Genomic DNA, 72,089 nt, shown 5'->3' with positions numbered 1-72,089 from the left:
CACCTTGCCAAAAGAACAATATCGTCAGCATAGAGAAGAAGGATAACGACTATCCCAGCTAAGATCGTGCCATCACATCCTGCTTCTTCTAAATAACCTTCGAGCTTATCAATGTAAATGCCAAATAGAGTAGGGGAGAGGGGGCAACCTTGTTTAACTCCGATGTTACACTTAATATCTTTCGACCACCCCTCATTGTTCTTTAGCTTGGCAATTACATTCTCGTATAGCCTTATAGCAGCAGCTCTCAACTCAAGAGGAACCTTTAGCTCTTCTAACCTATTCCAAAGGTTGTATCTAGGGACCGTATCGAAAGCCTTTCTAAAGTCTACAAAGCAACAAAATAAATTGGATTTATCATTACGACATTCCTCCGCAATGATCCTAAGCGTAACAAGGTGGTCTGTTGTTGAGTGATGCCTTCTGAAACCTGCTTGGCCTTTAGCCCGCTTACCTTCACTTTCAAGCCATATGCTTAACTTTTTTTCCAGAATACTACCATACAACTTGGCTAAGAGAGGGCTGATCATAATTGTCCGATAATTAGAGGGGTTATTTGTATCCCCACTTTTAAAAATAGGGATAATGAGGCTCTCAGTCCAAGGTTTAGGGAACCCTTGCTTAACAGCTTGATTGAAAAGCTTGTGGATGTGGGGGATGAGGACAGGACCTCCAATTTTTAAGATTTCCGCCTGGTAACCTTCAATGTCCTTAACAACCAGATTATTTCTATATATTATTATATAAATATTATATAGTATTATAATAATATTATAATAATATTGATTATATTATTATAATAATAATAATTATATTTTTATATTAGTATAATAATATCATATTATAATCTTCTATTATTATTATTATTATTACTTTTTTATAATTTTATATTATTAGATTATTTAAATAATATAATGATAATCTAATATTATTGTGAGCTATTCTTATTATCAATTAATATATATTTGTTAATATTTATATACTTATTAATAATCCTAAATAGTGATAATAATTAACCCTATTTATACAAACCCTAAGATAAATATTAAAAATACTAAAGCCTAGGAATAATAATAATAATAATAGAAATAATTAATAATACTAATATTATTACGAGTTTATGTGATTATGATAATATTAATATAATAATCATCAATATATAAGCATAGAAGAATATAGTTGCTATTATTTGTATAGTTATTAATTATCATAAATAATAAATAATTGGTCTTTATTGTTCTTATTATAATAATATTGTTTATATTATTATTATAATAATAATTCCATTTGTATATTATTATAATATTATAATAAAATATTATTAATAACTATATAGATATTAACGAGATTATTTCTATATATTATTATATAAATATTATATAGTATTATAATAATAATATTATAATAATATTGATTATATTATTATAATATAATAATAATTATTTATTATTATTATTATTATTATTTTGTAATTTTATATTATTAGACTAAACAAATAATATAATGATAATCTAATATTATTATGAGTTTATATTAATATAATAATATTAATATAATAATCATAAATATATAAGAATATAGTTGCTATTATTTGTATAATTATTAATTATCATAAATGATAAATAATTGGTCTTTATTGTTCTTATTATAATAATATTGTTTATATTATTATTATTATTATAATTATTGTAATATCCCTAACGTAATAACTCGATGTAAAATCAAAGTTACCAAATTAGTTAGTAAACCAATTCTTGGTTTTCATAAAACAGAATGACGTTAGAGGATCCACGGTGGAAATTTATGGATTGTGTACTAAGTCATGGAGGGCGAGGAGTTGGGGAAGGCAGTTGGTTATAAATCATGGTTTGGTTTTCTTGAGGGGATTTTCTGTTATTTTTGGACGTGGCAACCATGGAGCGGACCATCGCCATTTTTGGGGTTTCGCTTTGACACGACTTCGGGTGGAGTTTCACTGAATTCCTTCGACCGATTGTAAACCCTCCATGCCATGTCGGTGTGTTGTTTATAATATCGATCAAGACGGAAATGGCACGGGGGGTGCTGGATATCAATAGTAGCAATGTTGTTGTTAACTTTGACGATTCTGGTGACACACGCTGGAGCTGAAGGTGCAGCTGCGGCCGCTATCATGAGCGCATCCATTGTGCTGTCTTTATTTTCTTGGTACCATTTCTTAAACTACGGAATGCTTCACCGATGAGTTGTCTAATCATCTGTGGAAAGCGAGTTCTGGTGGCGGGGTGCATAGCCGTCCAAGATGTGGTAAAGGGCAGGATTCGTGGAGGCTATCTCTGCTACTTGTCAGAATGGGGTGCTGACTGTTACGGTTCCCCAAGCTTCCTCGGCTCGAGCCGAAGAAAACCTAAGACTATTGAACGGCGCGATGCTTTCTCTGGTTTTCAAGGGATTATTCAAATATATTACCATCAGATAAGTAATTACACTCTTTATAGAGAATAATAAGCTGCGTTTATTAATCGGTTGGAAAAATATCATGTGATTGCCTTCTGCAGTAAAAGATTGATTGTTTTATTTGTTTTCTGAGTAGAGAAAATATGATAATGCATGCAATAAAGATGGATTGTTTATGTGTTTTCTGGGTAGAGAAAATATGATAATGCATGCAATAAAGATTGATTGTTTTATATGTGGTTCTTGGCTAAGAAAACATGTTAATGGGTGAAGTTAAAAACTGTATTATTTTATGTGTTTTTGGTAAAGAAAGCATGTTAATTTATGCAGTTAAAGACTGATTATTTTTATATGTTTTCTTTGTAAAGAGAATAGGTCAATGCATGTGGTAAAAGATTGAATAATTTATATGTTTTCTTGGTTAAGGAAGTATTTAATGAGTCCATACTTGTATCATTAAAGGATTATGTGCATTGCATATACTAAAGAAGGGATATTAGGATAAGCTAATGGATGCTCAAAGAACAGTCATCGTGTTATGGAGATGTGTTCTTTGTATGTGAGCAAAACTATGTTAATTTCTTGAAATAACTATGTGAAAGGAACGCATGTGCAAGGGCGCAGAACAATAGTTATTACCTGGTATGTAAACATAAGCAATGTGTTATATGTTTTTAGAGAAAGATATGTACCAGTGTGAATAAGCATTGTGAAAAGTAGAACAAGAATTTACTTGAATAGATGTACTAGTTAGCTAGTATGTTATGCTTGCTCATGCAGATGAGTAGATGTTAAAAGATCACTTTTAGAGGTTGCTTAATGAATGATTAATACTGTATCTAATGTTGTTGCCAAAGCTTGTTGACAACTACATTGACAGGAAACGATGGCGGTTGGTGCCTAAGGAAAGTGATGCCCAACATTATGACAGGAAAAGGATTATTGGTCCATGCAGATGAGTTCAAGTTGTAGGATCGTACATTGCTAGAACAATCATGCCACAAGGGATGTTGTATGTGGCGGTATGTAAATAAAAGATTACATGAAAACTGTATTAGCTTTTAGCTAGTTATGTGATAGCTTAATGATAATTCATTGTAATGATTTTACAACAGTGGTTAAGGGATGGAATCCCTTATAAGCCATTGAGTGAGGGGTGAAATCCCTCACGAGCGTTTAATAATAAGATTAAACGTTTCCTGGTTTTTACCCTACGGGTTTCCAGGGTAAATTGGTGTTCAAATGGTGTGATTGCCTTTTGTGTTGGTTTGATAATAATGAGTCCTTGATGTTGATGGTTCTTTATTTGACGTGACAACCATAATTTCCTAGTACATGATTATTTAATATGGTTAAGGGTATCAAAAAATGGATGCAAGGATTCATGAGACAGTTTATGTCATTACACTACCACAGTAGGGGTTAAAGGTTATGCAATGGTTATGCAACTTACTGTCTTGATTGCAATTTACTTGATTTATTTATGAACACTATGTCTAATGGTTAATGATGAATTGTAGAGTTATGAATTTGATAAATTACTAGTGGGTAATTTGTATAAAAAAATTCTAACTCCCTACTTTTACATGCGAGGTTACCGGGGTATGTGACAAGTGGTATCAGAGCCAGGTTGCAGTACTGGTGCCTTTGGGAATTGGTAAGTGGAAAATAAATTGAGGTATGCCACCCGTGAGCATTAACTCAGGTATGAGTTTAATCATTCACATATTGATTTACATAGTACACTATTTTTGGCATGATAAGTGTGATTCGTGTTTAAACTGCTTCGAGTAGTAAGTAATAAATTTATTGCATAACTACGTTCATAACATTAGATTCCTGATGAGGATAAAAGACAATGAAACTTTTGTCACACTTAAGAACAATATTGAGTACTCATTACACTCATGAACAATATTGAACACTCATTGAGGGAAGTGACAATCAACTACCAAGTTTTGAATTGCAAATATGGCAATAACAATGATGCATTTAATGAACATGATTGAAGTTACAATGAACTAATTTTAATGAGTCCATGCATGAATGTAGAATGTGGGGAATGTCCTTGGATATGATGATATAGTGTTAAAAAAAAGACATTTTATGAACCTCTTTAGACTTGGAAATAAACAATGAGTCAAGTAGTGAGACTTGATTAACTAACTTTTGATTAAGTCTTGTCATGGATGCATGAAGACGATTGGTAGTTGAGATTTGGTTAGTGTTGTATGACTAACCCATAGAACTCATATGCATTAATTGAATTGGACTTAAGATTATTACAATTTGTAAACAAGTGAAGGTTGATTGATGTTACATGCATGGAATGTGTGTATGAAGATTCTTACTTTCCTTGTGCTATAGTTCCGGTCGTTTATGAGAAGAGTTCTTAATTTTATTCACCATGAGAATGCATGATGAATGATATATTCTTATGTCTTAATAGATTTAATGATGTTACCCTCTAATTAATTGAAATCCATTAGCATGGTATGTGTTTATGTTAATCATTATTTGTTGGGAGATAAAAACCATTGGAGCCTCGATTTAATGATGGTTGAATTTATCTCTACTATGGGAATGATGGATTTCTTATGCATGTTGCATTCCAGTGTGAAGTTAATTGTAGAGGCATGTTCAGTGGGTAACATTTCTAGGACCCATTCATGGTATAATTACATGTGATAATTATTCATAAATAGACTACCTGTGTTAATACAGTTGTCAGTAAACTCTAACTACCTTCCCCAACTATAGATGCTTCCAAAGGAAAAGGAAGCAAGGAGAAGGAAGAAGACCATGCTGTAGGGACAGACGGAGATGGGAAAAGAAATCGCTAAGTCTGGTAATGACCAGATAGCGCAAGCTTTGAGTGTCAGAATCTTGCAGAAGACGCTAAGTCTGGGGATGACTAGATAGCGCTCGATGTGCATGTGAGTATTCCCTTGACCATGCTTAAGGAGTTGGAAAATGATAACTATAGTGTGTTGATGTTAATGATTTTCGTAATGTCTCCTTGAAGTCATTATTCTGAAATGGACACACAGTAGTGTTATGATAGTTGTTGCATCTAGCATCAAGTGGTAACTCGGGTGCATGTGTGACACTTAGGAAATCATGCTTCTAATTGCATAAGTAGAGCAATTGCTTCCGGTAAGGGTGGTTTAATTTGTTAGTTATGCATGTTGAACCAAGGAAAAGATAAGTAACTCTATTCTTTATATCATAGGTTTGATTTCTACAGTAAAGATTGATTATTTTATATACTTTCTTAATAAAGAAAATAGGTGGTTCCTCCTAGAAAGACTACATGTGAGTCTTGTGTGAGAAATGTTTGTCTCTTGTCATTTTTCTTAGAATAAAATTCTTGCTAAATATAGCCAAAGTATCTTCTTGAGGAAAGAAGATGAGGCATATAAACGTCCTGAGGACATAGCATGAAAGGTGGCCAAGTTTTCTTGAATTAAAATATGTATTTTTATTTGATAAAAGTTTCTTGGAAAATATATATATATGCTAATTGCATTATGTTTCTAGTTAGTTTCTAAGTTCTAGTGAAATGATTATGCATTACATGCATGATAAAGATAGCTAAAGATGTGCTTCTAGGCACATAGATATTCATTTCTAACTTTTTTGAAGAAAGAGTATATTACATATATACATAAATATAGTTTCATTCTAAGAGTGTGCATACTTCATGTATGAAGATGAAGGATTTTATGAGAGTTTTCTTGAAAATAAAAATAGAGGTTCTTTCCTTTAAAGACACATTAGAATAGTGTTCATACAAGAAACAAAATCCTTACTTGTTTCATGAAAAGAACTATGTGCATTGAAGTAAAGTAATTATGTTAGGAAAAGACATGTTGCATAATGGTAGCTATTGTGACTTTGGAATTATGACTCTGTGTGTACATAGAGAAAGTGATCATGTTAACTTTCTTGAAGACAATAATCTTTTGAAGAGATTGTCTTGCTAGGTGAGTTGTGTTGATTTCTTGATTTTGGATGGATAAGTAAATCTTGTTCTGTATCTTGATTTTTATGCATAAAGATGGATATCTTTAATAATTCCCTGAAAGGGAAGATAGAAGAATGAGGTTAAAATGACTTCCTTTAGGAAAGAGGTATGTAGTTTGTTGTATGAAATAATGGTAGTATTCTAGTGAAGGGAATATGTGTTGCATACATTAAAGAAGGGCTTATATGATAAGCAATGGTATGCACAAAGATTAGTCATTGTGATATAGAGTTATGTTCTTTGTATGTTAGAGAGATTATGTTTAATTATATTAACGATGCATGACCAAAGCTAGCCATAGTAAACATAAGATAATACTCCATTAATGACGATTTGGATTAAGGCAACTGACGATTTGGATTAAGACAGCAGACTATGGCAAAATTGGAAATGTTTAGATTATTAACTCAACTGTTGTTGACATTTATACATTGATGAATATTTGCATATGCTTTTATACATGACAATATTGTATGCATGAAAGTTCTTGGAAATTGAATACGTGTTAACTGATGCATATTTATAACTAAAGTTGCTGATGGGATTAAGTAGTGGTAGCTTAATGGCAACAAGGAAACTCATCACGTAAATTGCTGCAATGTGAATTGCAATTATAAATGAGAAATTATGATGTTATATGATATGCATGAATTATGTCATTTGGGAAATTTGCATGCATACAACATGTATGATAGATATGTTTCCGATCAATCTAGATGTTGTGGACCCATGATGAGGGATAAGTGTAAATGCATGGTGTACATGCATGTTTATTTTGTTAATGATAATATGGTTCATTGCATAAATTACTTTGAGAAACAGTAATAAAAGAGAAATTTAACATACCAGACAGTTGCAGATAGTTGGGTTGAAGGCAATTACCTGCCCGGAGGGGTTGATGGTACTTGTCTGCCCGGATATGGCTTGGGTTGATGACAGTTACCTGCCCCGAAGGGGTTGATGGTACTTGTCTGCCCGGATTGTGAAAGGCTGGAATACCTTGGGTTGATGACAGTTACTTGCCCAGAGGGGTTGATGGTACTTGTCTGCCCGGATTTGGGTTGATGGCAGTTACCTGCCCGGAGGAGTTGATGGTACTTGTCTGCCCAGATTTCCTCTCCCTAGAATTCTTGAGCTGGTTGGCCAGTGGAATTCTATGTTAGACCTGGTAAGGTCTCTATCAAAGAAATTGTTTGGATGTGAAAATGACTCGATCTGGTTGTGGAAACCAGTTCCCATGGGTTGGGAATTCTTAGCCTGTTATGGTTCTCATAGCTAAAGGAATTAACTAATCAGCTATATGATATGTTAAAGATGAATTTTATATATAGTTGTGTAAAGTATGTTATGCACATTTAACAGGAAATGAGTTTAGTACTCAATAAGGAGTTATTGGAAATTTTAATTACTTTATTGTATAACTAATCCTATGAACGTCTTAGTAGGGGCTAAGACCATTTTCAAATGATGCAGTGATTGACTGTTTTGATGATTAGAGAGCTAGGTGCTCTTTTGGTACTTCTAGAAGTACTTTGTGGATGTCTTTAGTGAGAATTCGTTCAGTGTGCACGTGGAGCAGTGATTTATCATTTGATGATTAGTGTTAGCGCTCTTTAAGTACTTGTAAAAGTACTATGATTTAGAAATCATCTAGCATTGCACAATTGAATTGATAGTCAAAAGTATTTCATTTGACTCAAAACATAGTGACTAATGCAATTGAATTTGTTAGTCATATATTTCAGGAATTACTTACCATGGAGGGTTGAGGAATTGTCCAACCACTATTAAAAGGCTTACATGAAAGTATTCATGATTTTCAAGAGTAATTGGTAAGTAATGGTAAGTTCATATAGAGATTTGTCTTTATATATTGTGACATTGAATACGAGTCAAGTAAAGGAAAATTAGAACTTGCATAACTTTGCAGTTATGGATGCTTGTGACTATTGATCTTTCCTATGATTATATCATTACTATTTCGGTTATTGTCATTTATTGGAATGAAATCTTGGATTTTAAAGAGGAAGGATCATCTTTTTGTGTGGTTTAGATGGTTATACCATGAGTAAAATCTCAAGTTCCCAACGAGAGATGAACACCGAGGACGGTGTTCCTGTTAAGGGGGGGAGTATGTAATATCCCTAACGTAATAACTCGATGTAAAATCAAAGTTACCAAATTAGTTAGTAAACCAATTCTTGGTTTTCATAAAACAGAATGACGTTAGAGGATCCGCGGTGGAAATTTATGGATCGTGTACTAAGTCATGGAGGGCGAGGAGTCGGGGAAGGCAGTTGGTTATAAATCATGGTTTGGTTTTCTTGAGGGGATTTTCTGTTATTTTTGGACGTGGCAACCATGGAGCGGACCATCGCCATTTTTGGGGTTTCGCTTTGACACGACTTCGGGTGGAGTTTCACTGAATTCCTTCGACCGATTGTAAACCCTCCATGCCATGCTGGTGTGTTGTTTATAAGATCGATCAAGACGGAAATGACACGAGGGGTGCTGGATATCAATAGTAGCAATGTTGTTGTTAACTTCGACGATTCTGGTGACACACGCTAGAGCTGAAGGTGCAGCTGCGGCCGCTATCATGAGCGCATCCATTGTGCTGTCTTTATTTTCTTGGTACCATTTCTTAAACTATGGAATGCTTCACCGATGGGTTGTCTAATCATCTGCGGAAAGCGAGTTCTGGTGGCGGGGTGCATAGCCGTCCAAGATGTGGTAAAGGGCAGGATTCGTGGAGGCTATCTCAGCTACTTGTCAGAATGGGGTGCTGACTGTTATGGTTCCCCAAGCTTCCTCGGCTAGAGCCGAAGAAAACCTAAGACTATTGAATGGCGCGGTGCTTTCTCTGGTTTTCAAGGGATTATTCAAATATATTACCATCAGATAAGTAATTACACTCTTTATAGAGAATAATAAGCTGCGTTTATTAATCGGTTGGAAAAATATCATGTGATTGCCTTCTGCAGTAAAAGATTGATTGTTTTATTTGTTTTCTGAGTAGAGAAAATATGATAATCCATGCAATAAAGATGGATTGTTTATGTGTTTTCTGGGTAGAGAAAAAATGATAATGCATGCAATAAAGATTGATTGTTTTATATGTGGTTCTTGGCTAAGAAAACATGTTAATGGGTGAAGTTAAAAACTGTATTATTTTATGTGTTTTTGGTAAAGAAAGCATGTTAATTTATGCAGTTAAAGACCGATTATTTTTATATGTTTTCTTTGTAAAGAGAATAGGTTAATGCATGTGGTAATGCATGTGGTGAAAGATTGAATAATTTATATGTTTTCTTGGTTAATGAAGTATTTAATGAGTCCATACTTGTATCATAAAAGGATTATGTGCATTGCATATACTAAAGAAGGGATATTAGGATAAGCTAATGGATGCTCAAAGAACAGTCATCGTGTTATGGAGATGTGTTCTTTGTATGTGAGCAAAACTATGTTAATTTCTTGAAATAACTATGTGAAAGGAACGCATGTGCAAGGGCGTAGAACAATAGTTATTACCTGGTATGTAAACATAAGCAATGTGTTATATGTTTTTAGAGAAAGATATGTACCAGTGTGAATAAGCATTGTGAAAAGTAGAACAAGAATTTACTTGAATAGATGTACTAGTTAGCTAGTATGTTATGCTTGCTCATGCAGATGAGTAGATGTTAAAAGATCACTTTTAGAGGTTGCTTAATGAATGATTAATACTGTATCTAATGTTGTTTCCAAAGCTTGTTGACAACTACATTGACAGGAAACGATGGCGGTTGGTGCCTAAGGAAAGTGATGCCCAACATTATGATAGGAAAAGGATTATTGGTCCATGCAGATGAGTTCAAGTTGTAGGATTGTACATTGCTAGAACAATCATGCCACAAGGGATGTTGTATGTGGCGGTATGTAAATAAAAGATTACATGAAAACTGTATTAGCTTTTAGCTAGTTATGTGATAGCTTAATGATAATTCATTGTAATGATTTTACAACAATGGTTAAGGGATGGAATCCCTTATAAGCCATTGAGTGAGGGGTGAAATCCCTCATGAGCGTTTAATAATAAGATTAAACGTTTGTTGGTTTTCACCCTACGGGTTTCCAGGGTAAATTGGTGTTCAAATGGTGTGATTGCCTTTTGTGTTGGTTTGATAATAATGAGTCCTTGATGTTGATGGTTCTTTATTTGACGTGACAACCATAATGTCCTAGTACATGATTATTTAATATGGTTAAGGGTATCAAAAAATGGATGCAAGGATTCATGAGACAGTTTATGTCATTACACTACCACAGTAGGGTTTAAAGGTTATGCAATGGTTATGAACTTACTGTCTTGATTGCAATTTACTTGATGTATTTATGAACACTATGTCTAATGGTTAATGATGAATTGTAGAGTTATGAATTTGATAAATTACTAGTGGGTAATTTGTATAAAAAAATTCTAACTCCCTACTTTTACATGCGAGGTTACCGGGGTATGTGACAATTATATTTATATATTATTATAATAATATAATATTATTATAATATTATAATCAAATATTATTAATAACTATATAGATATTAACAACTAGATTATTTCTATATATTATTATATAAATATTATATAGTATTATAATAATAATATAAACTCCTAATAATAATATTGATTATATTATTATTATAATAATAATTATATTTGTATATTATTATAATAATATAATATAATATTATTATAATATTATAATCAAATATTATTATTATTATTATTATTATTATTATTTTTGTAATTTTATATTATTAGATTATTTAAATAATATAATGATAATCTAATATTATTATGAGCTATTCTTATTATTAATTAATGTATATGAGGAATTTATATACTTATTATAATATTAATATAATATTTATACATTAATATATATAAATGATTAAGGAATTTAGACTTCTGTGATCCATAACAATGTCTAGATAATCTTCGGCAAAATCACATAATCAATCTTTTGTCGACGCGTTTCGAACCAACCAGTGTGGTTCATCGTCCTGACGATGAACCACACTGGTTGGTTCGAAACGCGTCGACAAAAGATTGATTATGTGATTTTGCCGAAGATTATCTAGACATATATAAATGATCTCGTTGTTAATATTTATATACTTATTAATATTATAATAATACTTGTTGATATTATAATAATATAATATTATAATAAAATATTATTATTATTATTATTATTTATTTTATAATTTTATATTATTAGGTTATTTAAATAATATAAAATAATCTAATATTATTACAAGCTATTCTTATTATTAATTAATATATATTTGTTAATATTTATATACTTATTAATAATCCTATATAGTTATTTATATAGTTATTAATAATCCTAAATGTGTTTGATAATATTTATATAGTTATTAATAATACTAAATACTCATAATAATTAACCCCATGTATACAAACCCTAAGATAAATATTAAAAATATTAGAGCCTAAGAATAATAATAATAACAATAACTGCCCGCATGGGTTTAGTCTTGTAGTCAGCGAACGGTCTCCTAAGTCATTCGTGCCGCTGTGCAGGTCACAGGTTCAAGTCTCATCTTACCCTGAGGGGCCATTCCTTGCGGGCTGGGTGGTTCCTCCTAGCTATTATAGTGGCAGCCGGTGGGATTCGACCCCATGTGTAAGGACCTGCGGTCCGCGTCACCTTCACCGTGCGAAGTGCGTGCAAGGAGCATGAGAAAAATGCGAAGTAAATGAACCTTGGATGAGTTTATACGATGTTGGGTGAGTTGAGAGGGTGGTCCCACGAGTTGGGCAGGCCAACCCTCCACTCGGGCGAAGACAACATGTTGAACAAGTCAGATTGGGCGTTCGGCGTGGGTCGGCCAGGTGACATAACCCACCACCCACCGATATATATTGGTGGAGCGTTGGAGGAGACGAGGCATCATTCATTTGATCAACATGAGTTTGGTGAAGGAGTTTTGTGGTTGCAGATGAACCCGCACGACGGGTAGAACTCAGGTGAGAAATTTGTGCACGAAAGTTGGGTGAGAAACTCGGGCGAGAAAACTCGTGCAGAAAACTCAGGCGAGGTCGTCGGGCAGAAAACTCGGGTGAGGTCGTCGGGCAGAAAAGTTGGGTGAGGTTGTTCGGGCGAGATCGTCGGGCGACCCGGGTGAAGTCGTTCAGGCGAGCTGGGTGAAGTCGTTGGGCGACCCAGGCGAAGTCATTCGGGCGAGCCAGGTGAGGTCATTGGGCGGCCCAGGTGAAGTCGTTCGAGTGAGCCAGGTGAGGTCATCAGGCGACCTGGGTGAAGTCGTGTGGCTACTCAGGTGAAGTTGTTCGAGTGAACGAGTTTGAGTGAACAGGTGGACATGTGGACAAGCGGTCAGGTGAGGGTGCGTCGTGCATGCCGAAACGAAGAATCGTGTGAATGGGTGACTTGTGTAGGGCGCGTCGTGCACGACGAAATGGTGGAAACGGTGAAGTGTTGGAGTTGTGAACGAAGGTGTGACTCGTGCGAAGGTGCCCATGTGTGGCGACTTGGTTATGACGAGGCGCGCCCAAGTTGGGCAAAAAACACGATCGTGCGACGAGGTGAATGAAGGGTTGGTGAGTCATGCGACAATCGTGTGGAGGCGCCAACGAGCTGGGCAACCGAGTTTGCCGAAGTTGGGAATTTGGCTAAGTGTAAATTTGGGGTTTCCCAAGATTTAACTTGTACTTATAAAAGAAGATTATATATATTGATTCACGCAGACTCATATTGCAGGGAGTTGCCCCTGCCTTTATATTGTTGTGCAATTGTATATGTGTTAATTGTTGTTGATGATGAATATGTATGGGTTTTCATATAAAGGATAAAGATAATACTTGGTAACAAAAAAATAAACTAAGTATGAATGTTAGGTGTAGACTACAATCATAAGTATTGGTGAAAAGAAGACAGTTGGTAGTGCTGCACCTCGCTATAGTGCAGTTGGAAGAGTAGCGCCAGTGTAGGGGCGTGACAGTTGGTATCAGAGCTGGTGAACTGAATCAGGGAGTTGATTCTACGAAGACCGAAGACTTGAAAGGAAGTTCAAGCTTTGTAGGTAACTGGTGGAATATCAGGGTGATTCAGGTGAATGGTAAAACGGGTTTAGCAGAGGTGAAGCTTTGTGCTTAGGCCAAGCTGAACGACAAGGCATGGCAGGTTTGGAAGAATGCGAAGGGAAGCTCTTGCTTACCTTATACAGGTTGAAGAGGATGAAAGAAGAGAACCCCCGGATTCGAGAGAAACTTGAAGTCTTGGAAAAGAATGTTGAAGACAAACTTCTTCAACTTGGTTGGACAATGGAGTAGGATGAAGTTGAAGATTGTGCTGACGAGGAAGAGGAAGCTGTGATGATTGAAGATGTTGCAGATATGACAACGGTGGAGGATGAACTTGAGATTGATCAAGTTGGACCAGGATCATGTAGTTTTCAGACATGGATAGACGAGGATACTCACATGGAGGAGCCTCATGATGATGATGTAAGTACTATTGATACTTGTGTTTCACTTGAGCATTTGGTAGATGAACCATATGTAGGGAAGGGCAAAATCAATTTGCCGATACTAGGGAGGATCTTAACATGGATGTCTATGATGAGACCTTGTATGGAGAAGCAAGGAATGTTGACTATTGTAGGACTTGTTGGAGTTCTTTTTGACCTTATGATAGAAGGTACAAAGGCCCGTGACAAGTGAGGAACAGGATGATCATTGTGGAGGATTAGGTCATGCTTTAGCCACGTGGAGAATTGGCTAAGTTCCCAGCATGACTCATGGAAGGATTGAGGAAGGCACACACCTGGGTATGATGATACTTGAGTGGACTTCTCATGGACGAGACCAAGAGAAAGTCTTGGTGGAACCTTTAGTGGGGGAGCTATGATGGAGAGACTCATGATGATATGGTTGGGTGACCGAGTTCACTAGACCGAAGATTACAGACTTGGATGAGGATGACCGATTGTTGTCTTGGGTCTACTTGGTTGGATTACATGGGCAACTTAGTCATGGACATCAAGTTGGAAACATGGAGCATGGCAGTCTTATGCATGGACATTATGCAGGAGCACTTCTAGAGGTGTCACTTATGGGCATCCAATGAGGAGTGCCAAGGCAGGGATGTTGTGCAGGTATATTTGCTGGTGTGACATGGAGATGTTTTATTTATGAGCCAATGGAGAGGTTGTACACTCTTGTAAAACAAGGCCGTGGACTTGAATGGAGTTGTGAGCAGACAATGGAGTATTCCTACTACATGGAGAGCTGAGGCATCTTTCCAAGACCTTTGGGCCGAGACTTGTATGCTTGCTGAGATGTTGATGATTCATGGAGCTCATGATGAAATGAGATTGTTGTGACTTTTGGGGACTTCATATATGGTGGACTTGGAGGATCTGATGCATTGAGGAGCTGAGGTGAGAGACTTTGATGCAGGATGGGGTGCATACTTCCGAGTACATGTATGGGTGTGGCTTGGAAGAGTAACTTGATGTGGAGGATCGATATGAGACACTTTGGAGTGATGGAGTTACAACAATGATGATGCCTTGGTGGCAACACTTGGGCATGGGTTGAGCCGAGACTCAACCACTTTTGACACATGGGAGCTAATTGATCTATGATCATGGGCAGCACAGGGATAGATGAGATAGGTGTATACTTGTTTCTATGGCAGACTTGAGGGATGGCACATTACAGATATGATGGAGGTTACTTCATGGACCTGGATGTGGCACATCAAGTTTAACGACCTATAGTTCTGGGCACGCAGGAGGAATGCGTGCACGCGGGGAGCTGCGATTGTGTTGAAGAGTGAGCTCACGACTTGAGGTGCGATGACATTATGTGCATAAGTGAGAAGGGGGTGAGTTGTATATACACATAGGAGCATGCATCAACACATATGGATGCTGACTTATATTGATGAGGGAGCCGACATGATATTTTGATGGCATTGTGATGGCGTGTGGAGCGTTGGGCGAGTCAGTTGGGCAGCCAGACTTTGCCCCACGTTTGGTATATATTGGTTGAGCATGGAGCTCATTCGAACAATCATCCATCACTCAAGGAGTTAAGGCACAGGTTTTAGTGCGCAAGGCTAAGGGGAAGAGGCGCAGGTTGGGATGTGCCCATTCTTGGGCTAAGCCGCACGAAGGAGGACGCATTTGACTCGGTTGTGGGTGAAGGGTGTGGGCAGGAGTGCCCGGTGGTTGGGTGAGGGTGTGCACGGGTGTGTGGTGCCTGATGGATGGTTAAGGCATGCACAGGTGTGTGGCGCCCAGTTTTTGCGACGACTTAGCGCGACTATCTTGGCGACTCGGGTGAGCGCCCGCCCGATGTGCAAGTGTGCACAGTGACTTGGGGAAGTGTTGAGATTGTGAATAGAGGTGTGTCTCGGTAGAGGCGCTCGTGTGTGGTGACTTGGAGGTGCGCCCGAGTTGGGCAAACAACACGATCCTGCGACAAGGTGAACGAAGCGTTGGTGAGTCATGCGGCTACTGTGCAAAGGTGTCGACGAGCTAGGAAACCGAGTTTTGCCTTGGATTGTAAATTTGGCTAAGTATGAAACTTGGTGTTTTCCAAGTATACTTGTAAAGCTTGTAACATTGAAGATTGTATAATATATTATCGGGCAGACTCATTGTTCAGGGAGTTGCCCCTCCCTTTATACTGTGCCATTGTGTTCTCGTTTATAATTGCTGATGTTAATGAATGTGTATGGGTGTTCATTGGTATAAAGGATAACATAATAATACTTGGTTGCGAAACACAAACTAAGTAGGAGTAAGTGGTTAGGCGTAGTCCACGAACATAAGTATTGGTGAAAAGAAAATTTTTGGTGGTGCCACACCTCACTAAGAGTGGTTGAAAGACTACTGCCCGCTTGGGGGCGTGACAGGTGGTATCAGAGCAGTGTTGCTCATGACAAAGTGCAGATATTGAAGCTAATTCAGGGTTGAAGAAGCTTGACAGTTGAAGACAGTGAAGCAGGTACTTGCAGGTGAAGGAAGTTGTTTCACATAAGTGGAATAAGAGTTGGTTCAGGGTGCAGGCATCTTGGTGAAGCTATTGGATGGTCGAAACTAGATTGCAAAGAAGAAGGAAGTTGTTAGTAATGACAGCTGAATCTCAGGTTGGGTCTAGTCATGGTGTGAAGGATGCTACTATGGCACTTATGGAAAAGGTGTTGGAAAGGATGGAGGGTTTGGAATCTTTCTGGAATAAGAAGATGGACTTGTTCGATAAGGAGCAAGAAGCCAATTCGAAGATGAGGGAAGATCTCGAGGAACTCTGGACTCAACACGAGTACACTGATCTTATGTGTACACAACTTGAAGTAAGGGTCAAGGAGGTTGAAGAGGCAAGGGACCAAGGTCTTGCAGAGATCGTGAACTTGTGAAAATCTCTTGACGAACCCAGAGATGAGATCACGGTGTTGAATAAGGCCGTGAGGCATAACTCAGGTGGAGGAGTGGCTCATGTGAAAGTTAAGGAACCGGAATCTTATGATGGTACAAGGAGTGCGAAGACTCTTTGCAACTTTCTATGGGACATGGAGTAGTACTTGGAACGCTTGGGTCTATCCAACGATGAGACGAAGGTCAAGGTAGCTACTCAGTTCTTGACAAAGGATGCTAAGATGTGGTGGCGAAGACGGATGGATCAGATTGCCAATGGCAGTGTTGGTAACATTACTTCGTGGGATGAGATGAAGAAAGCTTTGCAGACCCATTTCAGTCCTCAATATGAAACATGGGAAGCAAGGATGAAAATTAAGTTCATAAAGCAAGCTGGGAACCTTCAGGCATATCAGTGGGAGTTTGCAAGTGCGGTTCTGGAACTTCCTGACATGGCAGAGAGGGACAAGGTGTTCAACTTCATTATTGGGTTGAAGCCTTGGGCACGCAATGAAGTGAAGAGGCAGAGGATTAGAACACTTGAAGAAGCTTTTGCTGCTGTGGACAGGTTGGTGGAGCATTATGATGAGACTTCTGATGATAGGAAGAAGAAGTCTGACAAGCCGAAAGAGAAGAAGAAGGATGATGCTTCGAAATCAGATGATAATTCAAAGATGAAGAAAGCCTTGAAGTGTTGGATATGTGCTGGACCACATACGGTGAAGAATTGTCCTTCTAGACTGAAAGTGGCTGTGATTGCATAGTCTAATACGAAGAATGAAGAAGCTTCTGTGGGGATGATGCAGATACTTGGTGGTGCTGCTGCTACAGAGGTGGTCTCTCGGAGGGATCCTGAGAGGAACAGTTTGGAGTATGTTCGGATGAAGGTTGGAGGTGCTGATATACTCACTATGGTGGATAGTGGGGCCTCTCACAACTTCATGGGAGAAGATACTGCGAGGAGAATTGGGCTGAAATTTGTACTAGTGAAGGCATAGATGAAGACAGTCAATTCTCCTCCTGATAATGTTCTTGGTGTAGCTGAAAAGGTGGACACGACACTTGGTGAGTGGACAGGGAAGGTCGACTTCACTATAGTGCGGATAGATGACTATGAGGCTGTGCTGGGAATGGAATTCATGAAACAGTTTGATGCTATGATTGTTCCACATTTGAGGAAGTTGTACATTTACAATGGAAGGGAAGATGTACCCATTGGTGTACCAACCATTGAGTCACAAGGCCTAATTGTAAGTTGGCAGTGATGCAAATGGAAGACATGAGTAAGCGGTTGTCTACAGTTGAGACAAAGCTTACCCAGCAGTCATTGGTCATCAGGAAACTTTCAGATAGTATCTTGGATTTGTCAAGAAGGCTAGAAGTGGTCGAGGATGATGATGATGATGATGATGCATATGTGAGGCCAAATGTCCGGGAGGAGGATCGGGTCACTTATCTACAGAGGATGGAGATAGAAGATCCTGACAGATGGATTGAGATGATTAGTGAGGGTGAGCCTTCAGGCTCTACTCCCTCCACATCTTCTTAGATGACAAGAAGATGGGGCTCATTGTTAGCTGCTCATGGCAGTGAGTCCTTAAAACAGGTTGAGCAGGTATGGCAGATGGTGCAGGGATGGCTTGGCATCAAGCATCATGACATGTTGTAGATGGGATGGAGTTTCCATGGACCTGAGCATGGGTGAGATTCTTGGTGAGTCTGGGATGTGGCAGAATCCGAGATAGACTGGTGAAGGCATAAGGATGTTCACTCTCATGGCTTGAGCGTGACAGTTGGATTAGCTACCCAACTAGTTCAGACATGGGGTCCGGAAGTGCACAGAGAGATGTTGGCATCAGGCAGACGAGGAGGACAGTTCACAGGATGAGGACGACACATGGTGGAGATGAAGTTCTACATATGTTGCAGGGATGTTTGTAGTATGTGGGAGGAGTTGACATCATGGACTGAGGATGAGACAGATATCGATGTTGATCTTGGTGGATGGCTACCACGATGGTATGTTGTTGAGGACGATAGCGATTTCAGGTAGAGGAGGATGTAATGACCTGCAGTTCTGGGCGCGCGGGAGGAACATGCGTGCACACGGGGAGCTGTGGTTGTGTTGAAGAGCGAGCTCACGACTTGAGGTGCAATGACATTATGTGCATAAGTGAGAAGGGGGCGAGCTGTATATACGCATAGGAGCATGCGTTAACACATATGGAGGCCGACCTATATTGATGAGGGAGCCGACATGATATTTGATGGCGTTGTGATGGCGTGTGGAGCATTGGGCGAGTCAGCTGGGCAGCCAGACTTCGCCCCACGTTTGGTATATATTGGTTGAGCATGGAGCTCATTCGAACAATCATCCATCGCTCAAAGAACTTCGCTCAAGGAGTTAAGGCACAGGATTTAGTGCACAAGGCTAAGGGGAAGAGGCGTAGGTTGGGATGCGCCCATTCTTGGCTAAGCTGCATGAAGGAGGATGCATTTTACTCGGTTGTGGGTGAAGGGTGCGGGTAGGAGTGCCCGGTGGTTGGGTGAGGGCATGCATGGGTGTGTGGTGCCTGATGGACAGTTAAGGCATGCAAGGGTGTGTGGCGCCTGGTTTGTGGGGCGACCTGGCGCGGGTGTCCTGGCGACTCGAGTGAGCACCCGCCCGGCGTGCAAGTGTGCACGGTGACTTGGGGAAGTGTTGAGATTGTGAACGGAGGTGTGCCTTAGGTAGAGGCGCTCGTGTGTGGTGACTTCAAGGCGTGCCCGAGTTGGGAAAACAACACGATCGTGCAACAAGGTGAACGAAGCATTAGTGAGTCGTGTGGCGACCGTGCAGAGGTGCCGACGAGGTAGGCAACCGAGTTTTGCCTTGGATTGTAAATTTGGCTAAGTATGAAACTTGGTGTTTTCCAAGTATACTTGTAAAGCTTGTAACATTGAAGACTGTATAATATATTATCGAGTAGACTCATTGTTCAGGGAGTTGCCCCTCCCTTTATACTGTGCAATTGTGTTCTCATTTATAATTGCTGATGTTAATGAATGTGTATGGGTGTTCATTGGTATAAAGGATAACATAATAATAGTTGGTTACGAAACACAAACTAAGTAGGTGTAAGTGGTTAGGCGTAGTCCACAAACATAAGTATTGGTGAAAAGAAAGTGTTCAGTGGTGCCGCACCTCGCTAAGAGCGGTTGAAAGACTACTGCCAGTTTGGGGGCGTGACATCAAGAGTCGGGTTGATGAGATGATCTCTTCACTTTGAGGAGATGGATGTTTTGCAAATGGATGTTGATGTTGGGATAGATGTGGTTGATTTTATGTAGCACATTGACACCAAACATCATGGACAGCATGTTGCAGATGAGATGGAGACTACTTCATGGACCTGAGCATGGCTTACACTTATATGGAGATGGATTCTTGATCGAGTTGATGATGTGACGGGATATTTAGAGAAATGATTGATGGTGGCATGAGGATGTGCATTCTCATGATTTGAGCGTGATAGTTGGATTGATCACCCGACTAGTTCAAACATGAGGGAGCTTAGTGTGCAGAGATGAGTTAGCATTTGTTCGAGTATCATGGCAGTAGTTCACATAATGACAACACATGATGAGGTCAACACGATATGTTGTAGGAAGCATGTAGCTTGAGATGGAGGGACCAACCTTCCACGATGTGGAGAAGCATGTGGAGATTGTGACGGGGTGGTTGATGGTAATGGATTGAGATGATTTCCGATATATGACATACCGATGGGGAGTATGCCTTGGTATGGTGATCTTAGTGACAGGTGGTTGCCGAGATGAGATATTGTCGAGGATGACAATGACTTCAAGTGGGGGAGGATGTCAGGACCTATGGTCCGAGTCACCTTTACTGTGCGAAGTGCGTGCGAGGAGCATGGGAAAAATGCGAAGTAAATGAACCTTGGACGAGCTTATATGATGTTGGGTGAGTTGAGGGGGCGATCCCATGAGTTGGGCGAGCCGACCCTCTACTCTGGCGAAGGCAACATGTTGAACGACTCGGCTTGGGCGTTGGGCGTGGGTTGGCCGGGTGACATAACCCACCACCCGCCCATATATATTGGTGGAGTGTTTGAGGAGACGAGCCATCATTCATTCGATCAATACGAGTTTGATCAAGGAGTTATGTGGTTGTGGATGAACCCGCATGACGGGTAGAACTCGGGTGAGAAATTCGTGCAGGAAAGTCGGGTGACAAAACTCGTGCAAAAAACTTGGGTGAGGTCGTCAGGCAGAAAATTCGGGCGAGGTCGTCCAACAGAAAACTTGGGTGAGGTCGTTCGGGCGAACCGGGTGAGGTCGTTGCGCGACCCAGGTGAAGTCGTTCGGGCGAGCTGGGTGAAGTCGTTCGGGCGAGCTGGGTGAAGTCGTTGGGCAACCCAGGCGAAGTCATTTGGGCGAGCTGGGTGAGGTCGTTGGGCGACCTAGGTGAAGTCGTTCGGGCGAGCCGGGTGAGATCGTTGGGTGACCCTGGTGAAGTCGTGTGGCGACTCGGGTGAAGTTGTTCGGGTGAACGAGTTTGGGTGAAAAGGTGAACGGGTGGACGTTCGGATGGGCGGCCGTGTGAGGGTGCTTCGTGCATGCCGAAACGAAGAATCGTGCGGATGGGCAACTTGGGTAGGGTGCGCCATGCACGACGAAATGGTGGAAATGGTGAAGTGTTGGAGTTGTGAACGGAGGTGTGACTTGTACGAAGGCACCCGTGTGTGGCAACTTGGTTACGACGAGGCACGCCCAAGTTGGGCAAACAACATGATCATGTGATAAGGTGAACAAAGGGTTGGTGAGTCATGCGGCGACTGTGTGGAGGTGCCAACGAGCTGGGCAACCGAGTTTGCCAAAGTTGGGAATTTGGCTAAGTGTAAATTTGGGGTTTCCTAAGATTTAAATTGTACTTATAAAAGAAGATTATATATATTGATTCGGGCAAACTCATATTGTAGGGAGTTGCCCCTCCCTTTATACTATTGTGCAATTGTATATGTGTTAATTGCTGTTGATGATGAATATGTATGGGTTTTCATCTGTATAAAGGATAAAGATAATACTTGGTAACAAAAAAATAAACTAAGCATGAATGTTAGGCGTAGTCCACAATCATAAGTATTGGTGAAAAGAAAACGGTTGGTAGTACCGCACCTCACTATAGTGCGGTTGGAAGAGTACCACCAGCGTAGGGGCGTGACACCATGTAACGCGAGTACGATACCATTGCCATTGCCGATTTAGCTAGATATCAAATAATAATAATAATAATAATAATTAATAATATGATATTATTATGAGTTTATTTTATTATAATAATATTAATATAATAATCATAAATATATAAGAATATAGTTGCTATTATTTGTATAATTATTAATTATCATAAATAATAAATAATTGGTCTTTATTGTTCTTATTATAATAATATCGATTATATTATTATTATAATAATAATTATATTTGTACATTATTATAATAATAATAATAATATAATATTATTATAATATTATAATCAGATATTATTAATAACTATATAGATATTAACAACGAGATTATTTCTATATATTATTATATAAATATTATATAGTATTATAATAATAATATAAATTACTGTAAATATTATAATAATATTGATATATTATCATTATAATAATAATTATATTGGTATATTATTATAATAATATAATAATATAATATTATTATAATATTATAATCTTCTTTTATTATTATTATTATTTATAATTTTATATTATTAGATTATTTAAATAATATAGTGATAATCTAATATTATTATGAGCTATTCTTATTATTAATTAATATATATGAGGAGTTTATAAACTTATTATAATATTAATATAATATCTATACTTTAATATATATATATATATATATATATATATATATATATATATACTTATTAATATTATAATAATATTTGTTAATATTATAATAATATTAATATTGTAATAATATTGGTTAATAATATAATAATAATTATATTTGTATATTATTATAATAATATAATAATAACATAATATTATAATCAAATATTATTATGAGTTATTCTTATTATTAATTAATATATATTTGTTAATATTTATATATTTATTAATAATCTTATATAGTTATTTATATAGTTATTAATAATCCTAAATGTTGAATTGAGGCTTCTGTGATCCATATTAAGTTTATGAGAGATTTTTTGGTGTAAATCACATGATATTTCATTTTTCGATGCATTTCGAACCAACCAGTGTGGTTCATCGTCAGGACAAGTTGAATGAACAGATCTCACTTTGCATGTTAAATAGATAGAGCAGAACCTCCAACGGCTATATTTCTTGACCAGGTAACGGCTATATTGACAACGGCTAGATTTGACCAGGAAACGGTTAGTTAGGACTGGATTAGGGGTATAACCATTATTTAATTAAATAAGTTACTTTGGTTAGTTATATTCTTATTAAAATAAAAGTAAATGGACCATTTTATACACTTACAATTATAAATATATATTAAAAATAAATTATAACATAAATTAATTTAAATTAATATTTAGTTTTCAAAGTTATTATATCTAGACATTAGAGTAATTAATAGTTAGTTATAAAAGTTAGTAAATATATAAATATTAGAATAATATATAAATAGCTATAAGTCAAAGGCACTGTTTCATACACTTATTTATAAATAAATATTAAAATAAATTAAGTTTAAACTAAATTAATTTTAAATTAATAGTTATTTATAAAAGTTAAATAAATATATAAATATTAGAGTAATGTCAGGGTATGATATTACTCTGAAATTACTCTAATATTTATATATTTATTTAACTTTTATAAATAACTATTAATTTAAAATTAATTTAGTTTATAATTAATTTATTTTAATATTTATTTATAAATAAGTGTATGAAACAGTCCCTTTGACTTATAGCTATTTATATATTACTCTAATATTTATATATTTAATAACTTTTATAACTAACTATTAATTACTCTAATATCTAGATATAATAACTTTGATAACTAACTATTAATTATAATTAATTTATGTTATAATTTATTTTTAATATATATTTTTAATTGTAATTGTATAAAATGTTCCATTTAATTTTATTCTAATAAGAATATAACTAACCGAAGTAATTTATTTAATTAAATAATGGTTATACCCCTAATCCAGTCCTAACTAACCATTTCCCGGTCAAATGTAGCCATTGTTAATATAGCCATTACCTGGTCAAGAAAAATAGCTGTTGGAGGTTCTGCTCTATCTATTTAACACGCAAAACGAGATTTTTTCATTCAACTTGTCCTGATGATGAACCACACTAGTTGGTTCGAAACGCGTCGACAAATGAAATATCATGTGATTTACGCCGAAAAATCTCCCAATCCTAAATGTGTTTGATAATATTTATACAGTTATTAATAATACTAAATATTGATAATAATTAACCCTGTGTATACAAACCTTAAGATAAATATTAACAATACTAAAGCCTACGAATAATAATAATAACAATAACTGCCCGCAGGGGTTTGGTTTCCTGCTCAGAGAACAGTCTGCTAAGTCATTTGTGCTGCTGTGCACGTCAGGGCTCAAGTCTCGTCTTACCTTGAGGGGTCATTCCTTGCGGGCTAGGTAGTTCCTCCTAGCTATTATAGTGGCAGTCGATGGGATTCGACCCCGTGTAACGTGAGTACGATATCATCGTTGTTGCCAATTCAACTAGATATCAAATAATAATAATAATAATAATAATAATAATAATAAGGGAGAGAGCACGTCCTCATGAAAACAGGGGTTTACAGTTCACGGACTCTTGAGATCTAGGGTTCGAAACTCGAAAGGAACAGGGTCAGAGTGGCAGAGCTATACAGAAGAGGACAGATCCTGACCCGACAGATGGTAAATGAGGGGTCCATAGGGACCCCTTCTTACAAACATATAATGATGCACAAACAGACAGCACAGGAAAGTGTGCAAATAGCTGGGTATGAAAGGTCACAGAAAGAGGACGGGACCAGCAAGGGAAGAAAAAAAAACGAGAGCAAGGAGGAACACAATACTCAAAAGCTGAAAGGAAAGGAGGGAGGCGGCCTACCAGAAAACAGAGGCAGGGAGAAGGCTACACAAGCATATCCCACCCATGAAAACAAACGAGAGAAGAAGCAAACAGACGGGGAAGACGGGGTTTTGAATAAAGAGAACAAGGAACAAGGAGACAAACCAGAAACACCCAATGGCAAAATGACTCAAGGCCCATGCAAACCTAAGGTGGCAGAAACCCTAAGGGTGGTGATAACAGACCCGAAAATTCAAGCCTACCGGGATCACATGACCGAACACGCAGTGATCTGCAAGTTCATGGGACTCTCGCCAACAGAAAGGGCACTGTGCGAATGGATAAAGCAGCAATGGAAACCCAAAGGTGATGTTAGATTGCACTTAGGAGCCAATGGTTTCTTCACTGTTGTTTTTCAAATCTAGAGGATAAGGATAGAATATTTGATGGCGAACCTTACTTCTTCGCTTCGGTGGGCCTATACATTAGGCCTTGGAAGGCTAATTTCGTGCCAGAAAAAGAAACCTTCAAGCAGGTGCCAGTCTAGATACGCCTCTTCTCCTTACCAATAGACTATTAGGGATATGCAGCTCTAAAACAGATAGGTGACAAATTAGGAACCTTCATCAAAGCTTCAGAAGCTACTCTGCAAAGAAGATACACCTCCTGTGCCTGAATCTGTGTGGAAATGGATATGTCGGGGGTATTACATGAGGGGTTCTGGCTGGAATATAGGGATGAAGACTATTTCCAGGCCATTGATTATGAGCAAATCTCATTTTGATGTAGAAAGTGTCATGAGCATGGACATTTAGTCAGAGAATGTCCATTAAATAAAACAACGGAAGACCTTAAGGTAGATAAAGCAGGAAAGAATAGGGAAACCTTCATTCGGCCAAAAGCGAGACAAAGAGCAAATAGGAAACGCCAAACAAAGGCAACCACATTTCAAGGTAACACAAGTAATGCTTTTGAAGCTCTGGAAACTAAGACCGAATCAGAGGACAATAATAAGGAACAAAACACATCTGAAGTAGACCGAACTACAACAAAACCTAGAACTAAAACTATGGAGAAAACTCCACAAAGCATTATGCTACATAATCAAGAGGTAACAAAAGGGGTAGATGAAGACTCAGAAATGCTCATAAGTGACATCGGAAGTGATGAGATGGAGCTTAATGACATACTGGAGCAGGAAGGAGTTAACCTAACAGACATGGTGGAAAACTGGAAAAGGAAGGGGATGGAACACATATCAGAAGAGGAAGTTAGAAGAATAAATGATATATTAATCACACGACAGAAAGCAGAAATCGACATGCAAAGCAAGAACCTGGGCATAGCCAAAGGAATGGGACTCCAAACAAAAGGTCTACTTCAAACCTCTACCAGCTCCAAATAAAGGAAAAAGAGAGGGCGCAGATCCAATAATGAGGCACTACAGGAGCTGGGACAAATGCTCTTAAACTCGGGTAAGATGAAAGCTCTAGAAGCTTTTTCTCTAAACTACTAATTTTTGTTTTTAAATGAAAGTCATCTCTTGGAATGCTAGAGGGCTTAATAGCCAAATAAAACAGCGACTTTTAAAGAAGAAGGTCCAAAAGGAAAAACCAGACATTATATTTGTACAAGAAACCAAATGTGCAAGTAGTACTATTCATAATGTTAGCAAGAAATTAGGAAAACATATGGAATACATGGAAACCACCAGCCATGGATGGGAGGGAGGCTTAATTACTCTGTGGGATCCACAAGTAATCATAATCCTCTCCTCTGAAGCAACAAGATCTTTCATGGTTGTAGAAGCTCAGGTGGTAGGAAACTCGGAAACCTATTTGTGTACCAATGTCTACGGGCCTCAGAAGTTAGAAGAGAAATTTATATTTCTAAGAACTCTGCTGAATCTGAAGCTAAGATATCCCAGAGCGAAGGCAGTCATAGGAGGGGATTTCAATATGATAACTACCCTAATGGAAAAGAAAGGAGGAACAAGGAAACTTAATAAAGATTCTGAAGCCTTCTTAGATTTCATAAACATAGCTAAACTAGTGGATGTCCACCCCAAGAGTGGGGCTTTCACTTGGAACAACAAAAGCGGAGGGGAAAGACAAATTGCTTCTCGTCTTGATAGATTTCTATTCTCCGAAAGTATTTTGATGGAGTTATAGTTGAATCAGATTACTACCTAGTGGGGGGTGAGACCATTGGCCCATTTCTCTGATTGCTACTATCCAGGGCACTCCTAGAAACAAGTCGTTCAAATTTGAGAAATTTTGGCTCACCCATCCAGAATTCCTTCAACTTATTGAAAAATGGTGGCATGATCCGGTGGACATTAGAGGTACCAAAATGTACAGGTTACAAGGCAAACTGAGACACATCAAAAGCAAGATCAAAATATGGAACAAAACAGTCTTTGGGAACATATTCAAAGAAAAAGTCAAATTAGAGGAGAAATTAGAGCAGATACACAAAGATTGGATCACTGGAGATATTAACCCAGAAATTGTAAACAAAGAAAAAATACTGATGCAGCAATGGCAGCTTCATTGCCAACAAGAGGAGACCCTTTGGAAACAAAATTCCTGGATTCATTGGCTCAAGGAAGGGGAACATAATACAAGATTCTTCCACAGGTCAGCAATGGACCACAGGGGAGCCAATAAAATCCTCAGTCTCAAAAATGAACAGGGAGCCATTCTTCAGACACATCAAGAAGTTTCAACCCTGCTTACCACACATTTCAGCAGCATTGCTCAGGAGCCAGAGGTTGATAGGACAGAAGCAATTGCTGAACTCATAAAATCCATTCCCAAAATGATCACTGATGAGCAAAACCTAGCACTAACTCGAGAAATTTCTTTGGAAGAGGTGGAAGAAGCAGTGAAGGATATGCCAAATGATAAAGCACCTGGGCCTGATGGTTTTACCATCAACTTCTACAAGGCTTGTTGTGACATTGTTAAAACAGAGGTTTGGGAAGTGGTGGAAGACTCTCGGTGTTTTGCCTCAACACTCAAATCCCTAAATTCTACTTTCCTTGCCCTGATACCAAAAGAAGAGGAGGCTAACACCCCAGCTAAGTTTCGGCCTATCACTTTGTGCAATGTTATATATAAAATTATCTCTAAAGTCATTGCTAATAGACTGAAACCCATTCTTCTGGGCCTCATCTCTTAAGATAAATCGGGATATGTTGAGGGGAGGCAAATTCTGGACAATATATTACTAGCTCAAGAAATGATTCATACGCTTCACTCCAGGAAAATTGCAGGTATGATGATGCAACTTGACTTATCAAAGGCTTATGACAAAGTCAACTGGAATTACCTGGAAGCAATTCTAAGAGCTTTCGGTTTTGCCAATCAATAGATAGTGTGGATTTTAGCTCTTATCAAATTTGCTAAATTTTCTATTCTGGTAAACGGTGCCCCTACCGATCAATTCCCCCCCTCACGAGGGCTCAGGCAAGGAGACCCATTATCACCTTTCCTTTTTGTTATCCTGATGGAAGGATTAAGCAAACTCATATGCAGCGCTAAAGAGGAAGGAAGTATCAAAGGCTTGCAGCCCCTGCCTTCCATTCCAGCGACTACTCACCAGCAATTTGTTGATGATACAATGTTACATGGCACTCCCACAGTCAAAGAAACCTTGGGCTATAAGAGGATCCTCAATATTTTCAGCAAAGCCTCAGGTATGGAAATTAATCTATCTAAATCCACTATCTTTTTTTTCAATACGCATTTAGCAGTGCAAAAGAATCTCTCTACCATTCTAGGCTTCTGGAGAAGCAGCCTGCCCTCTAGGTACCTAGGAGCGCCTCTAACGGATAAACCCTGGCAAAAAACTCATTGGGAGAAGATCCTAGCTAGCCTAGAGAAGAGATGCCATCATTGGACCCACAGGGCCCTCAATTTTGCCGATAGGCTAGTCCTAACCAAAGTAGTCCTGCAAGCTATACCTCAATATATGCTCTCCATAATTCCTGTTCCCAAATGAGTCCTTCAGCAAATGAGGGTGATCCAGAGAACTTTCTTATGGTCAGGGAATGAAGAGAAGAAAAAGTGGGCATTAGTGGCATGGAATATAATGTGTAAACCCAAACAACTAGGAGAGTTAAACCTGCTAGACCCCTCCACCATCAATAGGACCTGTGTGGCTAAGCTGTGGTGGAAGTGGCTGAAGGAACCCAATCTTCCTTAGGCTAGACACTGGAAGGAAAAATACATTCCAATGCATAGCATTCAGAACCTGATCAGAATGCAAGAAAATCTAGAGGGCTCACCGATCTGGAACCTAGCAAGGAAAAATCGAGACATTATACAGGAGAATAGCTTTTGGGAAATTCACAATGGAAAAACGACCTTTTTTTGGGAGGATGCCTGGCAACAACTCCCCAAGTTAGAAAGGCCTGAGTTTGCAGGTCTTCAAAGAAATTACCAGGAGCTTGGGAGAACAACGGTGAATCACTATTGGACTCCTAATAATAGGGACCCGGAGTGGAGAACTTGGGCAGTCAATGAAACAGAGAACATGACCGAAGCAAACAATGACATTAGGGACTTGCAAACACTGTTAAACAAAAGAAGAATTAGAATGGCGGAAGACAACGACCAACTAAGATGGGGAAAGCAAGGAGGGGGCAATTTCACGCTTAAAGAAGCCAAAAACTGTATCGAAGATTCGGAGCAAGAAGAAAAGGTGAAATGGAGCAACAAGGTCTGGGATTCTCTATTATGGCCGAAAATTAAAACCTTCCTCTGGCTCCTAATGCATAGGAATACTCTCACCTGGGAGAATCTCCGAAAGAAAGGGTTCTATGGCCCATCTAGATGCCCCATGTGTGAAAAGGAAGAAGAAACAATGAATCATCTATTCAACACATGTGAAACAGCAAACCTCCTGTGGAATTGGGCGGAAAAAACCTTGTAGCAAATGGACAGAACAAGAGATTCCATTCAAGAGACCATCGAAAATTGGCGGGGCAATTTCTCCAGTAATCAAATGGTAAACATCATTTGGAAAACCATGCCAGGGTTTATTACTTTCTCAATCTGGAAAGAAAGGAATAGGAGAGTATTCTTGAACAAAACCAGAAACATAAATCACTCTATAGAAATTATCACTCAAAATATCAGGAAATTGGTTCTTGTCAAAGGCAAACCAGAGAAAGATAATAAAGCATCAAATGGGGACTTACAAATCTTGAAAGCTTTCAACTTGGATAAAGGAACCTTCGCAGCCACCGTGAATTGCCAACAGGAGATAAACACCACTTTAAGCATCTCGAAACGACCACCTTTAGGCTTCCTCAAGCTAAATTTCGACGGTGCGTCGCGGGGAAATCCAGGTCTGGCTGGCATTCTCAGGAACAGCGAAGGAGAAATTTAGTACATCTATTGTAGAGCCTTAGGGGAAGGAACCAATAATGAGATGGAGTTCGCAGCGATGGAATAGGGTCTTAGAATTCTTACAAAATTACAGGCGGGCGCGGTAGTGGTAGAAGGGGACTCCTAGCTCGCAATTACAACAGCCAGAAGGATATATGTGGGAGCTAAAGCAAGCAAAGTGACACAGCATTGGCCTCTGGCCAAAGTAACAGAAAGTATAGCCGAACATCTTGGGCATTTGAAAGGTTTAATCTTTCAGGCTGTTCGCCGCAAAGCCAATACTGTTGCGGACCATCTGGCAAATTATGGTATAGATAACCCCACCAGCATCATGGACAACTGTTGGCATGACGTCACCTGCCCGGAGGTTAGAAACAAGTGTACCCTGCTCTCGAGGCAGGATATGGTGAATGAAAGATAAGGACAGAGGGATGGTGCTCCATACAGGTATTGAGATATGATGACGATCAATCGTATTGTGGGGAGAATTAAGGGGCGGCAGAAGAATGAAGGATAGGCAGGAAATGGGCATTCAATGTACAAGCAAGCGGGAGTCACTCCCATCAGCTCCACAATTGAAAAGTATGAGGGCCGCCGACACCCTTATAGATGCAGGGACACTTGGCACGCTTCGGAGAAGTTTAAGAGAGGCAAACGTAAGAGCAGAAATCTGAGCCATCATTAAAAATATGAACCACGAAGTAGGAATAATTATGACGGAATTAGCGAGCAGCAGGTGATAAGATGGAATGCAGCAAGTGAATCACCTACTCTCCCCTATATATCTTCGGTCCCCAGCAACTGTAGCAACTCTGTGTATTCGGTTAGTTGGCTGAATTTCATTTTCTCGGTCCTTAGAACACGGTGTTGTTTGAAGCTTGAGTGTGAAACAATGGCAGGTGAGGGAAGCAGAAACGCGTCGGCCAACCGAGATCTTAGACAAGCTCGGGAAGCCTATGAAACTAGGATCTCTCAAAAGGAAAAATGCAAGATCGAAGAGCTGGAGGCCATCGTAACTGAGGAAGAGGAGAACCTAGAAGCGCATGATTTGGAGAAGGATATGTAATGGGTACAGGACCCGGGCACATCCACAACGTGAGCCACCCAATATGTCCACACACAAGCAGAAATGTGGAAAATGAAAACGATGTTGGCTAAGGCCATAAGCATGAAGGGGGACTACATCAGCCAGGCTCGATAGGCACAACAAGCTATTGTTGTAACTTCGGCGGAGTATGCGGCGATCCTGGAAGGCCTGGACTTTAAAATTAGCGGCCTGGAGCAGCAATTCGATAGCATTTCAAAGAAGCTCACGGTCCTGATCAGTCTGTTGCATCATTCCATATGTCAAGAAACCAGAAGTGTTGGGGAAAGGGTGGAGGGGAACACGGGCAACAGTGAGAGCACATTTCCAGCGCCATTTCAGGCGGGCAGAGCTAAGGCTCCGACTCGTCAGGAACCCTCCAAGAATTATGTGGTTCTCGAGATGTAATGGCTCTTTGCTGCAAGCTCTGTATGAGTTCCTGAGGCATAGGTCTGCATGGGTGATCGTTGACCTTGGAATTAATATGTTTTGTCAGTTTTTTTTCTGTTTTCTTCTCTTGCTGCCCATGGCTGTATGTGGGTCTCACTTTAGTCACTGTTGGTTTTTGTCAACCCCTGAATATCCCTGCCGCCTTGCGTGGTGTGCCTTGGGGTTAGGTTGAAGTTAATTTTGGTCATGACGAGTTCTATGCGGTTTAGGAAAGTAGTCCTTTGTCTCCACAAGACCATTTTGTATATATGTATCATTGTTTTAATATAAAATGTTGATTTACACAAATAATAATAATAATAATAATAATAATATGAGTTTATATTATTATAATAATATTAATATAATAATCATAAATATATAAGAATATAATTGCTATTATTATTTGTATAGTTATTAATTATCCTAAATAATAAATAATTGGTCTTTATTGTTCTTATTATAATAATATTGATTATAATATTATTATAATAATAATTATATTTGTACATTATTATAATAATATAATATTATTATAATATTATAATCAACTATTATTAATAACTATATAGATATTAACAACGAGATTATTTCTATATATTATTATATAAATATTATATAGTATTATAATAATAATATAAACTCCTAATACTATTATAATAATATTGATTATATTATTATTATTATAATAATATAATATTATTATAACATTATAATCAAATATTATTATAATACAATATAGTTGTTATTATTTTTTTTATAATTTTATATTATTAGATTATTTAAATAATATAGTGATAACCCAATATTATTAGGAGCTATTTTTATTATTAATTAATATATATATGAGGAGTTTATATAATTATTATAATATTAATATAATATTTATACATTAATATATATAAATAATTTGGTTGTTAATATTTATATATTTATTAATATTATAATAATATTTGTTAATATTATAATAATACTTGTTAATAATATAATAATAATTATATTGGTATATTATTATAATAATATTATAATATTATAATGAAATATTAATATTAATATTATTATTATTATTATTTTATAATTTTATATTATTAGGTTATTTAAATAATATAAAAATAATCTAATATTATTATGAGCTATTCTTATTATTAATTAATATATATTCGTTAATATTTATATATTTATTCCCACGGGGCTTTGGATTGACGGTGGATGGGTGTTCTGTTAAGGCACTCCTTGCGATAGGTCACTGGTTCAAATCCCCCGTGGGTACTTAGATTAGTCTTACCGAGAAAAAAAAAATATTTATATATTTATTAATAATCTTATATAGTTATTTATATAGTTATTAATAATCCTAAATACCGATAATAATTAACCCTATGTATACAAATCCTAGGATAAATATTAAAAATACTAAAGCCTAAGAATAATAATAATAATAATAATAACAATAATTAATAATACTAATATTATTATGAGTTTATATTATTATAATAATATTAATATAATAATCATAAATATATAAGAATATAGTTGCTATTATTTATATAACTATTAATTATCATAAATAATTGGTCTTTATTGTTCTTATTATAATAATATTGATTATATTATTATTATAATAATAACTATATTTGTACATTATTATAATAATATAATATTAATATAATATGATAATCAAATGTTATTATATATTATTATATAGATATTATAGAGTATTATAATAATAATATTGATTATATTATCATTATAATAATAATTATATTTATTATTATTATAATAATATAATTTTATTATAATATTATAATCTATTATTATTATTATTATTATACAATATAATTGTTATTATTTTTTTTATAATTTTCTATTATTAGATTCTTTAAATAATATAGTGATAGTCTCGGGGGAAAACGACCGGAGCTCTGCAACACAATGGCGTCTTTCTCCCTCCTGTTCGCAGAGACCCTCCCCATGGGTCACTACAGTTTGGTAGAGAATATGTGCTGGCCGGTAGATGTTCCCCATTTGCTGAACAAAGAACCACACCCGACAGAGGTATTTTTGCAATTTTCGTTTTCGCAATTTGGGTTTTTTCTGCCATATTCTTACCAACAAGATCCTGGGCTTCTCGGCCGGATCAATATCTACCAGAACCCATTACTTGGGCGTGAAACACGAATTAACCCACAGATGCGGATCCGAGAGGCGGCTGCTTGGTTTTTCGGCCCGCCTAGAAACAAAATCGACACACCACAGCCTGTATGGTCTGAGACTTGGCCTGGCACAAGAACTACCTCCCTCAAGCCGGAGTGCGAGTGGAAATGTGACGAGGGATGCACGACATCCTGGTTAACAATGGGACAGAGGAAGCCCAGTATAAATGTAAGGGGGCTGACTATAGAGGACCCATTAAATCTGGGAGCAGTGACAGAGTACTCCAAAAATGACCCTTATAAACCAGATCTGGAGGTTCCATGGGGCGGACAAAATAAAAATAACAGGGGAGCGATGGGTTTTTTACAGAAAACAACCAAACCACCGGAGCTTTGCCACAATGTGGCTGAATCATACTGCCTGGGTGAAGATTGGATCCAAATCTTCATCAAATTAACAGGGGGCAGCCACCATTGCATGAGACTCAGCATGGGGTTAAACATACAAGAGTTAAAAAAGGAAATACATAACCAACTTGGAATACCCACAAAACACCAGAACCTGATTTGTACAGGTCGTAGTCTACAGGACCATCTCACCCTACAGGAATATGGGATCTGTCATGATACAACCATTTTTCTTAATCTGAGACTGCGCGGAGGATGCAACGGATCCAGCTCAAAGACTCCAGGCTCCTTTCGAGATGCAGTCAAGGGGAAAGAAAAAATGCAGCACAAATCAGTGTCAGCACCAGAGCAACCAGGTCCCTATATAGTGGAACAAAAACTGGAATCCCCAATGCTCCAAGTTACTATGCCAGAGGTAACTGATCTTCACACTGAACTCTATAAAAATGTTGTCATATGTAGATTTAATGGCGTTTGGCCAAAATCTCATGCTCTACGCCAATTGATTTACTCCTGCTGGACACGAGACTGTGATATACACCTATGTTCAAAAGGATTTTTTATTGTTAGTTTCCACACAGAAGAAGAACGGGATAGTATCATCAATGAGGGGCCTTGGTTTTGGGGCAATGCTGGCCTTTTTATTACCCCCTGGTTCGCTGATTTTGATGCAAACACTATGAAAATTTCAACAATGCATGTTTGGGTGAGGCTTCATAACCTCCCATTACACTTTTGGCATCATATAGTATTATCTGCCATTGGAAATTCCTTGGGGAAATTCCTAAAAATTGATGAAGACAGAGTTAGCAGAGGAATCTTCTCATTCGCCAGAATTTGCGTTGAAGTGGACCTGAGTCAGGGGTTGCCTGATCATATTACATTGAACTATAACAACACTCTGAGGACTCAACCCCTTGACTATGAGAACACTGCATTCAGATGTCGCAGATGCATGCAAACAGGACACCTCCAATATACTTGCCCACTGGCCAGAAAGAACCCCAAAGGAAACAAGAAACAGCAAAAAAAGCCCAAAGGGTGGCAGCATACAGATCTGATGGAAGAAGAGGATAGACAGACAGAACATACAAAGAACCAAGAGGAACCTGATATACATATGGAACAGAATTGTACACAGGATGCCAATGCCCCAGACCCTCAAATGGGGCCAAACAATATTCACCAGCATCAAGAACCACAGCTGGAAGTTAGTGGCATAAAAAGAACTCATGGATCTGAAGGATCAGAATCCGACAAAGAACTTCCATTGAACACATAGGAGAACCTGCAGGCCATCATTGTACCCCCTCCTGACTCTCAGGGTTGGCGTAGGGTGGAGAAGAAGAAGGGTAGAAAAGTATAGGCTTGCTGTTTTTTTATTTTATTTTTCCTTTTTAATATTGTAATTGTCCTCCTCATGGACAGCTATCTGCATATGCTCTAAGCATCTACAACATGTAATTTATTTCATTATGAATATAAATTACGAATTTTTTCCATGAAAAAAAAATATAGTGATAATCTAATATTATTATGAACTATTCTTATTATTAATTAATATATATGAGGAGTTTATATACTTATTATAATATTAATATAATATTTATACATTAATATATAAAATAACTTGGTTGTTAATATTTATATACTTATTAATATTATAATTAAATATTATTATTATTATTATTATTATTATTTTATTATAATTTATATTATTAGGTTATTTAAATAAATAAATTAAAATTAAAATTAATTAATTAAATCAATCGAAAAAAAATTTAAATAAAAAAATTTAATTAATTAATTAAATAATAATAAAAATAAAATAAAAAACAATACAAAGAATTAGAATTAATTATTCAATTAAATTTAAATTAATTAATCAATTAAATAGATAAAAGCAATTGAAAGAATTATAAAATGATTACTTGATTAATTTTAAAATAAAAGTTAGAATTATTAAATTAATTAAATCAAATCTTATTAATTTAATTTAATTACATCCATTTTAATTAATTAATTAGATTCTAATAAAAATTTAATATAAAATAATTAGTCAATTAATTAAACTAAAATAATTATTAATGAAACAAATAAATTAAAAATTATGAAATATAAATAAATTAATTAATTAATTGATTGATTGATTAATTAGAAAACTAGGGCTAAATAATAAATAATAAATATGGTAAATAACAATAAATAAATAAATAAAAATTATGAATGAGATTAAAATAATTAATCAAACTATAAACTAATAAATTAAATTATAAACTAATAAATTAATCTTTGAATAAAATAATAATAAATTAAAATAAAATAAATAAGAAATCATACATATGAGTGTTAGCTTCCTTAAAAAATTAGGGCTCTAGGTTTATTTATTCCTAGGTCATTTGACTCTTCTCTCAATAAGCTTTCATTCATATTCTACTAGTCCTGATGATAGACCCTCTTTGGGGTTTGAAACTTCGACAGAATGAACACAAAACTGTGGATAATCCGAATCATACCACTGCAAAAAACTTCCACAGAAGGCTAAAATCTAACAAAAATAATCTAATATTATTATGAGCCATTCTTATTATTAATTAATATATATTTGTTAATATTTATATACTTGTTAATAATCCTATATAGTTATTTATATAGTTATTAATAATCCTAAATGTTGAATTGAGGCTTCTGTGATCCATATTAAGCTTATGAGAGATTTTTCACCATAAATCACATGACATTTCATTTGTAGACGCGTTTCGAACCAACGAGCGTGGTTCATCCTCAGGACAAGTTGAATGAACAGATCTCATTTTGCATGTTAAATAGATATAGCAGAACCTCCAACGGCTATATTTATTGACGAGGTAATGGCTATATTAACAACAGCTAGATTTGACCAGGAAACAATTAGTTAGGACTCGATGAGGGGTATAACCATTATTTAATTAAATAAGTTACTTCGTTTAGTTATATTCTTATTAAAATAAAAGTAAATGGACCATTTTATACACTTACAATTAAAAAAATATATTAAAAATAAATTATAACATAAATTAATTTAAATTAATAGTTAGTTATCAAAGTTATTATATCTAGATATTAGAGTAATTAATAGTTAGTTTTAATAACTAGTTATAAAAGTTATTAAATATATAAATATTAGAGTAATATATAAATAGCTATAAGTCAAAGGGACTCTTTCATACACTTATTTATAAATAAATATTAAAATAAATTAATTTTAAACTAAATTAATTTTAAATTAATAGTTATTTATAAAAGTTAAATAAATATATAAATATTAGAGTAATTCGAGAGTAATATCATACCGTGAAATTACTCTAATATTTATATATTTATTTAAATTTTATAAATAACTATTAATTTAAAATTAATTTAGTTTATAATTAATTTATTTTAATATTTATTTATAAATAAGTGTATGAAACAGTGCCTTTGACTTATAGCCATTTATATATTACTCTAATATTTATATATTTAATAAATTTTATAACTAACTATTAATTACTCTAATATCTAGATATAATAACTTTGATAACTAACTATTAATTTATGTTATAATTTATTTTTAATATATATTTTTAATTGTAAGTGTATAAAATGGTCCATTTTCTTCTATTTTAATAAGAATATAACTAACCGAAGTAACTTATTTAATTAAATAATGGTTATACCCCTAATCCAGTCCTAACTAATCGTTTCCGGTTAAATCTAGCCATTGTCAATATAGCCTTTACCTCATCAAGAAATATAGTTGTTGGAGGTTCTGCTCTATCTATTTAACATGCAAAACGAGATCTGTTCATTCAACTTGTCCTGACGATGAACCACATTCGTTGATTCGAAACGCATCGACAAATGAAATATCATGTGATTTACGCTGAAAAATATCTCAATCCTAAATGTGTTTGATAATATTTATATAGTTATTAATAATACTAAATACTCATAATAATTAACTCTATGTATAGAAACCCTAAGATAAATATTAAAAATACTAAAGCCTAAGAATAATAATATTAACAATAACTGCCTCACGGGTTTGGTCTCATGCTCAGCGAACGGTCTGCTAAGTCGTTTGTGCCGCTGTGCAGGTCACGGGTTCAAGTCTCGTCTTACCCTGAGGGGTCGTTCCTTGTGGGCTTGGTGGTTCGTCCTAGTTGTTATAGTGGCAGCCGGTGGGATTCGACCCCGCGAGTATGATATCATCATTGTTGTCGATTTAGCTAGATATCAAATAATAATAATAATAATATTTAATAATACTAATATTATTATGAGTTTATATTATTATAATAATATTAATATAATAATCATAAATATATAAAAATATAGTTGCTATTATTTGTATAGTTATTAATTATCATAAATAATAAATAATTGGCCTTTATTGTTTTTATTATAATAATATATTATAATAATATGGATTATATTATTATTATAATAATAATTATATTTGTATATTATTATAATAATATAATAATAATATAATGATGATGATGATGATGGTGGTGGTTAACGTCCGCTCAGACCAAACATTGGTATATCGGACCAAAAGAAACAAATTATTTATTTTGATTTAAGATTTTGTTCCTATGCTCAAAAAGCTTGGAGAGAAGCCTCCCGAGCTCACTATAATTTTGACATTGTAAAAGGCTAGGAAGGTCAGTATTGTAACAAAGATTGTGAAACTAAGATCTAATGTGGTTGTATGGGGGACACTCTAAGAGGAAGTGGTTTTCATCCTCGATGTTCCCATTCTCACATAGATGGCAGATCCTTTCCATCCATGGTGTTTTAGGAACTGCCCAACGACCTGTTTCACTATGGAGCTCATGAGAATTTGTTCTAATCTTTACTATATTAATTTTCCTCTTTGACCTAGTTAAAATAGAGAGATACTTTTTATCTTCTAGGGTGGGGTTGATGACCTCCTTATAATAACTTAATTTTCTTTTAGCTGCTAAATCTTTCTCACACCACATTTTTTCTTTGAACTTAGAAGTAACAATATCTTTAATGTTATTGATGTTTTGCAATGCATCATTCTCGTTGATCTTTATGCCACCCCCGTTTGAGCCTTAGGTGGTTTTGGCTGGAATTCAATGCTAGCTTAGGAAGTCTATGACCGCCTATATATATTAATAACTATATAGATATTAACAACTATATTATTTCTATATATTATTATATAAAGATCATATAGTATTATAATAATAATATACGAATATAATTATTATAATAAATCAAAATAAATAATTTGTTTATTTAGGTCCAATAGATCATTGTTTGGTCTCGGACCTTAACCACCACCATCATCATAATAATATAATAATATAATATTATTATAATATTATAATGAAATATTATTATTATTATTATACAATATAATTGTTATTATTATTTTTTATAATTTTATATTATTAGATTCTTTAAATAATATAATGATAATCTAATATTATTATGAGCTATTCTTATTATTAATTAATATATATGAGGAGTTTATATACTTATTATAATATTAATATAATATTTATACAATAATATATATAAATAATATCATTGTTAATATTTATATACTTATTAATAATATAATAATAATTATATTTGTATATTATTATTATTATTATTATTTTTATTATTATTATTATTATTATTATTAAGTTATTTAAATAATATAAAAAAAATCTAATATTATTATGAGCTATTCTTATTATTAATTGATATATATTTGTTAATATTAATATACTTATTAATAATCTTAAATATTGATAATAATTAACCTTATGTATACAAACTCTAGGATAAATATTAAAATACTAAAACATAATAATATTAAAATACTAAAGCATAATAATAATATTATTATGAGTTTATATTATTTTAATAATATTAATATAATAATCATAAATATATAAGAATATAGTTGCTATTATTTATATAATTATTAATTATATAATTGGTATGATGCTTTTTATAATAATTATAAAAAGTATAAAAAGCATCTTTGTTATGTATAATAAGGAGATAAAAACAAAAACAAACTAGTTTGATCTCAAGGAAAGACAAATAATATTCTCTCAAGACTTGAGCTATTCTTATTATTAATTGATATATATTTGTTAATATCAATATACTTATTAATAATCTTAAATATTGATAATAATTAACCTTATGTATACAAACTCTAGGATAAATATTAAAATACTAAAACATAATAATATTAAAATACTAAAGCATAATAATAATAATATTATGAGTTTATATTATTTTAATAATATTAATATAATAATCATAAATATATAAAAATATAGTTGCTATCATTTATATAATTATTAATTATATAATTGGTATGATGCTTTTTATAATAATTATAAAAAGTATAAAAAACATCTTTGTTATCCATAATAAGGAGATAAAAACAAAAGCAAACTAGTTTGATCACTTGTTTGATCTCAATGAAAGACAAATAATATTCTTTCAAGACATGAGCTATTCTTATTATTAATTGATATATATTCGTTAATATTAATAAGTAAATATTAAAATACTAAAACATAATAATATTAAAATACTAAAGCATAATAATAATAATATTATGAGTTTATATTATTTTAATAATATTAATATAATAATCATAAATATATAAGAATATAGTTGCTATTATTTATATAATTATTAATTATATAATTGGTATGATGCTTTTTATAATAATTATAAAAAGTATAAAAATCATCTTTGTTATCCATAATAACGAGATAAAAACAAAAGCAAACTAGTTTGATCACTTGTTTGATCTCAAAGAAAGACAAATAATATTCTCTCCAGACTTGAGCTATTCTTATTATTAATTGATATATATTTGTTAATATTAATATACTTATTAATAATCTTAAATATTGATAATAATTAACCTTATGTATACAAACTCTAGGATAAATATTAAAATACTAAAACATAATAATAATATTATATTATGAGTTTATATTATTTTAATAATATTAATATAATAATCATAAATATATAAGAATATAATTGCTATTATTTATATAATTATTAATTATATAATTGATATACTGCTTTTTATAATAATTATAAAAAGTATAAAAAGCATCTTTGTAAAAACAAAAGCAAACTAGTTTGATCACTTGTTTGATCTCAATGAAAGACAAATAATATTCTCTCAAGACAAATCATAGGTTACCACTACCTTCAACGTAACATCGGCTTGAGCATGTGATGATGGCAGGTCGTGCCGTGAAAACAAACAAAATGTTGATATCGTGAAAGTTGATCCGCAGTGGTCTCTATTCGCACCCCTCACGTCCTTGTCTCTTATCACAAACGGACCACTCTACTTCCTTGCCATTGCAATTCTCATTAACCACAAACTTCATTAAATGGTTCCACCGTGTCCTTGGACCATGCAATTTAATGCACACTGTGAACAAACAATACCCTGGATACTGTCACAGCTGCTAGGGTTTGCGTTATTAGCACATATTTCCTGGCCCAAATCACCATCTGTTTATCCGCCCGTTATAAAAATGGCACCAGCGGCTCTGGAGGTGAGGACTGTGAAATCCCTGGCTGATCTGGGAATCAAGGATTTACCTCTCAATTACGTGAAGGACGGGGACGAACGACCAACGGTGGCGTATAACGATTTCAGCCAAGAGGTGCCTGTCATTTCCCTGGCCAAAGCACGAGTCGGAGGAGCAGAGCGTGCAGAGGTCATAAGGGAAGTGAGAGGCGCGTGTGAGGAGTGGGGGCTGTTCCAGATCACAGATCATGGCGTCCCCACAGAGCTCAACTCTGAGATTATGAGGTGCGCGGAGGACTTCTTCTCTCTTCCCGTGGAGGAGAAGATGCAGCACGCCATCCAGGCAGGTCAGTTCGTGGGATATGGAAATGGAAGTTTTATCAATGATGACCCCCTCATGGACTGGAGAGAATTATACGTCACCACATGCTTACCAGTTTTGGATGTCCAACACTGGTCTACCAAGCCAGTTCAGTTCAGGTAATCATCTTAACCATGATTTCATAAGTAATAATACAGATCTATAGTAATCTTAACATTTAGCCACGGGCACTACTTGTGGAGTATTCCCGGGTTTCTATGTATATCGATTGAGACTCTTAAATGGGCGAATTTTTTTAGGGCACAAATTCTTGTTTTGAAAGAAAAAAAAATTAGGGCACAAATTCTGGTTTTGAAAGGAAAAAGTAATCTTATAATTTATTTGACATTTTTTTGTTGGGTAAATTTTAATTTTAATTAATATGTTTAATTTGTAAAATTTAACTAAAGATTTCTTTTAGATATTGAAGTTATTAATACATTCTAAAATTTAATTTAAGGGGTTGAATATATTTGTATATTTTAAAATTTAATTTAAGAATGTTAATATGTTTATATATTCAAAAATGTATTTTAAATAACAAAAATTGTCGTGAAAAAGATTATCATTATTTATTTATTAACTTTAATTAATAAAAGAATGATTTTATAGCCCCAAGGGATAGTTTATTGGTCAAGTTCACTTGCTAAGTACCTTGCCAATTGGGAGGTCAATGGGTTAAATCTCCTCAATACCATTTATTTATTAACTTTAATTAATAAAAGAATGATTTTATAGCCCCAAGGGATAGTTTATTGGTCAAGTTCACTTGCTAAGTACCTTGCCAATTGGGAGGTCAATGGGTCAAATCTCCTCAATGCCCTTGGGTTTAGGCTTGACAAATTACCCTCAATATATCCCTTTGGGTTGATGTGCCCGCATTATTACTTGGGCTGGATAGATCCCTTCGGGTTGATGTGCCCAGATTATTACTCGGGCGGGGTAGATCACTTCGGGTTGATGTGCCTGAATTATTACTCGGGAGGATTATTACTCGGGAGGCTTGAAAAATTACCCTCGATATATCCCTTTGGGTTGATGTGTTGTTACTCGAGAGGCTTGAAAAATTACCCTTGATATATCCCTTTGGGTTGATGTGTTGGGTTGATGTGTCTGCATTATTACTCGGGCCCCTTTGGGTTGATGTGTTGTTACTCGAGAGGCTTGAAAAATTACCCTTGATATATCCCTTTGGGTTGATGTGTTGGGTTGATGTGTCTGCATTATTACTCGGGCTAGGTAGATCCCTTTGGGTTGATGTGCCCAGATTTGGGTTGATGTGCCTGGATTATTACTCAGGCGAGGTAGATCCATTTGGGTTGATGTGCCCAGATTATTACTCAGGCGGGTAGATCCCTCTGGGTGATTTGGGTTGATGTGCCCAGATTATTACTTGGGCGGGGTAGATCCCCCCGGGTTGATGTGCCCAGATTATTACTCGAGCGGGTAGATCCCTCTCGGTGATTTGGGTTGATGTGCCTCGATTATTACTCTGGTGATTTGGGTTGATGTGCCCAGATTATTACTCGCGCGGGTAGATCCCTAGGGTGATTTGGGTTGACATGCCTGGATTATTACTCAGGTGGGGCACTGGGGAGATCCCTCTGGGTGATTTGGGTTGATGTGTCCAGATTATTACTCAGACACGTAGATCCCTCTAGGTTGACATGCCCGAATTATTACTCATGAATGTAGCGGCCACTCAGTATCCTCACGGGGGCGGGTAGATCCCTTTGGGTTGATGTGCCATGATAGATCCCTTTAGGTTAATGTGCCTCAATTATTACTCATGAATGTAGTGGCCACTTAGTCTCCATAAACCACACTAAAAATGCTTTTACATTAAATTATAATTTTTGTTATTTATTTATGTTTTATATTTATAAATGTAATATATAATATTACTATTTATTTATATTTAGATTTACAAATTTTGTATATTATTTATGGTTATTTATTTATTTTAATTTATAAGATAAATAGAAATTATTCCATACAAATTTTTATTTTAATAAAGAGTTATAATTAAAGTAGATTTAATGATTTAAAACATTTTTGTTTTTTTTTTTCACTTACCGGGTCAGTGGGTAGCCGCTACATCCAGGGTTTTAAACTCTGAGTGGACGCCACCCGAAGGGCATCAACACCCCTCGGCCTATTTACTGACCTAACCCCAAGAGCTTTCGAGATTCGACCATGTGACCTTCCATTAGCGAGGCACTTGATTTGACCGATTGAGCTAACTCTTGGGGCTGATTTAAAACATTTTTGTTATTTATTTATGTTTTATATTTATAAATGTAATTTATAATATTACTATTTATTTATATTTAGATTTAGAAATTTTTTATATTATTTATGGTTATTTATTTATTTTAATTTATAAGATTAATAGAAATTATTCCATACAAATTTTTATTTTAATAAAGAGTTATAATTAAAGTAGATTTAATGATTTAAAACATGTTTTTTTTTTTTAAAGAGAAACGATTTTAACAACCAATTTTAAGATATATACTTTAATAAATTTTCAAAATAATTTATTATTAATAATAATAATTAAAGTTTTTATTTTCTCAAAATAATTTCTATCTAATTTCAGAGATCATTGTGTAATTTTAATCTTGGTATTGTGGCAGTATGCCAGAAACACTTATAGTCATCTATTTCTTTATAAGTTAGAACCATCCTAAAATAAAACTCATTTGCATTTCAATTTTTTAACATACCCCATCCTATATGTACAAAAAAAAAAATCAAGTGTAGCTAGTTATACATCTACTTAAAGAAAATTCTTTACTGAAAGTAAAAAACATTAGTCAAGAGAAATTAGTCGAGAGGCTTGAAGAAACATCAATTATCTAAGGAGGTGACTAGGACTCAAATCTTCGATGCTTGTACTTGTTGCAACTAGAGGCTTGAGGGGACATTGTAGATGACCCTCTATGTGGATCAAGTGAGCATCAAGGCTAACTAAGTAGGAGTGTTGGTGGTATTAAAATCATTGCATTCCATTAAGAAAAGTTATAATGTCATTATGGTCCTTGTGCCTTTCTTTAAGGACCCTAGCTAAGAACATCTTCATTTTCCAATAGAGGGTGATGGAATTGAGAGATTGGCTTCATTGTCCCCTGGTATAGCTAAGGTCAGAAACCCAACTAGCTACCTCAATTTGGATTTCAAAGTCACAGTAGGCTTGGAAATCATTTGTAGTTAAGGCTTCTAACTAAAGTATTTTCTCTTGTATTTCTAGATGGGTGGAGGAGTGGAATATAGCTACATCAATTTGTTCTTGGGTTTGAGCTCAAGATTGGGCATGAGGGTCTTGACCTCTAGACCCCCTATGAGAGTGCATACACTAGTAGAGCATGTAACTTGGAAAGAAGACAAGCTCATTTATAGACACCCCCCAATAGAAAGGCAAACAACTGAGACAGGTCGATAAGGTCGAGGTCAAGCTCATGAAAATCTTAACACTCAACTGCTAGATGGGCCTGGGATTAGAATTAATTGGTAGTGACAAAGAATGAGCATACAAATAGTAGCTTCGGGCAAGATCTAATAGTCATAGAACCCTAGGCACACCAATGAAATTCTACACCACCAAGACACCGTGTAGACCATAACCAAATTCTATCGTGCAAAGAAAAACAAGCTAAGACTATTGCAAAGATAAGAGATAAAAAGATTATCCCACAACTATGAGCTCGTTGGGTGTTCAAATACTACAAACAAAGTTTGATTCCTCTCGAGCCACTTCCCATTTCGACTTTAACCCTCGCTACAACCACTTCCAAAGTCCCAAGATCTGCTTCCTCAACAACTATCTCCTCGCTCTACACTTGAAATGCCAACACATGAGGTGTGTAATCAAGGCCACCCTCTAGTGGACTAGGACATTCATATGAAAAAAAATCCACAAAGCCAATGTCGTGGGGGAAATATCCAACTTGTGGTGAGGAATTTCCATTGAGACAACAAAACAAAATAGAGTCATGATAGATGGAGTAAGAGCTCGCAGAAGGAATGTGAGATATCATCTTAATGCTAAGGAATCTAATGTTGTTATCATGTGTGTCTATATGGGGCAATATAACCACACCAACCCCCCTCTTAAATGTTATGGGAGGTAGGCCATGGTAGGCTTCCCCCCTCCTTTCACACAAATTCTAACACCCTCATTAGAGTCAAATTTATTATTATTATTATTATTATTATGTTAGAGGAATTGGCCATTTGGTTGAGTTGATACTCGCCTCACAAGAAGTAGGAAATTCTAACACTCTCATTGGGGTTAAATTTATTATTATTATTATTATTATTATTATTATTTGTATATTAAAAGAATTAGGCATTGGGCTAAGTTGATATTCACCTAATAGAAAATAGGAAATCTCTCACTTAACATGATGTCAATTCCCGTTCTCAATAAAATTTAACAATTGAATTTATTATTATTATTATTTGTATGTTAGTGAAATTGGTCATTCATACTCACCTAATAAAGGTTTCATATTGTAGCTACCACTATAATTTCTAAGTATATCCTCCTCACCCCTAAAATGATATACAAACTTGGCAGTGAAAATAAATTGAATGCAAAACTTTTATCACTCACCTAACTTTAAATATCATAAACTTACAAAATAAAGTACTCCCCATAAACTTGAGTTTTTCCTCAAAATTTGAAGTAAATAATTATTAATTTTATATATATATATATATATATATATATATATATATATATATATATATTTAACAAAGTGTAAATTATTATTAAAATAAAATAAAATAATATAACAAAGGAATGCATATAAACATTGATATGTTACTTCATGTAAAGTTGAATTCATATCTTAACTTTAGATCTCTCAAGCCCTAAGAGTATAAAAGTTCTCGAATGTAACTTATAAATATTTATTTTTCCATAATAATAAAATAACTATTTTTCCAACATTTGATTTGACCATAATTTGAAAGTCTTATTGCAAAATTTGCACAATATAATGTGATGTGGATAATTGCCTCAAATATTATGTCATAGTTTATGGATATCACCTCAAAATGGAAAGGAATAGGAAGTAAATAAATATACTTACCAAGTGTTCATTTCCATCAATAAATGTATTGACTTACTACTGATTACTGCCCACCAAAATTTATGCAAGACCTTGAAAAAACAATTATTTTACCTACTTCACATCTCAATTTATCAACTCTTGCAAAGCAAGGCTATAGGATTCAACTTTCATGTTGACAACTATTAATTTAGCTTTGACCAATATTGATTATAATTTTTAATGCTAATATAATTTGTAACTTGAGAAATAGGGACCAAACTTCCATGTAACACTTATTTGTTCTTGTATTTATATAAGCTATATTTTAACAAAAAGTAATGATTACTTGTGTATTTAATCATATTAAATTTAACTATTCATTATGTATTTTTTTATTTTTTAAACCATAATTAAATTGCTATACAACACTTATTAATATTTAATAATAAATAAATAACTTACCACATATATTCTCTCCTTAATTTCTCTAGTTTTTTTTGGGTAAATTTTCACTTTATAATGATATATATCTCTATTAAAAAAAAATAAATTAAAAATGAATTATTTTACTTTTAGCTATTTTATTTATAAAATAATAATAATAATAATAATAATATATTTTAAAAAATACTTTTATTTTAAATTTTAATATATTATTATTTTTTAAATTATTACATTATATATATGATTTTTTTAAAGGAAAGAAATTACCTTTTCTATGCTTAAAGTGAGGTGACTGTACTAAGGCCATCCATAAACAACCAATATTAAAATATAATAATCTAATAAATATTCTAATATAACAGTAGAAATATTTATAAACAGAAAACCATTATAACAATAATTATCCAAACATAAAAATTCATCTGAAATAACAGACCTTAAAGCTCATCCCGAAATTTAAAACTTGATAAAGATAACAATGTAATGGGATTAACGTTATTAAAGTTCCTTTATTCCAGATATAAAAGCAGACCAACATTCTTGAATTGTTGTTGCTGTTAAATCACAGAGAAACCCTATCCAAGTACAGTGAGGAGATGATAAAGCTGGCGAAGACGCTACTAGGACTCATCTCAGAATCCCTAGGAGTTGAGGCAGACGCAATCCAGAAACGATGTGGAGAAGGCGAGCAGAAGGTTCTCATGAATTACTATCCGCCTTGCCCCCGCCCCGATTTAACGTTAGGCCTCAAGAGACATACCGACCCCGGAACTCTCACCATATTACTCCAAGACAAAGTCGGAGGCCTTCAGGCCACAAAAGACGACGGCAAAACATGGGTCACTGTGGAACCCATTGATGGAGCCTTCGTTGTAAATCTCGGAGACCAGATGCATGTCAGTATCAGAGTTTTGTTATATTTACTGATTCGTGTTTTTTGTTATATTTCGATCGTAGATTTGGGAATATAGTTATGTTAATTGTAGATTTCAAGGATATTATGAAAAATCTTTTGATGTCATAATTAAAATAAAAAAATTCTTTATCTTCTCTGTATCAATTGGGTAACTAATAAATAAATTGTTATATTTTTGATGCAGGTATTGAGTAACGGTATTTTCAAGAGCGCAGATCATCAAGCTGTTGTAAATTCGAGTGCTCTGAGGCAATCCATAGTGACATTCTACAACCCCCATCCAGACTCCATTGTTTATCCGCTGGATGGATTACACGCGAGTGAGCGGGAAAGTCCCGCACGTGCAAAATTTGAACGCTACATTTACAGGGAATTCTACCAGAAGAAGATGATCAAACATCTCCTGGACAGAGAGATCAAACGCAACAAGGGAATTATTTTACTACAGCCGCAAAAAGGTTAGTTGGGCAATCGAGTAGGTCCATCCAACTCTCTGCTGTGATGTGTTCACTTATGGAAGTTGGCTAGTCATTCTTTAACTCCAGTGTCCGAATATTTTGGAATTACATAGAAGTGAAGCGAGATGAAAAAATTGACCGACCTTTTATTTTTTCTATCTCTTCAATCTCAAAATAGACAAAATAGTTTAGGATAGACCGCAATTTATACATGGAGTTGGTTAGTTCGTTGGAAAGGTAGGGGTGGTCTTTATTTTTATATTCATTATATTTAGGGTAGATAATCTGATAGTAAGGAAGAAGAGAAGTGGAAAAATATTGTTAATAGTCTTCAAATTCAGAAATGTTTCCAAAATTTGCAATTAACATAAATTAACAATATGTAATTGATATCAAGTGTTGTATATACATTTTGATCAATAATCTTTGTTACAATAAGTTTAACAATATGTAATTGATATCAAGTGTTGTATATACATTTTGATCAATAATCTTTGTTACAATAAGTTTCCTATTTTCTTTTTTATAGAAAAAAATAAAATAAATACATTCAGTATAATTGAATTTTTTTTGGTTAATTGTTTGACATCTCTCATCACAGTCAGATTCTAAGATATTCAGAGAATCTGCCATTAACATAAGTTTAACCGTATGTAATTGACATTAAGTGTTGTATATAAACTTGTTTTTTATTTTCCCTTGCATAAATTATTTATAAACAAAAAAATCTACATACAAGATTGATATGGTTGAGAACTTTTTTCTTTTTGTTAATATTATTGTGAAGTTGTTTAGGATTTACAACTTTAGTGGTTGGCTTGAGTGGACTGTTTGTTTACATTCTCACTTGGGTTCACTTAAAACTGATTATCAATATGGAATTTGTTGATTGCTTGAAAGTTAAAGGGATGGATTTGTAGTTTGATGCCTAGATCGTTCATTAAAAAATACATTGTAGATATCAATGAAGATAGTGAATGTCTTGGGGTACTCACTTTGACATGATCTTTGATTATCAAGGAATTAGGTAATTTGTGAATCGTTTGGCTTTGTTAAAGAAATCTGAACACTGAATATTGTCTTTGTTTTACTTCATCAATCATATTATTTATCGCCCAAAAAGTATGAGTGACATAAATTTTTTGGAATATTGTTGTCATTATTTAAGTTACAACAGAAGCTAATGTGGCTGGAAATATCTGAATTGATAGTTCATAGTTCATCGAGATGCGTGTGCTCCCATAAACCTTTACTTGTGTTTCCAGTGTGAAAAATGCACCATATGACAAAGGGTGGAAGAAAAATTCCTAAAAAATATAGGAACATGAGGGGTTACAAATCCAAATCCAAATTCAAATGGTTTACTTCCTCATTGTTTATTCATACATTTCACTCAATTGTTTATCGATTCATTTCATTCCATTGGCACGCATATGTGGAATAGGAAAACATGCCATCAGGTCAAACCCTATGAAAAAAGAAATAACAATAATAAAGAGCTTCAATCTATTTAGTGTGATAAAATGTATGATTGATTTTCTACATTAAGACTATCGTGCTTTCCAAGATTTTATAGTAATATTCAATTTACATTTTTCAAGGATACCTTTTCTCAAAACATCCACTAATGGGGTGGGGTGTTAAGGTTGTGGAAATAGTAATAAATATATTATAGTATTAATTTTAATCATGTTAGTTAAATACATAAACAAGTTGCTTATAGGAACGAAATCTGTAAATTAATATTAAAGTTGTAATGTTAAATTTTTTAATAATATTAATTAATTTTATTAAAATATAATTTATAAATAAAATTATTAAAATTTAAATATGAATAATAGATAGTTTATGGGGCATAGAATAGATGTTGAAGGGTGTATTGCTAAGGCATTTTGTGATGTGAAAGTTACTAGTTAGAAATTTTATAGGAAAAAATCTAGCCATGTTAAAGATTGGTGTGGGGGATTTTGGTGGCTTAGATGCTCTAGAGTTATAGTTCCTCAAGCCAAAAATTAAGCCTGAAATTGTCTCATAACTCATCCAAGTTAGCAATATATATATATATATATATATGAAACTATATTTTCTTATTAAAATTTAATTATACCAATAAAAAATGCATACAATTATATATAAAAAAAAATAAAAATTTAATTTTAATAATACAAATAAAAAATCATAAAATTACTTGTGAAAATAAATAAATAATCATAACCCTATAAAAACATAGAGATTAATGAAATTCATCATAACTATTTCTTTTTATATATTTATTATTAAAGTTTAAGAAAGTGTACAAGCCTTACTCACCTTTGATTTTTGAAATATTGTGATAAATAATTGGTATGACAACTAATAGTATTAACTAATAATTAATACTCACAAGGCTTTGAATTGATAGTAAAAGAGTTAACAATTCAAATTCCCAAAGGTATTAGCTTATAAAAAAAATATTAATTAATAAAAAATATAAAGAAATTATGGTACTTTTGAAATATAAAATTATGTTAATAATTGAAATTTTATATGAAAAACATAATATTCTGGATTTGTTTATGAATATTAATTATATTAAAATCAAATTAATAAAAAAAAATTAAGAAATGAGGAATTTTGATTTTAATGTATGAATATTTATATTTTGAACATTTAAAATTGGATTTTGAAAATATGAATATTTATTTTTGAAAATGTGATTTTTTATTTTAAAAAGTATGGATTTCAAATAATTTTGATTTTAAAAATAAAATTTTGATTTTTAAAGTATGAATCTTAATATGAAGATGAATTTTGAAAAATTGAATTTCAATTTTAATTTAGGAAAAAGTTGAAACTATGAATTGCATTTCCTAAAATATTAATATTAAAATAAATTTAATATATATTTTAATTTTAAGATATTAAATTTATTTTTAATATGTATAAAAATTTAAATCTAATATTAATATAATTTCTCAACAATTTAATTTTATAGGAAAATGCATAATATAGCTCATATACATCCCAAATATAACAAGATTGAAACCAATATAGAAGAAAATAATTAACATTCAATAATTTTACACATACATCAAAAGATATTAATTACAATTGAATTCTAACTTGTAAGTTCTTATATTATATAAGTTATTAAAAAATATTAATATTAAAATAAATTTAATATATATTTTAATTTTAAAATATTAAATTTATTTTTAATATGTATAAAAATTTAAATCTAATATTAATATAATTTCTCAACAATTTAATTTTATACGAAAATGCATAATATAGCTCATATACATTCCAAGATTGAAATCAAGATAAGATTGAAATCAAGATAGAAGAAAATAATTAACATTCAATAATTTTACACATACATCAAAAGATATTAATTACAATTGAATTCTAACTTGTAAGTTCTTATATTATATAAGTTATTAAAAAATATTAATGGATTTTAAAAATATGGATATTAGTTTTTGAAAATATGAATTTATAAAAAAAGATTAATAGATTTTGAAAATATGAATATTAATTATAATTAAATTCTAACTTGTAAGTTCTTATATTATATAAGTTATTAAAAAATATTAATGGATTTTAAAAATATGGATATTAGTTTTTGAAAATGTGAATTTATAAAAAAAATTAATAGATTTTGAAAATATGAATATTAGTTTTTGAAAATGTGAATTTAAAATAATTTTGATTTAAAAATGAAATTTTACTTTCAAAATATTAATTTCAAGTTGTATGATGAATTTTGAAATTAAGAGTGTCAATTTCAATTTAGAAATTATTATTTAAAAAATAAACTAAAATAAATAAAAACTTTGAGTTATAATATAAGTTTCAATTTCAATATATTGAATTTATTTTTATATATACATGTATAATATTATTATGAAATAAATCCAAAATATATCAAGATTGAAAAATTACAATAAAATAAAAATAGATGATAGTATTAATTGCATAGATGATTGTATTTTTCATAAATGTTTAAGACCACACAATGACATTGTATATAAACAAAATGATAGACTATAGCTTTTACTAACTTCATCATCTTAATTACAAACACTATAGCTTATTTACTCTGCAAAATCCATTCCCCATAACGGGTGTCAATTCTATTGGCACAACACATCATAATTACAAACACTATAACTTCTAACTTATTTACTATGGAGAATTCATTCCCCATAACGGATATCAATTCTATTGGCGCATCATAGTTATGATGAGGATGCTTGATCCGTATTGTAAGGCCTTCGAGACTCGGGCAGGCACGCGACGGGCAGGCGCTCCTTGCACGACGGGCGGGCGCTCCGTGCACGACGAGCCGACGGACGATGCGACGGGCGGGCGCTCTTGTGCGACGATCATCCGGGCCACTTGCGACGAAAAGTGTGACGTTATGGAGGGCGCATGAACACTTAGCGAAATAATTCGAAGAACGAAAGGCTTTATACCTTGGCGTTGGGTGGCTTTGCACATAGCAAAGGCCAACTTACACTTTGGCTAAAGCGTGGGCGTTATAACACAGTTATGGGGGTCGGCCTTAAGGCTGGACACCCCTCACACATGGAGTAGGCATGCGTATATATATGATGGTGCAGAGCCTCATTTGGGCATCGAACTCAAGCACTTCGCATCTCTATCTCTTCTACATCGAGCAGGGGTAAAAGGGCGCAGAAAAAGTGCGCATATCTCATGCACTTAAGGAAGGAAGTGCGCAGATTTACCAGGAGCTGATTGTAGGTTGTCAGAGCACGGTTGTGAGGTGGTTTTGTGCAAAACCGAAAGGAGGAGTTCTTGGTGTCTCGGGTGAGCACCCTCCTACCGTATGAGGTGTGCACATGGTTGTAAAAGGCTGTCTTTGACTTGATTATAAATTATTCTAAGTGTTGGCTTGAAGTTTGTCAATCACACTTGTATGATGTATTATTGAAGAACTGTTATAATATATTATTGTTGGGCAGACTTTACCGGGAGTTGCCCCTCCCTTTATACTTGGTTGCAATTGTTGATGTTCTTGATTTAATTGCATATGGATAATGAATGAGTATGGGCTTCATTAAGTATAAAGGATAAATGCATTTTACTTGGTTGCGAAACACAAACTAAGTAAGGACAAGTGAATTAGGCGTAGTCCATGTGCACGAGTATTGTTGAAAGGAAAGTGTTTGGTGGTGCCGCACCTCGCCGGCACGGTTGAAAGACTACCATAAGCTTGGGGGCGTGACAGTGGGTATCAGAGCAGATATCCTGGTTGATGATTGAAGCATTGAAGCTGATACACACCTTGAAGTTGGTATCGGAGCAGCTGATCCGTGTATTGAAGCTACTACACAACTTCACGGAAGTGAAGTTGGTATCAGAGCAGCTGATCCGTGTATTGAAGCTACTACACAACTTCACCGAAGTGAAGTTGGTATCAAAGCTCGGTCTAGAGCTGGTGAGCAGGGTTGCTCGTGACAAGGTACTGCAGGTGAAGGAAACCATTTCACACGAAGTGGAACAAGGGTTGGTTCTGATTGCAGGTAACTTGGTGAAGCTGTTGAATGGTTGAAACTAGATTGCAAAAGAGCAAGAAGTTGTTGGAGATGGCAACTGATTCTCAGGCTGGGTCTAGTCACACGATGAAGGATACTACTCTTGGGTTCATTGAAAAGGTGATTGAAAAGATGGAGGCTTTGGAGACTTCTTGGGATAAAAAGATGGACTTTCTTGCTAGAGAGCAGGAGACCAACTTGAAGACCAAGGAAGAACTTGAAGAACTCCGAGTACAACATGATGAACTCCGAGCACAGTATGAGTACACTGATCTTATGTGTACACAACTTGAAGTAAGAGTCAAAGAAGTTGAGGAATTAAGGGATCAGGGTCTTGCAGAGATCGTGAACTTGAGGAAAACTATTGACTTGGCCAACGATGAGATAGCGGTGTTGAAGAAGGCAGTGAGGCACAACTCAGGTGGAGGAGTACCTCATATGAAAGTCAAGGAACCGGAATCTTATGATGGCGCATGGAATGCAAAGACTCTTGGCAACTTTCTATGGGACATGGAGCAATACGTGGAACGTTTGGGTCTATCCAATGATGAGACAAAGGTCAAGGTAGTTGCTCAGTTCTTAACAAAGGATGCTAAGATGTGGTGGCGAAGGAGGTTAGATAAGATTGCCAATGGTAGTGCTGATGACATTACTTCGTGGGATGACATGAAGAAGGCTTTGCAGACTCATTTCAGTCCTCAGGATGAAACATGGGAAGCAAGGACGAAGATTAAGTACATAAAACAAACCGGAAGCCTACAAGCATATCAGCGAGAGTTTGCAAGTGCAGCTCTGGAACTTCCTGACATGGCAGAGAGGGACAAGGTGTTTAACTTCATTATTGGGTTGAAACCTTGGGCACACAATGAAGTGAAGAGGCAGAAGATTAGGACACTTGAAGAAGCTTTTGCTGCTGTTGACAGGCTGGTGGAACATTATGATGAGACTTCTGATGATAGGAAGAAGAAGTCCGAGAAACCGAAAGATAAGAAGAAGGAAGATGCTTCAAAATTGGATGATAATTCGAAAATGAAGAAGCCTTTGAAGTGTTGGATTTGTGCTGGTCCACATACGGTGAAGAACTGTCCTTCTAAACCAAAGGTGACTGCTATTGCACAATCTGATGGAAAGAATGAAGGTGCTTCTGTGGGGATGATGCAGATAATTGGTGCTTCTGCTACTACGGAAGTGATCTCTAGGAGAGATCCCAAAAGGAACAGATTGGAGTATGTTCAGATGAAATTTGGAGGTGCTGATGTACTCACTATGGTGGATAGTGGGGCTTCTCACAACTTCATGAGTGAAGATACTGCGAGAAGAATTGGACTGAAATTTGTACCGGTAAAGGTGATCCAGGTGGATATTGGTGGCCACCTGCCAAGTCCACCTGGACCCCCACAATTGTCTTTCTCAGCATTTTCAGTTTCCTTAATTGTAGCACAACTTACTATTTTTAGCAGTTTTTTGGGTCTTGAACTTCCGGAGCCGTTTTGAGGCCCTAAACGACGTTTTTTGGGGAATCCGGGGGCAACATCCATGGACCGATGTTGCCCGTTCCAACAATGATAGTGCTCGGATAGATCTTTCTAATGAGCTATTGTACGCGTCAAACGGAGATCATATGCCAAAGTTACGACCCCGGGAAGTTGATGTACCAATTTACCCCAAACGGGGCCCACAGTTTGGCGTTTCATCTCCTAGGGTTAGGTTTTGGAATGTTAAGGGTTTTTCCATTGTTTCTCAACAATAAATAGGCCTTCGAGCCTCATTGTAAGACAGTTCAGAGGCATGTAGCCATCACATCTCTTCTCAGAGATAAGCTACCATCGCCCTAGCTAGTTTATTTCCATTTCTGGTTGTAAGCATATTTCAGTATTTTCCATTAATGAAATGAAGTATTATTTCCGCTGCATCTTTGTGTATATGGTTATCTCTGTAATTTGTTGCGTTCCTGTTTAAATCCAGATCAGTGGTATCAGAGCGGTCTGCTTTTTCTCTGTTTTTCTTTGCATGTCCCCAACAAGGTCGGGATATAAGGAGTTAGGGCTTGAACTGGTTGAACCTTTGCAAGACCAGCCTCGCAAATCCCGACGGCCTCCCATGGCGGACGAGAAGAAAGACGAGGGGGCAGGAGATCCCATCAAAATCTTGCTCGAAGAAGCGCTCGAGCGACAACGGAACGCGATGATGGACAGCTTTGCCCAGATCCTTCAGCGGCTACCCAGAAGCGGCGCATCGACTTCCAGCAGCTCCTCTGGAAACGCCACACCCTTTAAGGTACAAGTTAATTTTGAAATCCCCATATTCGAGGGTCAGATAGACGCCGATGCCATAGATAAATGGTTAAATCTGCTAGAGGGTTATTTTTCTGTTCATGAATTTTCGAGTCGGGAAAAGATTGTTTTTGCTCTTCTCAAAGCAGTCCCCCACGTCAAGGACTGGTGGGAAACCTACTGCGAGCAGAAGGATGAAAGTACTGGCTCACTATTTTTAGCCGCACCCACCTGGGATTCGTTCCGGGATGCCATCAAGGAGCAGTACTACCCTGTCGGAAGCTATGAGGATGAATACATAAAGTGGACCACGCTGCGGCAGGGAAGGGACCAAGACGTGCCGGAGTTCACCAATCTTTTCCATACCCTTCGCACAAAGTTGGGTATCAAGGATTCGGAGCAACATTTGATACTCAAATACCGTGGCTGCCTGCACAAGTACATCCAGGAAGAAATACAATTCCTAAACATCCCCTCGCTCGGCGCAGCATACCGATATGCCGTCAAGGTCGAGCAGAAGTTTAAACAAAAGAAGCGAGACTTTGGATCTGCGAATCCAAAGCAGGGGAAAGGTGCCCCTAAACCACAGAACAAAGGACAGAGCCCATGCGGGACAGCCCAAGACAACCAGCCGAAGCTGCAAGCAAAGAACAATGCCGCGAAGCCGAGAAAGGACACTGGAAAATGGTGCGAGTTCCATAAGAGCTCCACTCACAACACAAGTGAGTGTCGGGCCAAGCAGTCACTGGTGGCTGAGCTAAAGGTTTCAGAATCAGATGCATGTTCCGACTCTGAGTCAGAACCCGATAAGGGGTATGAAAAAGGGAAGCAGATCATTGATGCGGATCCCAGCGCCACTGTTGCTACCGCAAAGATCCAGAAAAATGAACCCGAAGATCCAGAGGAGGAGGAGCGTCTCTTCCACTCCCAGATGTGGGTAAAGGGCTCCCCGATACAGTTCATTGTTGATAGCGGGAGTCAAAAGAACCTCATTTCGGCAGAGGTCATGAAGCGGTTGGGCTTACCGACCACAGCACATCCACAACCATACACCATTGGGTGGCTTCACCAAGGGCGAGATCTTCGCGTGAGCTAGCAGTGTCGCCTTCCATACAACATCAAGCCCTTCACGGATGAGGTATTGTGTGACATTGCTCCCCTTGAAGTTTGTGATGTATTACTAGGACAACCATACTTGTGGAAGCGACATGCTGTGTATGAATCAAGGCCCCGTGCTGTTATTATTACATTGGGAAATAAGTTGTTCAGGATACCAGAGGTAGCACCACCTGCCGCCATCTCTTTGATTACTGCAAAACAATGCAGTAAGATCATTTCCAAAACCAGGAAATTTGTTTTCCTGATGATACGCCCTCAAGGGAAGAAGAAGACAGTGGCCGCGGCCTCCAAACGGGGTCCCTCTGCACGACAGCTACAGATGGACAAGATTGTGGAGGAGTACGAAGACATCTTCACCTCCCCGGCAGGGGTTCCTCTGCACTGTCAAGTCAAGCACTCCATCGATCTGACCCCAGGTGCGCCGCTACCCAATGGACCAATTTATCGGCGCTCCGTTCTGGAGTACAATGAAATCAAGAGGCAGATTCAGGAGCTCCTGGAGAAAGGTCACATCCGTCCGAGTTCATCGCCCTGTGGGAGCCCGATCGTGTTGGTACAGAAGAAGGATGGGACGTGGAGACTCTGTATTGACTATCGGGCGCTGAACAAGATCACTGTCCGTAATAGGTACCCGATCCCGCGGATTGATGACCTCCTAGACCAACTAAAGGGGGCGAAATATTTCAGCAAGATCGATCTGAAGTCAGGATATCACCAGGTACCAATTGAACCCTCAGATGTGTGGAAGACTGCCTTCAAATCCAAGGAGGGCCTCTTCGAATGGTTGGTCATGCCTTTCGGATTGACGAATGCTCCTGCAACCTTTATGAGGCTAATGGATGACATCTTGTGGCCATTCACCAACTCCTTTGTAGTAGTATACTTGGATGACATTCTGATCTTCAGCCAGAGTTGGGAAGAGCACCTCCACCACATCCGACAGGTTCTCCAAACACTGCGGCAACACAAGCTATGTGCCAATTTGGAGAAATGCACTTTTGGCATGACCGAGGTTCAGTATCTGGGATACATCATTGATGAACAGGGGGTGCATGTCGATCCAGCCAAGGTCCAAGTCATTCGGGATTGGCCCTCTCTAACCACTCTAACAGAGCTCCGCAGCTTTCTAGGTCTTGCCAACTTCTACCGCAGGTTTGTGCTGGGGTTTTCTCATATTTCTTGGCCCTTGAGTCAAGTCACCAAGGGAGGGGCGAAAGCAAAATTCTTTTGGTCTGAATCTCAACAGAAGGCATTCAGGGAGTTGAAGGATCGCCTCTGCACGGCACCAGTGCTCGCGTTACCAGATTTACAACAACCATTTGAGGTCGAGACAGATGCCTCTGACTATGCTATTGGGGCAGTCCTTACTCAACATGGACATCCAGTGGCATATCACAGTGAAACGCTTTCAGACACAGTTCGGAAGTACCCCACTTATGATAAAGAGATGTATTCCATTGTACAGGCCTGCCGACAATGGAAGCATTACATTTTGGGGAAGGAAACGGTCATCCACACAGACCACCGACCCCTGCAGTTCATACAGACCCAAGGGAAATTGCAGAATGATCGCCATCAGAAGTGGTCTACATACCTGCAACAGTTTCACTTGAATATCAAGTATAAAAAGGGCAGCACCAATAATGTTGCAGATTGCCTCAGTCGACCACCGATCATGGCGCTGACCACCGTGCTCAACTCTTGTGGGCACGAGACTTCTGATTGGCCACTGCTCTACAAAAGCGACCCAGAATTCGGCCACACATACCAGACACTCTTGGAGGGTCGGCATGTTGCAGATTTTCACCTCCAGGATGCCCTATTATGCCACCTCGGTCACCTTTGTGTTCCTTCAAGCGAGCGTGCCAAGATGATTTGGGAAGCACACTACAGTCGGGCTGCTGGGCATTTCGGGGTCGAGAAAATAGTGGCAGTACTGCAAAATTATTTCTATTGGCCGAATCTTCGACAGGATGTTGGGAAGTACATCTGATCATGTACTGCCTGTGCCATTGCCAAACTGACCATTAAGAAGCAAGGCCTCTATACCCCGTTGCCTACCCCTAGTCGACCTTGGGAATCCATCTCCATGGATTACATGTCAGGCCTTCCTTCCACTAAGCATGGAAATGACTGTGTTTTTGTGGTCGTCGACAGGTTCTCGAAGATGGCCATTATGGTGGCGTGCAAGAAGAATATCACAGCAGAAGCCACTGCTAAACTCTTCTTTGAACGAGTGTGGGTGCACTTTGGGATCCCACAGTCTATCATCTCAGATCGGGACAGTCGGTTTCTCAGCACATTTTGGTCCAGCCTCTGGTCAATGCTGGACACCAAACTCACGAAGTCCACAGCCTTCCATCCTCAAACTGATGGCCAGACAGAGGTTGTCAATAGGATGATTGTGCACATTCTGCGCATGTATAACTCAAAGCATCCACGCACATGGGACGAGAGCCTCCCCTATGTTCAACACAGCTACAACCGAGCTCTTCACAGCTCCACTGGCCATAGCCCTTTTCAGGTGGGTTTGGGATTCCAGCCACTATGCCCCATTGATGTGGCCATGCCACTTGCAGCTACTCACATGAATTCAGCTCATGTCCAGTCCGAAACAGATAAGGCCACCAGCTTCATTGAGCGCATCCAACATATTCCCCAGCAGGTCCATGACATTCTCGTGAAATCAAATGCCAAGTACAAGCAGCGACATGATCAACATCGGGTGCCACACAAGTTTCAGGTGGGCGACAAAGTCTGGTTGCATTTGCAAAAGGAACGCCTTACTGGAGCCTATCGGAAATTGAGACCACTCCGATATGGTCCTTACACCATTACTAAGGCTATGGGAGACAATGCATTTGAGCTCAGCATTCCCCCATTCCTTGGCCTGCACCCAGTGTTCAATGTGGACCGCCTTCGGCCATACTTTCCACCATTGCTAGACACATCCGACATTGCAGAACAGCTCAAACCCACAGAATTAAATCCAGATTGCATGGAACAAGCTGCAACTGATCGAATCATGGACACACAGATCAAGAACACTCGCCAACAGAATATCCAACTGTATCGAGTTGTCAAAGCAGGCCAACTCCTTCAGCAGGGCAAGTGGCTCACCAGGGAACAAGTTCAGCAGAAGTTTCCTCATCTCATGGAGGAGCTCAACGCAATGGGGACCATTGCTTCCTAAGGGGGGAGGAATGATCCAGGTGGATATTGGTGGCCACCTGCCAAGTCCACCTGGACCCCCACAATTGTCTTTCTCAGCATTTTCAGTTTCCTTAATTGTAGCACAACTTACTATTTTTAGCAGTTTTTCGGGTCCTGAACTTCCGGAGCCGTTTTGAGGCCCTAAACGACGTTTTTTGGGGAATCCGGGGGCAACATGGGTCCATGGAATGGACCGATGTTGCCGTTCCAACAATGATAGTGCTCGGATAGATCCTTCTAATGAGCTATTGTACGCGTCAAACGGAGATCATATGCCAAAGTTACGACCCCGGGAAGTTGATGTACCAATTTACCCCAAACGGGGCCCACAGTTTGGCGTTTCATCTCCTAGGGTTAGGTTTTGGAATGTTAAGGGTTTTTCCATTGTTTCTCAACAATAAATAGGCCTTCGAGCCTCATTGTAACACAGTTCAGAGGCATGTAGCCGTCACATCTCTTCTCAGAGATAAGCTACCATCGCCTTAGCTGGTTTATTTCCATTTCTGGTTGTAAGCATATTTCAGTATTTTCCATTAATGAAATGAAGTATTATTTCCGCTGCATCTTTGTGTATATGGTTATCTCTGTAATTTGTTGCGTTCCTGTTTAAATCCGGATCAAAAGGCACAAATGAAGACAATGAATTCTCCTCCTATGGGAATTCTTGGTATAGCTGAGAAGGTGGACACTACACTTGGTGAATGGACTGGGAAGGTGGACTTCACTATAGTGCGGATTGATGACTATGAAGCTGTATTGGGGATGGAATTCATGAAACAATTTGAGGCTATGGTTGTACCACATTTGAGGAAGCTCTACATTTATGATGGAAGGGAAGATGTACCAATTGGTGTTCCAACCATTGGTGTGACAAAACTTGATCATAAATTAGGAGGAATGCAGATGGAGGATAAGGAGAAGGTGAACAAGCGGTTGTCCACTGTTGAGGCAAAACTTGTGGAGCAGTCATTGGTCATTAGATCACTTTCAGATAGCATCTTGGATTTGTCAAGAAGGCTAGAGCTAGTGGAGGACGATGATGATGATGTTGATGAGGTATATGTGAGGCCGAATATCCAGAAGGAAGACCGGGAGGCATATCTACAAAGGATGGAGGTTGAGGATCCTGATAGATGGATTGAGTTGATTAGTGAGGGAGAGCCTTCAGGCTCTACTCCCTCCACATCTTCTTAGATGACATAGAAGATGGGGCTCATTGTTAGCTGCTCATGGCAGTGAGTCCTTAAACATGGTTGAGCAGGTATGATTGATGGTGCAGGGATGGCTTGGCATCAAGCATCATGGCATGTTGCAGATGGATGGAGTTTCCATGGACCTGAGCATGGATTGTAGATTCTTGATGAGTCGAGAATGTGGCAGATTTTTGAGGAACAGTTGATGAGGACATGAGGATGTTCACTCTCATGGATTGAGCGTGATGGTTGGATTAGCTACCCAACTAGTTCAAACATGGGGTCGCGAAGTGTACAGAGATGTGTTGGCATTATGCTGGAGTATCATGACAGAAGTTCACATGATGACATATGGATCAAGATGACTATTACTATATTGTTGAGATGAGATGTTGACACATGATTGAGGTGTGTTAACACTTGTTGACATAGCATGGGCAGTTTTGCACATGGTGATGACATGATGGAGTTGACACATTGTTGCGGTGGACATGTAGCTTGAGTTGGAGGGATCAACCTTCCATGGTGGAGAGCAGCATGGGGAGATTGTGACAAGGTGGTCATGAACATCTGATATATGACATACATTAGTATGGAGTATCTTGGTGACAGTTGGTTGCTAAGGTGGAACATGATGGAGATGGGATTCTACATATGTTGCAGGGATGGTTGCCTTATGTGGAGGAGTCGACATCATGGTTGATGATGATCTTGGTGGAGAGCTACCGAGATGGTATGTTGTCGAGGACGACAACGATTTCAGGTGGAGGAGGATGTAAGGCCTTCGAGACTCGGGCAGGCACGCGACGGGCGGGCGCTCCGTGCACTACGGGCAGGCGCTCTGTGCACGACGAGCTGGCGAACGATGCGACGGGCGGGCGCTCTTGTGCGACGATCATCCAGGCCACTTGCGACGAAAAGTGCGACGTTATGGAGGGCGCATGAACACTTAGCGAAATAATGCGAAGAACGAAAGGCTTTATACCTTGGCGTTGGGTGGCTTTGCACATAGCAAAGGCCGACTTACACTTTGGCTAAAGCGTGGGCATTATAACACAGTTATGGGGGTCGGCCTTAAGGCTGGACACCCCTCACACATGGAGCAGGCATGAGTATATATATGATGGCGCAGAGCCTCATTTGGGCATCGAACTCAAGCACTTCGCATCTCTATCTCTTCTACATCGAGCAGGGGTAAAAGGGCGCAAAAAAAGTGCGCATATCTCATGCGCTTAAGGAAGGAAGTGCGCAGATTTACCGGGAGCTGATTGTAGGTTGTCAGAGCACGGTTGTGAGGTGGTTTTGTGCAGAACCGAAAGGAGGAGTTCTTGGTGTCTCGGGTGAGCACCCTCCTACCGTATGAGGTTGGCACATGGTTGTAAAAGGCTGTCTTTGCCTTGATTATAAATTATTCTAAGTGTTGGCTTGAAGTCTCTCAAGCACACTTGTATGATGTATTATTGAAGAAGTGTTATAATATATTATTGTTGGGCAGACTTTACCGGGAGTTGCCCCTCCCTTTATACTTGGTTGCAATTGTTGATGTTCTTGATTTAATTGCATATGGATAATGAATGAGTATGGGCTTCATTAAGTATAAAGGATAAATGCATTTTACTTGGTTGCGAAACACAAACTAAGTAAGGACAAGTGAATTAGGCATAGTCCATGTGCACGAGTATTGTTAAAAAGAAAGTGTTCGGTGGTGCCGCACCTCGGCGGCACGGTTGAAAAACTACCGTAGGCTTGGGGGCGTGACACGTATGGCCACATGGCCTCCCTAATGCTCTTGACCACACACGATAGCAGTGTAATATATTCTCACATGCAGGGTAATATTATATGGTTAAGGTGGAAGTATGCCTCCCTATTGAAAGTTTGGTTGATATCAATTGCAGGTAATCATATCCAGGTATGGCTTTTCGCGTGAATGGTTGAGGATGGTATGGTGGTGCTTTATTTTGGACATACCTTCGCTCCTAGGTAGCAACTTTACCATCCCACAACTGTGGTTCGCTATACCCATCTCTGAACATCATGCAATGCACTCGGTGGTCAGCGTAACACTTGATGTATAGTAGTTCGCAGGATGTTGGTGGATTGGCTTTTCTTTGTTTTTAACGTTGGGCCCTCATCTCCTGACTGCAATTGTATGGTCTCTCTTGGGTCACAGGTGGCCAGCTCGTTTACTGGTAATGGCTCAGCTCTCCCATCAATTTTTGTTTCTTCTTCGTTCGTTGACTAGTTTAGCCCACCAATATGCATGCATTCATCTCAGGATGGAATTCCTGGTGGTTGGGTTTGGGAGATTTTGGTGTGTAGTTCAGTTTACAGTGCCTCTCCGTTTTCTCACATGGAAATTAGAGTCTCTTCTCAACTTTTCAGTCTACTTTGAGATAGGATGGAGAGTTTCAGAGATTACGGACTTGATGAGGTGTTCTGTGGTTCATAAAGCTAGAAGCATGGTCTCACGCGGTTGCTTGGGAAACAATTTTGGAAGGCTTTTTTGTCTATTTGATGCAGAAATTTAGGTAAAGATGATGTCAAAATACTAATTATTTGTGTTATTGGTCTCGTTTCCACTAAGCAGACTAATAGCACAACCTGCTCTTCTCTGTAATGCCTTATTTGGTTTATGGAAAATCGAACCTTTAAAAAATATATATGAAATATTTATTGATAAAACCCACCTATTAACCACTGAAGATAGAAGACAGAAATTAATGTTCAATTGTTTTACATGAAGTAAAAGATATTAATTAAAGTTGAATACTAATTTGTAAGTTCTTATATGATAGAAGTTATTAAAAAATATTAATGGATTTTCAGAATATGAATATTATTTTGAAAATGGAAATTTTAATTTTAAAAAGTATTAGTTATAAATAATTTAAATTTTAAAGTGAAATTTTGATCCAGAAGTATGAATTTCAACCTAAAGCTTGAATTATGAAAAATTGAATATCAAAAGGGTGAATTATGAAAAATTGAATATCAATTGTGATTGGAATGAAAAGTGACTTTTGAAAAATTGAATATCAATTATGATCTGAAGAAAAAAAATTATAAATTACACATCAAAAATCTTAATATAAAATCTGAGTTATAATGTGTATTTAGATTTCAATATAATGAATTTATCTTTTAATGTGTATATAAACTCTAAATCTAACATTAATGTACAATTGTGGAACAATTTATTTTTATATGTGCATACATGATATCATTATGACACATCCCTAAATATATCAGGACTTAAAGGAGGCAATAAAATAAAAACAAATAATAATACTCATAACATGTATAATTTTACTTTTCATAAATGTCTAAGGTTGAACAATGAAATTATATCTAAACAAAATGATTATAACTAGTTTACTTTTCATAAATGTCTAAAGGTTACACAATGAAATTATATATAAACAAAATGACTATGACCTGTTTATTATATATAAACAAAATAAGTATAACTGGTTTATTATGGAAAATTTATTGAAAATGACTATAACTTGTTTATTATATATAAATAAAATAACTATAACTGTTTATCGTGGAAAATTTATTGAGAAAATCCACATCTTAACCAAGATAGCAGAAATCAATTAACATTCAATAATTTTACATGAAGTAAAAGATATTAATTACAATTGAATATTAATTTGTGAATTTTCATATGATAGAAATAATTAAAAATAATTAAGTACAAGAAAATTATTTATTCAAATATAATTTTGTTCATATACATGAATTTCAATCTCTCTATTTTGTTTAGAAGAAATCAATTAACATTCAATAATTTTACATGAAGTAAAATATATTAATTACAATTGAATACTAATTTGTGAGTTTTTATATGATAGAAATAATTAAAAATGATTAAGTACAATTTTTTTTTTTTATTCAAATATATTTTTGTTTATATACATAAATCTCATTCTCTCTATTTTGTTCATTTTATCCCTGTTGTGTCTTAATTGCTTCAAATTCCTTTCCATTTACTTTTGTTATCTTTCTCTTCCATCTTTCCTTTAATGACAATACTATATTTAAGTGCAAGATAGAACATTATTGATTTTTTATTATCACAATATCATAAGAAGAAGGAAATTTCATGGTAAAAATAGTTTTATTGTAACATGGCCAAATAACCAGTTTTCCTGTCCTTGCATTCTTAGAAAATTCACACCATATTGGCATATAAAGAACATTATAGTAACATAGTATAGACATTAAAATATTTTTGTAAGTTTGAAAGATTAATGATAGATATGATGATTTAACAATGTATGTCCAACACGTATCCTCTTGCTAAGTTCAATATATTGATGATTGTTTAATGATATAGTAATGTTATATAGACATTAAAAGCTACAATATTTTACCAATTTTGAAATACTAGATTGAGTAATGATTTGGAAACATAGTACTAATGTGATAACCTCTTGCTAAATTCAAAAGAATAATGACAAGTTAAGCTAAATTCAAAAAAATTAACAATATTAGAATGTGAAATTAATGTTATAATATTATGCCAAATTTAAATGATCAATGATGGATTAATGAGAGTTTGATACCATAATGATGTTATTCTCTATGTTTTGTTATTCTTGTCACATGCCATTGAAAATATGTCAATTATGATGATGCTGATGATGATGATGATTAACCTCCACTAAGACCAAATTGGTCTATCGACCTATAATTTTCTTAGTTTTTAATTGTCTTGCTCCTTGGCTTTCTTAGCGAGATTGGTACTGTAGCTTTCTTTTTTTCTCTATGGTCTTCCAACTTTCTCTATTTTGCATCTCCTTCATCTCTTCTGGTTCTTGGGACATTGGTGTCTTGGCTTCGCGATCTATTGTGTTTGTTATCGGAGAAGGAGATCTGATTTGCTGTTAAATGAAGATTTATTTTGTGCGGTATTCGAATCCTCATAATTATTGAGTTCACTCTTTTGTTGTTGGCCAGGGCTTTCCCCCTGCTTGTATGGAGAGTTATTTCTTTCCTGCCCGATTTCTTGTGATTCAGAGTTTGTGTTCTTCTTTGATGATAGTGTATTGTTCTTTTTGTTCTCCTTCCCACCATGTAGATCTATGGTGATTTTTTCTAGCACAATTCTTCTCGGAGACTTTTGGACAATTTTTGGCTAGGTGACCTGTCTCAAAGCAGGATTGACATCTGAAGAGGACACTTTCATAATCGAGTTTATAGTTCCGCACATAGTACTTTTACTTGTTAGGTGTATTTCAGCTCGGAAGCCACCGGTGAAGTCCATTTCCACGCATAAGGTGGTTCTGGCATATTCCTCTCGGCACCTGTAGTAAAATTTCCCAATTACATTTCCAATGGCTTTTAGCCCAAAGGTGCAAGGGTAAGTTTGGCAATCTCACCCAAACTGCAACAATAATTTAATGCCACAAATATATGTCAACAGTAATTTAATGAACTTGCTATTGTGTCAATTGTTGGATGTGAATGTTTTGAAGATGGTAGTCTTGTTTTTGAAAAAGTATTGTAATACTCTTTAGTAAATGCTTAAATATTCGAGTTACTTTGTTAATTTACTTGGCATATTATGGACCATGTTAATGGTTGGATATGAAGAGGTTATTAACTTTAATGCTTCTAATTTTTATTAATAAAATAGTTTAAATAGTTAGCCATAAAATTACGGTGGAAAATAATGGTAAAAGGCAGTTCCGTATTCCATACAGTTGAAATATAGTTAGGAGAAGAGTAAGGAATTCTTGAGCTGGTTGGCAGCTGGAATTCCAACTAATGCCTATGTGCTCACTTAAAATGCTAGACTAGAGCTGTTGGGGTCAAAGTTGTCCATGGTTGAGCCTAGTATGATCATGTCATGGAAATTGTTATGGATATGAACCTGGCTTGGGGAGATATTTAGTAGAGAATATTTATTCTCATTGGTTGGGTGGAGCATTCTATCCCTTGTAATTTTATGGAAAACTTGATTACCTAGTGAAAAAATGTTTTTGGATGTTTGTCTTTCTTTTTGCATGTATTTATTTATTGAATTGTTGTGCAATGTTCATCTAATTTAATTTTAAATTTTTGATAACGTGTATTAAATATAAGACTATTATATAAGATTAGTTCCAAGTCTGAACAAACATTTACCGATTGACCGGTTAGCCTTAAACAATCCTAAATCATGTTACTAAATATGGAAAGGAAATGATAGGTCCCAGAAGCATGTCCAATGGTACTTCCAGATTTAGTACAATAATGTTGTTTCTCTATAAATAAATCAAACAATGTGTATTGAAAACTTAGGGATTTTATGAGGACAATGAGAAAAAATTTATATCTCAATTAAAAATTAAAAAATTTCATAGTTACCAGAAATAGAACATGTATATATTCATTATACTCAGAATTTACAAGTGTGATTTGGTAGAATGTAGCAGAGTGTACAGCCACACATGACCTTGTTCTAAATAATAATAATAAAACAAAACATCCCAATAACTAAAGAGAATATTTCCATACATATCAAATTGAGACCTTGTTGAAATAAACAATTAAATTATAAAAAGAAAGTGAATTCATATACCCTAAGTCCTTAGGGTTAACAAAAGAACCAAACAGAAGAGAGTAATAATTTTGAAGAACCATCAAACAATAACATAAGAGTTACAACTATTATGAAAATGTCGAATGGAAAAAAATAATAATTACAACAACCACAGTGTGTAATTGAGTGTAAGTCCTTACATATGGATTAACCAAAGGTTGAGTGCCGTAAATGCCAAATGTTCAATAGAGAACTAGAATAAGTCTATACATTACATAGTGACAATTAAAAGGCTACTCGATAACAGTAAGAAGAATTTAACTAATTTCAACACCCAAACAAGCGTTTTAAGGTCACATGGAAGATACCCCAAACATATATAAATAACCAAATAAAACTACAACAGACCCACCTCTAGAAAGAAAATATAAATTTTCTGAATGTAAATCATATCCTAACATTGGTGGTAACCTCTGAAACTTGTAGCAAAGAAATAACACACGGGAAGTGTTAAAAACTTGGAAACAGTGCAAAGTCGACATCACTATAACTAACTTTGTACATAGTAACAGGTGGAGGTCGCACCTATACATCTCCATTAACAAACATGTTAGAAAGATTGTGTTCATGACTATAAATCTAAAGGAAACTAATTTTAGAGAGGGGTTATCATTAATTACCTATAGGGATTAAGAAAGGATGCCACTTGTAACCCTGCATGCATGGACAAAACTGAGAAGATTTTTTGTGGAAAAGTTAAACTATCAACTCAAAGAATAAACCCTCAAACTAGAAGTTAAATGAAGCAAATTATTGGTCACTCTTTGGGCTTGGGAAGACAATCTCCAATGCAAACAATAAATCTTCTTCCTCTCACAACAATAATCTCCTTTCAGAAAACAAGAGTCAAAATGTAGTGTTGTAAACCATTCGGCGTATTGAATTGTAACAAATTCTCCACTATAGATAGACGAGGAGAAAATGATAGATGGGATTGTAAACTAACACCAAAACTTGAGAATAGGTGGGTCTCGAGCCTAGAAGTTACCTTGTATCCATCAACAATTGCTAAGTGAGTAGGCCTAGAAGAGGTAAGGTATTGCGTTGCAAAGCAAACCCTCTCACTAAAAAGAAAGGAAAATGAGGCCAAACACCACAAAAATAGGGGGAAGTAGTTACCTCATAAGGTAAGGTGTTGTCTCCACCGTATATCTCAAACCCTAATATCTACACCATCAGATCCGACCCAAGGGTGTACTGAATACGAGGAAGCTATTGTGCAGGAAAAATGGAAGGTCTAGATGATTCAAAGGCATACAAAAATACAATGCCAAATATCACATTCATAACATAATATAATCAACAAAAATTAATATGTTATACCATTACCATAGGAACGAAGTTAATTCATATAAGTAACATTAACATTTTTTTCAGATGTATAGAAGGCGAAAGAGCCCCAATGTAGCACATACCATGTTCATATTAGTTATGTTATAACACATAAACAAAATAAAAGAATCCCTCTTGCGATTTATCCAACTTTATAAGATATATATATACACCATCACCAATTTAACTAGGCATCGAAAGACCCATGGAAAACATAGTAGTAGCTTGTCACTCATAAAACATTAAGTTCATTTTTTTTTTAGATAAAGGGACTGACATAGGATAATACTCTATCTCATTAAATAAATAAAATATGGCATTACATACTAAAATTGTATATATATACTCATATACAGGGCCTAGTTCTATACCCTTTCGAGGACACCATCCAGAAATGTGGGTTCAACTATCGGAGGAGCCTTAGACCACAATTGTTATGCTGCAAGGAATCATACAAAAGTTGAGGGTAGAAATGGCTAATATAAGGGTTTCTAATGAGCAACTAAAGCAAGAATATTAACGAATAATGAAGAGCCTAACAGACATACAAAATCATAGAAATTCAATTCCAACTCGTGATAAAAGAAACATAGTAGAATCACACAGAAGGAGATAGGACATTGTACTTGAGAAAATTCATTCAAAAGAGTCAAAGGGTGTTAAAGATAAAAATGATGGAGAATATGAAAACGCCTCTAAGATAAAATGAAAAAAGAGGTGAAAAAACAGAAGACAAAATTACAAACAGAATTCAGAAAAATCAAACCTCCAACATTTAATAATGAGTCAAAGGAATCTATAGAGGCATGGTTAGTAAACATTAATAAGTAGTTATAGATTCATGAATACAATAATAATTATAAGGCTTGTTTAGTGATCTACTAGCTATAAGGAAAGGAAACCTTGTGATGGGAGGAAGTTCAGGTGGTGCATGGAGTCGATGAACAAGATGAACAAGAAATAATTGTGGGAGAATTTCGAGATATATTTTAAGGATAATTACCTAGGTGAGTGATTTTATGATGATAAAGCTAAGGAGTTTCATGACCTCACATTGTGTCTATGTTCCATGGATGAGAATGTGGAAAAATTCACCTCCTTATTGAGGTATGATCCTTACATATGAGAGGAAAAGCATAAGGTGTAGTGTTTTATATGTGGTATGCTAGCATTTATGAAGGAATGATTGAAATTTGATAACCCTAAGACTATGGATGAAGTTGTTCGTAAAGCCCAGATATGTTATAAATAGATGAAACAAAAAGTAGACAATAATAAGACGCGAGCAAGCAATAAAAGGCAGAAAAACTCCGAGAATGCTAAAAACATAAAGATTGTAAATATTAAGAACTTACACAAAAACCAGCAAGGAAAATTTGTAGTGAAAGGTCAGTCAAAACCCCAACCACAGAATGAATCTAAACTAACATAACTATTAAGAAGACCTGAATCTTGTCAACCATAGAAGCCATGTTAAAGAGTGCAACTAAGGGCTAATTTTAACTATAATTACTATCATTGATGATCTAAAG

The 72,089-nt window shown here is 35.9% G+C and overlaps 1 protein-coding gene across 2 annotated transcripts; it reads left to right on the top strand.

The window, feature by feature from the left end:
• The first annotated feature begins 41,902 nt into the window (after positions 1 to 41,902).
• LOC149229153 (naringenin,2-oxoglutarate 3-dioxygenase-like) lies at positions 41,903 to 65,136 on the top strand. 2 transcript variants are annotated; one of them, XR_016247919.1, is made up of 5 exons: positions 41,903 to 42,533; positions 48,487 to 48,814; positions 49,019 to 49,292; positions 64,529 to 64,613; positions 64,804 to 65,129. XR_016247919.1 is itself a non-coding variant. In XM_089378506.1 (4 exons), the coding sequence occupies exons 1-4, from the start codon at positions 41,911 to 41,913 to the stop codon at positions 64,558 to 64,560; spliced, it is 1,257 nt and encodes a 418-aa protein (XP_089234632.1). In that variant the 5' UTR covers positions 41,903 to 41,910; the 3' UTR covers positions 64,561 to 65,136. The 2 variants fall into 2 exon arrangements, 1 of the variants encoding a protein (XP_089234632.1); XM_089378506.1 differs by having other exon boundaries at positions 64,529 to 65,136.
• The last annotated feature ends 6,953 nt before the right edge of the window (positions 65,137 to 72,089 follow it).

This window comes from Pinus tabuliformis, chromosome J (genome assembly GCF_031772625.1).
Source record: "Pinus tabuliformis cultivar Carrire ecotype Pingquan chromosome J, CPIR1, whole genome shotgun sequence".
Lineage (NCBI taxonomy): Eukaryota > Viridiplantae > Streptophyta > Pinopsida > Pinales > Pinaceae > Pinus > Pinus tabuliformis.
This window is presented reverse-complemented; position numbering and strand designations above follow the sequence as displayed.

What these genes read in the sequence shown, in the direction of transcription:
- LOC149229153 (XM_089378506.1), top strand. Translation starts at nt 41,911, where the DNA reads ATGGTTCCACCGTGTCCTTGGACCATGCAATTTAATGCACACTGTGAA. An exon ending in ACCAAGCCAGTTCAGTTCAG is followed by an intron (nt 42,534 to 48,486) that starts GTAATCATCTTA and finishes GTTAAATCACAG; the next exon opens with AGAAACCCTATCCAAGTACA. An exon ending in ATCTCGGAGACCAGATGCAT is followed by an intron (nt 48,815 to 49,018) that starts GTCAGTATCAGA and finishes TTTTTGATGCAG; the next exon opens with GTATTGAGTAACGGTATTTT.